The 54265-nt window shown below is 41.3% G+C and overlaps 2 protein-coding genes across 5 annotated transcripts; both read left to right on the top strand.

Annotated features, from left to right (window-relative positions):
- The first annotated feature begins 2270 nt into the window (after positions 1-2270).
- On the top strand, positions 2271-23421 carry LOC130144530 (granulocyte-macrophage colony-stimulating factor receptor subunit alpha-like). 2 transcript variants are annotated; one of them, XM_056328375.1, is made up of 13 exons: positions 2271-2354; positions 3609-6027; positions 6678-6893; positions 7068-7201; positions 12045-12168; positions 13447-13576; positions 13668-13843; positions 15219-15358; positions 18924-18962; positions 19953-20082; positions 20510-20606; positions 21424-21505; positions 22984-23421. In XM_056328375.1, exons 3-13 carry the CDS (start codon positions 6809-6811, stop codon positions 23056-23058), a joined length of 1212 nt encoding a protein of 403 aa, XP_056184350.1. In that variant the 5' UTR covers positions 2271-2354; positions 3609-6027; positions 6678-6808; the 3' UTR covers positions 23059-23421. The 2 variants fall into 2 exon arrangements, with proteins under 2 accessions (XP_056184350.1, XP_056184351.1); XM_056328376.1 differs by lacking the exons at positions 7068-7201; positions 12045-12168.
- An 8322-nt stretch (positions 23422-31743) lies between these two features.
- On the top strand, positions 31744-52590 carry LOC130144359 (granulocyte-macrophage colony-stimulating factor receptor subunit alpha-like). Of its 3 annotated transcripts, XM_056327890.1 has the most exons (12): positions 31744-31951; positions 38548-38665; positions 38837-38973; positions 39714-39834; positions 42399-42528; positions 42620-42795; positions 43962-44101; positions 46919-46957; positions 47899-48028; positions 48679-48772; positions 49364-49445; positions 52246-52590. In XM_056327890.1, exons 2-12 carry the CDS (start codon positions 38578-38580, stop codon positions 52315-52317), a joined length of 1209 nt encoding a protein of 402 aa, XP_056183865.1. In that variant the 5' UTR covers positions 31744-31951; positions 38548-38577; the 3' UTR covers positions 52318-52590. The 3 variants fall into 3 exon arrangements, with proteins under 3 accessions (XP_056183865.1, XP_056183866.1, XP_056183867.1); XM_056327891.1 differs by lacking the exon at positions 31744-31951 and having other exon boundaries at positions 38761-38973; XM_056327892.1 differs by lacking the exon at positions 31744-31951 and having other exon boundaries at positions 38840-38973.
- Positions 52591-54265: the final 1675 nt, after the last annotated feature.

The following is a 54265-nucleotide window of genomic DNA, read 5'->3' on the forward strand; positions in this document are numbered from 1 at the left end:
TTGTCTAAATGCCTTTTAAACACCGACAGACTTGGGGTATTGACCACCTTTCCAGGAAGCCTGTTCCAGTGTTTGACCACCCTCTTGGTAAAGAAATGCTTCCTAATGTCCAGCCTAAATCACCCCTGACAGCTTTGAACCATTCCCACCTATCCTATCACTGGTTCCCGGGGAGAAGGGCTCAGCATCTCCCTCTCCATGTCCCCTCCTCAGGAAGCTGTAGAGAGCAACGAGGTCACCCCTCAGCCTTCTTGTCTCCAAACTAGGCAAGCCCAAAGTTCTTAGCCACTCCTAACAGGACATGCCTCCCAGCCTTTTCATCAGCTTTGTTGTCCTCCTATGGATGCATTCAAGGGCTTTCACACCCTTCTTAAACTGTGGGGCCCAGAACTGCCCACAATATTCAAGGTGAGGCCACACCAATGCTGAATACAGCGGGGTAACTGCTTCTTTCGGCTGGTTATGCTGTGTTTGATGCACCCCAGGGTGTGGTTTGCCCTCTTGGCTGCCAGGGCACTACTGACTCCTATTGATCCTGCTGGCAACAGCACCCCCAGACCCCTTTCTGCAGGGCTGCTCTCCAGCCACTCCTCTCCCAGTTTATACTTGTGTCTGATGTTATTCCATCCTAGGTGCAGAATCTGGCATTTGGACTTGTTAAATTTCATCCCATTAATCATTGCCCAATGTTCCAATCTATCTAGATCCCTTTGCAAACGTCAACAGCACCTCCCAGTTTGGTATCATCAGCAAACTTGCTAATGGTACATTCAACTCCTGCATCCTAATTGTTTATAAATATTTGAACTGAACTGACCCTTGCATTGAGCCCTGAGGAACACCGCTGGTGACTGGTTGCCAACCAGATGTAGCCCCATTCACTATAACCCTTTGAGGTCTGCCCTTCAGCCAGATCTACAAGGTCAGGAGGCAGGAAGCGATGGCAAAGGGCACAGACACCTGGGTCTATGAGGCATGTGAGAACACCTCTGGCATAGTAGATTGCATTTCAAAGCAAAGGTGGAAGACATCATGAGCCATTTAGAGAGGTTACTTGGTACTGCAAGGGATGACCTGTGGTATGCATCATGGTATCCAAGACACAGGAAAGAACAGGAAAGAGGTGCTGGAAGTGAAACCCAAGCTGTTGGTGGGAGTCCAGGACATCCATAGTGGAAGTCTCTGAATTACTGCCGGTGTCCCAGTTAAGAGCTGAGAAATGGTCAGAGCACTAGATCTCAGATCCTATACTGCCCTGAGCAAGCTGAAGTCTGCTCTCATGATATCCAATGTATATAGGATGCTATTTGCCTTCCTTCTTTCTCTTAGGACCTTAAAGTCCACCTCTTCAAGATGCTTGCAGTCAAGACTGTCAATGACTGTCACATCTGTGATCAGTTCTTCTTTGAGGAGTTGCAGATCTGGCTGAGTACCTCCTGCAGTCATCTTGTCCAGCATCTGTATCAAAATATTTTTGCCAGCAATCTCTTGTAATTCTCCTGACTGGCTTGTACCCTGCTATTTTGCCCTTCCAGCAGATCTCAGGATGGTTAAAGTCATCTCAGATGGCTGAAAACCTCTCATGGTAGATAAAGTTCTCTCAGGGTCATAAAATTCCACTAGAACAGATTACCTCCAAGAAGCCAACTTTGAAACCCAATCTTTCTATGATTCTGTGTTTCTAAATAAGTTTTAATCAACAATTTATTTTTAATAGCTTTTTAAAACAAGCAGAGCAAGAACCTTCTGTTTAAGTTATAACTGGCTAAAGATAAGAGCATGTGCATCAGAAGTGGCCAACTAAAGCCAAAGCTAACTTTAATCTAAGGGGAACTAAACAGACAAGGTCTGCTTATGGACCTCTCCATCCCGCTTCATTCACAGTTGATCATGGCCATTCGTGCACTTACACCCCCATTGCTTTCACGATGAAAACTGGTGAAACTGCAAAGCTATTCAGAGAACTTGTTCACTACCAGTACCCTGATGAGAACACCAGAAATCCTATCCATGAAACAGTGGAGGTGGGTTTATCAGGGTGATTAAGGTATTCCTTTCCCATGCCTGGGCAAAGACTCGAGATAACACTCAATGTGCAAGGATGGTCAGGCTATATAACCTTCTAACTGTGTGGCTTGAATGTTCATACAGACAGAAGTCCTTTAGCCTGGTCTCCTTGGCTGTTCCTCTGTTCTGTGGAGAAAGAGATTTGTTAAAAACTAGGAAGTTCTTGCTGCAAGGACCAAAAAGAGGGTTATGTCTCCCATTTATATTTTTGCAGTCTACACAAAAGCTGTAACACACCGGTATAGCAAAATGCCCAAGCAGTGAGCCCTCCTATTATTGTTGGAATGGTAAATTATTCTACAGGCTTTTGTGGCTTTTAAGAAAGGTTGGTTTTAATCCTGTTCCTGCAATGACTTTACTCCCTGTAGAGCCAAAAGTTTGTAAACAGCCCAGTGCCTCTGGCTTTCTGTTCTCTCTCTCTTTCTCCTCATTTCTCTTCCAGTTCCTGGATCATAGCAAGGACACTCAGCACTAGTTTTCTGACCTCTAAAAGAAAACAGCCTTTGGTAACACCATTAATAGCAACAGTTTCACTTTTTATTTATTTATTTGTTTGTTTGTTTGTTTGTTTTGTTTGCAATTTTGAAAGCCTCAAGTGAGGACTTTCCCTAAATATAGATAAGTAAAGAAATCCCCTGGTAGGATGGTTCCTTTGTCTGTGGTGACTCCACTGCCCTTGTGGGCTGTTTAGACTGTTCTCCTGCAGTATATTCCAGTTTAAAAACAAAAACTACCCAAACCCCAAAACCTCAAACCCAAGACTTCCTCTTTGTGTTAGAGGTGTACAATCTGAGAGAGCCCCAGAAAGCACACTTCTCTGCTGCCTGCTCTACAGGCTCAGGAGTTGTTTAGAGTGAGGCATTGCCTGGGTGGTGCACAAGTAGCCACAAAGTTGTGAGACTTCAAGTGGAGAAAGAGAACCCAGCACTGGACAGATGTGTTTGCCCTTGTCCACCCACTGTAAGATGCATGATTGGGATGACTCAAAAGCTGGAAGTTGACATCATTTCCCAGGATCAGATTTAGGCAGAGAAAAAGCCCAATTGGTCAGGTCAGTCAAGATCCTACTGCATCAACACTAAACAGTGTGATGAAAGAGTGTCTCAGATACAGATGCTGCCCAGCAATGCAGCCACAGCTGTCAGGGGGCAAAGCCTTGTGGTCCAATTGCTTGTGCCAAGAAATCTCAATGTAACTGTGGAACTACAGCCCCCTCACAGCAAAGCTGCCCTTAAACACTATCCCTAAAGCAGCGCAAGACCAGTAAATGCAACTTGGGTGCAACTGATCCCAGCCTTCCTTGCCCCAGCCAGATCTCTGGGCTGCATGGCTCACCTCAGCTCCCTCCCTTCTTCACTCCTGCAGCGTGAGGCACCAGTGGGTGAGCAGAGCTCCTAGTTTCTGGCTGCTGCTTTAGTGGGGGGAGACTGCTTAATGCTCTGGGAACTCACCTACTGGAGGATTCAAACCAAGGGAGCTGAGAGGCTGGGGGAAAGGAGAAAGACAGACGCACAAAAACTCTGTCTTCCTTCTTTTTCCAGAACCCTGTTTGATTGTCTGCGACATTTCCTGTGGCTCTGATTTTATTACCCTGAGCACTCCCTCCCCCCATCCCTTCTCCATGAAATGTAGTCCATTACCACCACAAAAATGAGTGCTTTCTTCCGAAGATGAAGACATAATGAAGTGTAGAGGGGTTCATTCTTTGTAGTCTGAAGTCCTTTCTTCCACCTTTACAGCACAGTAAGTGTTCAGAAAATACCTACATGGGTAAGTGTGGAATTTCTTTAATTTGGAAGTACAATGAAACCTGAGAATGGACTACATTTCCTCTAAATGACTACCATGGGCCCAGACCTGAAGTGTAAACTTTCAGTTGCTTTGTCTGTTGACATCTTTAATGTGATAGGAGTAGTCATAGTGATTCTTATCAAATAGTTTTTCTATAACTAGATTTGCTTTTTAGTAGAATATCCACCTTTTATTATTTGCTCCTCATTCCCACTATTTGCTTCATAACTATGCTTCAGAAAAACTTTGTCATATTTTTATTCTCTCCTACCATATGAAGAAAGTGAACTCAAATTAACTGGTCATGATAAAGCTACCATTGCCTTAGACCTTTCCCTCTGAAAGTACAAAAGACCAGACCAGACTGTTGATTCTCTCTTGATTACTGTTTCTAGGAATGGCGAGCTTTTTAAGTTCTGGATGCTCAAGGTGAGTTGTTCATCTCCTCAACCAATACCAAGTTACTAACAGACTTGATAAAATGCATAAACACAACCACAGTGCATCAATACATTGTTTTTCAGTTCATGTCTTGCTCTGTGCTTGTAGTACTGCATGTAAGCAGAAATGAAGCTGGTTCAGTTTTTATTTTTGTAGAAAATACTTTTGCAGGCAGAAAGTTACTAATACAATAAGTAGACTTGCTGTGCTACACCTGTTCTCTTTATATTGTATGAGCTGCGGAGAAGAAAGCAGGTCAGAGATCCACTTTGGAATGTTGCCTGGTCTCAGTAACAACTCAGTTTACATCATTCACGTTTACAATCAACAGAAGAGAATAAATGTGGAAAATTATGGTCCATTTATAGCCCATCAGTCATCAATCTCACACTCTAGCAGGAATCTAGGAAGCAGAAATACTCGTGATCCTAAGCATTTCTGGGTCTCTAGAGAGTGAGTCCTCTTTGTCCCTGAAGACAGTTGGCATGGCATTATCTTTCACTTTCCCTTTTTGAAATAACTATATATCTTTTTTATGTGTGAATAGCTGGTATATGTATTACTCCTGATATGGTTATATCACTCCATATGTCAATAAAGAAGCAGAAGGGTAGGAATGACCTTGGGATTTTGATGAAGGTGAATCAGGGAGCATCCTGGAAGCGCGTTGGGCAGCAGATGACTTTTTCCAAATATAGTAGGCTGGCAGTGGTAGAGAATCACATGGGTAGTTCTCTTTCCTACAAGTTTTTAATTCCAGCAGAACAGATCTGTCTGTTTTCAAGAGGAAAATGTTGACATATCTTGCTGTTTGAAAAATGTCATGTTTTCTAATGATGATTCAATTTCAACATGTGAAGAAATGAAATTACTTCACAAGGATTATAGATCTCCATATTAAGTAAATTACATCGTATTCCATGAAGAAAAGCCTTTCAGGGTATAAGGGAGCTTTTGATGCTTTGTACTATTGAGAAGAACACTTTCCTTCAGAAAATGCACAGCTGTGACCAGAGAAGGTATCAAATGCTCAGCAGCAGGCCCTAGAGTGATATATCTTATTTGAAGACTTCATATCCAAGATTTGAAGTCATCTTTATCCACAGGCTTAAGGAACTTTCACAATTTGCATTGTCATCTTCCTGAGTGCCCCCACAGAGCATCCCTGTCCAGCCCTCCAAGGCTCACCCACCCTGCCCAGGGCCCAGGACCCCATGTCAGCACCCCTGGTGCCCCTGGCTGCTCCTGGCTGGGGGTGGGATGGGCCCTGGCTGCCAGATCCCACCCTGACCCACCATGGGGAGCCCCCCACAGCTCCCAACCCTCAGAGATGGTTTGTATTGAGACATACTTTGTACTGCTCAGTATTATTTAGAGCTAGAGAGAAATACCTGTAAAATAAAAGTTTTTTATGCACTCGCTGGATTCTCAAGCACCAGTGGACTCTCTACAGCAGAAAGGAAAATTTAACCAGCTAACGGCTTGTTCCTGTTCTATGAAATCAAGAGCTGTGCAATTACTCTAATTTGGTAAGAATCAGGAGGGAAGTGATGAACATCATATCTTGCAACACTTCCGATGGCACGACAGTTCCCAAAACACAGTCTGCAAGGGAAACAGCCCTATTTATAGGCATGCTATCACTTAAAATCTGAGTCTTCCTATCTCCTCTGAGCCTGAAGTCTATGATAGAAAGGTAAACCAGATAAAGACATTCTGAAAATGAAGGTAGGTCCATCTTTATCTTTCCAACTATTTTGTTTGCTGAGGTATTCACTGAGACTCTAGAAAGTCCAGAGCTGGAGGGGTGATGTCCCAGGCAAAATCTAAAAAGCTGTCAGAGCAATAAATGGTGCTAAGTTGAAAGAAGTTTTTTGCAGATGAAGTACCTACTGTCTGCTAAGAAAGGTCCTAGTCACAGTTTTGATTTTCTTACTGGGTTTGGTACTGGATTTGTAGAAGTTGGACACCACTCCTAGATCCACAAGTATGTACTCAAAAACTTTCTTGAAAGTACATAAACTAATACCTTCACCAAACTTACTATATTCACCATTGGGTAACTTGGACTGATTGATAACGCTGTGACCCATTTTGATACTTTCTATTTGCAGCTGTTTACCCACCCCCTTGAAGTCTATTCATCCTAACTTTTGTATATAGCAGACAGATAAATAAACTTTAGACCTTAAAGTAGCAGTTGCCAAACGCATGTATGTAAGTTTTATGAAGTGCTCTTGAGATCACGAGCTTTACAAATCATCACACAAATTTTTTTGTTACAGAAAAGGGCAACTTCTTTTACTTTGTTACTGTTTATTTGAACATTTTTGTGACTGCTTGAGAAGCCTGTCTAATCTTGCCTCCCATCAAAACAGAAACATGGTCAGATGGTGTAGAAGCAGACATACGAGCAAGTCAGACTACACAAATTCAGGGTAGAGTGGTTCACACTGGCATCCTTCACCTCGAGCAAGTTTCACTGTTCTCTCTCTCCAAGAAGGAAGAGATGGTGGCTCCTCGTGCACTCATCTCCATGACCCAGTGGATGCTGCTGATCACCCAGTTGTGTGCTGGCTGGCACTGCACAGACTGTGAGTAGAACACTTCCATAGGGCAATCCTCTGAAGTGAAGTGTAATGTGTTTCTCATTAGGGGTTGCTGTGCTTAATTTTCCTTGTCTTAGATGTGCTAGGTAGTAACCTCTGCACCCAAAAATCTGGGAATCAGTCCTGCACCTTACTGATCCTGTTATGTGACACTTGCAGTGGAAATGCCAGACTCACCTATCAGAAATTTGATGCTGGATCAGTGGAAAATGGAACTGAATTGGATGAGCAGCATGAATTTCACTGAGGACTGGTGTTCAGTGACTGCAGGAGATTTTTCCATGACTGTAATGGTAAATTTGCTATGTAAAGTTTTAAAAGACACATCATTACACTTTCTTCTTTTTCTTTCATATCCTCCAGTAACTGAAAAAAGTATCCATGTTAAGAACAAGATTGTGTTTTAGCAGTGTTTTCTAGATTTGTTGAGACCTGTCATGGTACTGAGGCATACCCAACCTCTCTGGCTGTTCTTGTGAAACTCACCTTCAGAGGTCTTTGTGGAATCAGTGCCTTGATGAGACTGAAGTGTAAAATTGCCTCTTTTCCTGGTTTCAGAGGAACTTTTGTGAGAGGCATGTATAGATGTTCAGAAAAGAATTTTTTAAGTACAAAGGACAGATTTAATTAGATACACGGCTCCTTACTGACTTACCTAAAAACAAGACATAAGCATTCAGGGGCATTGGAGATGCAATGATATGCTTGTTCAGGGCTGACTGCTAGGACACAGAAGCCTGTAAAGACAAAATATTTCTGGAGTGGTTTTTGAGGGGCAGGCAGGTTCATGCAGTCATAAAATGGTTTGGGTGGTAAAAAAAATGAAAGATCTAGTTCAACCCCCTTGCCATGAACAGGGACATCTTTCAGTAGAGCAGGTTGCTCAAAGACACATCCAACCTGACCTTGAACACTTCTAATGATGGGGCACACACAACTTCTCTGGCCAACCTGTGCCAGTGCCCCACCACCTTCGTCATAAAAAATGTCTTCCTTATGTCCAATCTAAATCGACTCTCTTTCAGTTTAAAACCAGTGCCCTTTGCCCTGTCACTACAGACCCTGGTAAGAAGTGTCTCTCGGTCTTCCTTAGAAGCTCCCTTTATGCATTGAAAGGCCACAAGAGTGTCTCCTCAGAGCCTGCTCGTCTCCAGGCTGAACCACCCTCTCTCAGCCTCCCTTCAGAGGAGAGAGGTTCCAGCCTTCTGACCACTCTTGTGGCCCTCCTCTGGAACCCCTCAAACAGGTCTTGGTCTGTCTTGTACTGCGAACCCCAGAGCTGGACGCAGTACCTCACGTGGGGTCTCATGAGAGTAGGGTAGAGGGGGAGAATCACCTTCCTTGACCTGCTGGCCACACTTCTGCTTATGCAGCCCAGGAGGTGACTGGATTTCTGGGCTGTGAGTGCACGTTGCCGGCTCATGTCCAATTTTTTGCCTGCCAGTATCCTTAAGTTCCTCTCTGCAGGGCTGCTCTCAACCCGTTCATCCCCCAGCCTGTATTGGTACAGGGGACTGCCCCAACCCAGGTGCAGGACGTTGCACTTGGCCTTGTTGAATTTCATGAGGTTTGCATGGGCCTGTTCCTCCAGCCTGTCAGTGTCCCTCTGGATGGTGTCCCTTCCCTCCAGCAAATCAGCTGCCCCACTCAGCTTGGTGCCATCTACAAACGTGCTGAGGGCGCGCTCTATCCCACTGTCTATGCCATTGATGAAGATGTCAAATAGTACTGCTCCCAGTACAGACCCCCGAGGGACACCACTTGTTACCGGTTTCCAGGTGGACAGCAAGCCATGGACAACTGTAAATCTTTGGATGTGCATATCCAGCCAGTTCCTTATCATCTAGCAGTCCATCTGTCCAATGCTCTCTCTCTCTTTCAGTATCTGTTCAGTCAAGAGGCAAGAATATTGTGGGGGATGATATCAAGGGCCTTACAAAAGGGTTTTATATAGGAATGATTTGAAACTCTATTTGGAATGTGTGGGCAGAAATGCCCAGCATAGTTAAACCTGTATCTTTGAGTTTAATGCATTGAGTGGCCCAATGCTGCTACTTAGAGAAAAAAGTACACCTTTTTTTTCTGAAATTATGATATGTTTTGTCAGTATTTGGAGGGAGAAGTATTAAAGAAGAACAAAACAAGCACAAATGAAAAGGCATAACATCTGTGTAAGGGATGACTGAGTGCAATCAAGCGAAATTAAGCCCTCTGAAAGCTAATGTGGCCTTCATTTTGTACACAGGTAGTACCTTGCTGCTTTCTGGGCCGATTCATCGGTCTTTGTTTCTGTTATTTGGGGAGATTCTCGAAGTGGCCACATGATGGTAGCCTAGGATCACAGACAAGCAAGCTTAATCAGGAAAGTAAAGGAAACGGGGTGAAAAATTACTTCTTGGAAGCTGAAATCAAAGCAAACTTCAGGACCAATGAGATGTTCCAGCCACACAGTGAATGGCTGAGCTATATTTCAGCTTCCAGGCAGTGTAATATCCACGACAGAGCTGTCTAGTGTACCTACTAGATAGCCCTATATATCGAGATAATAATAGATGTTTGGAGCTCTGCCGTGTTATGGGCAAATCTATACCTTGCAAACTTCTGCTTATACTTTCCTTACCACGTGAGGTCACCATATCATCAGGTGCAGTTGCCTGCCATTTCCCCTTTTATTCTAAAGGCCACAATAGGAGTAAAAGTCTTAAACAAATCCCCTTGCTACAATCTCAAAGTGTCTTATTAATTAGGAAAACAAATAGCTTTTACTGTATGCCACAATCAAAGGAAACGCAGGGCTTTGGACAAAATCAGCTGATTCTATAGTCTGAGGACACCAAGTGGTACTTGCAGATTTGAACCAAATTCAGCCAATGGACTTTTAGCCCTGTTTCTCCAGCAAATCAGCTGCCCCACTCAGCTTGGTGCCATCTACAAACGTGCTGAGGGCGCACTCTATCCCACTGTCTATGCCACTGATGAAGATGTCAAATAGTACTGCTCCCAGTACAGACCCCTGAGGGACACCACTTGTTACTGGTTTCCACATGGACAGCAAGCCATTGACTACTGTAAATCTTTGGATGTGCATATCCAGCCAGTTCCTTATCATCTAGCAGCCCAATTGTCAAACCCACACCTGTCCATTTCAGAGGCAAGGATGCTGTGTGGGACCATGCCAAAGATCTTACTGAAATCCAGGTAGATGATATATGTTGCTCTTACCCTAATGCAGTCCTCCATTGAAGAGGAGAATTAGCTTACTCAGGCAGAACTTGACCTTAGCGATGCCATGTTGGCTGTCTCTGATCACCTCCCTGTTCTCTGTATGCTTCAACATAACCTCATGGAGGATCTGTTGCATGACTACCAGGCATGGAGGTGAAGCTGACTGGTCAGTAGTTCCCAGGATCTTCCATATGACCATTTGTAAAAATGGGTGTGATATTCACTTTTCTCCAGCCACCGGTACTTCATCTGACTGCCATGACTTTTTAAATATGATGGAGTGACTTGACAACTACATCAGCTAATTCTCTCAGGACTGTAGGAAGCATCTTGTTGGATCCCATGGACTTCTGTATGTTCAGGTTCTTCAGGTGGTCTCAAACATGATCTTTCTTATGATGGAAAGAACTTCATTCCCCCAGTCCCTGCCTTGAGATTCGGGGACTTGAGACATGTGGGAAGAGTGGTTGCCAGTGAACACTAAGGCAAAAACTTATGGAGTTCCTCAGCCTTCTCCATGTCAGTTGTCACTAGTCCTCCTTGTCTTATTTATGAGGGACAGTACACTTTCTTTAATCTTTCTTTTCTGACCAATGCACCAGTAGAAGCTCTTATTACTATTTTTCACATTCCTTGACAAATTCCAGACCCAAACTTCAGCACCAATTCAGATCCAAACTTTTGATTACAGACAGGAGATCTAGAACTCAGATCTTGTGTAAATGGATTACTTGAGAAATGTCATAACTTTATGAAAAGACAAATTCTGCTTCTGATTTAGTCTGTTTTCCATACCTATGAAGAGAAGACAGCAAGCTAAGCATTTCCTGTTTTGCAGCTACTATGTTTTTTAACCAAAATAGTTTTCTTTTTCACTGGCCTTTACAAACTGCACAGATAGTTTGAAGCAAGTCATGAAGCTGTCCTCTTGGGATTATCCCTGTACATGTATCACTTCTGCCTTAGCTAAATTTTCTTCCTGTAGAGTTCAAAGTTGTCTCCACCCATTTGGCAAATATTTCTTGTGCATCTGACTGGGTAGGTTCTGTCCAAAATGAAGTTGTTTCAGGAGCAGGAACTGTAAAAGGAAGGTATTGGTTTTGACACTCTATTTCGCATAAATAGAGAGCGAGCGAGCATTTTACACTACACTACTGTGTCAAGCAAGATGTATACTACATCTATGGTAAACATTAATGTTTCTGTAGGCAGTATCTAGAAAATTCTGACATGTGGGGACTCCTGTGATAACTTCATGCATTTATACCGCCTGTTCAAGTAATCACAGAATTGAGTAGATTCACATCATCCTCATTTCAACTATCTAAGCATGGAAGTTATAGTCCTCTAAGCTCTGAAGGCAGTGTATCCCATGCATCTTATATTCCACTGTTGGTGTCTTCATTCATCACTGCATAGACAAGGCACCTACATGACTTAGATGCTAGTTTTTAGAAAACTAATGTACATGGAGATGAATCTCAAGCCAGCTCCTTGCCTAGGCATTCATTTGTGAGGTATCTCACTTTGTCTTTCAAAGGAGTACAAAGCATTTTACAGCCATCTGTTGACCCTTATGAAACCACATACGCTCTATTTTGAGGCAGTTCAACTGATTTGGTGGACTATGGGTAGAAGGAGGGGAGGAACTGCTATTCCTAACATTTCCATGAGATTTTCTGGAGGGAAGCACTGAACTCTTCACCTTACAGTGGTGGAAGTTCATCACCCAAAGCTTCTGGGAAAAGAGTTCTCAAACCTGGGAAGACATCAGTACCTACATTACTCACTTCACAGTGGTCCCACTGTTACAAATCAAGCACAAGCTAAAGCAGTTTCTACAGGGAGCAGCACTGTGTAAACCAATAGATGAAAAACTAAAAAGTAAACCTTCTGCATGACATTTTTCAGGCAGAGGACATGAAGTGCACATTTGGAAATATAGCACCTCCTCTGCACAATGGAGCAAGCTTTTCTGTCACAGCTGTGAACATGAATGGCACATACTCAACCGTATGCAGATATATTCCTCAAGGTAATATGCTAGACTTTGGGAAAGGATTTGCCTACTTCCAATGGCCTGGGGGTAAAAGAAAAACTGAAACCATTCATCCCTTAATTTATTTGTTTCCTCTAGGATGAACAGTTTCTTGTTCACAGCCTTATGATAAGAAAAGGAGTTTCCTACAACTAGCTCAGCAATTTTTCAGTCTGCAGTTGCCACCTTACTTGGTGCCATCTTTTTAATTACTAATTCTCTTTTAACTGTTCATGCTAATATTTTATTGACTGCATTTGAATGTCTTTAAAAATTCAAGTGAAACACAGTTGTGGCTGTAGTTTTGAAATTCTTCACTGAGAAATCTGTGACATCTTGAATTTTGTCACCGCATATCTCATGATGTAATGCCCAAACCTTTGCAGTGTCCCATCCACAACAATGGAAGGTCTGAGAACCTTTACTCCTCTTTGTATGAGGGGGTAATATATATAAGACTGTTAAGAGAAAGAAGTACAAGATCTGCTCATTTAAGCAACATGGAGTTGGCATGTACTAAACAGCACTGCTTCCTGCCTCATCAAGCTCAAAATACTTGATAACTCTTTATAAAAGGATGGATAAATCATCCTTCCTTTTAAAGTGTATGTTTAGTTTCCTTATTGGGTTTTCTTGAGGCTGGGGGTTAAGAAGTAAATTGAAATGTTTGTGATCAGAAGATTCCTCATGTCAATCCCAGGTGGAAGAAGGTATCACTGCAGAGTCCAAACACCTCACAAGTTTACATTTACACCTCCCTGAGGTCTTGAAAAAGTTCACAACTCTGCACTTCCCTTTCTGTCCTTCTCTGGAGTCCACAGGGATCCTCCTCATGCTATCCACTCATTTGACAGGGCACTGAAGAACATCCTTCAAATAGAAATGCTATGGCAGGGTATAGAAGGATGATAGGTGACTGTTTTGCTTTGTGGCATCGTGGCACCAGTCTCCTTTTGAACAGGAACAATTGAAAGCACAGGGGTAGGCACTTCAGCTGTCAGCCTGTACTAGAGCAGTGTAGGCTCCCCTGAGACTTACTTTATCAGATGCAGCTATCATATCTCTGGAGGATTTATCCATGACAAATTACTCATTGAATCTGTCAGTGAAAATATCTTCCATTGTTACTGCCTAAAATGAAGCAAGTAATTCCTAACCCAAGCAATAACCAGCTGCAGTCGCAGCTGTCTAACATATCTAAGCATGTACCAAGATCCTCCAGCCTGGATCGAGCCACATGATTTTTCCTCATCACGGACATTCCTGTGTTTGCAGGCATAAATGGGTCAGCCATTGAAAACTTCTCCTGTGTGATTTATAACATTTCCCTCATGAACTGCACGTGGCAGGCAGGCAGGGATGCTCCAGAAGACACTCAGTACTTCCTCTACTGGCAGAACTCGAGGTAAGTAGATCTGCTTGAGCTAGGGAAGTCTGAGTTCTCATTCAACACGTCACGCTGCCCATGTCTAACTAAAATACCTTGCTGTCTACAGGTATGATGATGCAATGGAATGTGAGCTTTACATTAGAGATGAAAATGGCAGAAACTGGGGATGTAGATTCCAAAATGTGAGGATAGATGTAAATAAAGCTTATTTCCTGGTGAACGGGTCTAGCAAGGACTCCCTGATCCAATTCTATGATGAGTACATTCAATTGTATGAAATTGGTAAGTAAAATTTTTTTTCTGCTTTATTTTCATTATTTTATGAGGGTAGTAGAGCATTTATCCTTGAGAAGGAACTAAGTGCCCTGTCTCAGTAGTCAAAATAAGACTGTGGCCTCTTCAAGAAAACCTATTCCCCAAGCAAAAGGGCAATGAGGGAAATTAAAAAAGAAAGCTCACAGCTACAGCTTTCCTTATATTCTTTAGCAAACTACCCTTATTGGGTTTAGGTTTTCCTCCAGAAAGGTCCCCAGGACTTAAGAAATTGTACTTCCCCCTGCTAACCTTCCAATAAGGGCCAAAGACCTTTCAACAGAGGAGACTTTTCAAAAGTTCATCTGAGCATGATTGCTTCTCATTGCCAGTGGGGACAGCATATGCCAACACCATACCCTTCATTAAAGAAATCGATATACGTACAAAATGCCCCATTTTTTCCTATGCTCTTTCACATGCGGCGCTCTGCTTGGAAGCATCCTGTGCAATTACTTCTACTGTAGCAAAGCCTTTTTGGCAAAGTTCCACTGATTTTGGTATTGTCTCCAAAAAGATGGTCAAACAAGGCTTCATTCTTTCTATAAGGAGGAATTGAGCTTCCTTCTTGAGCATCAACTCTACCGAGCGTCAACTCAAGGTGAAACAAGACTGTTCTTTGACTAAATAGCCCATCAGAAATAAGCCATGCCTGTCTCTAAAGATTGATGTAAAATAGTATAGATGAAACTAAGCTTTCCCGTCAATCTTTTATTACCCTTTCTGTCATAAGTAACTATCCTCTGCTGTTACAATAATCAAGTCCTTGGCAATGATGAAAATGTAAAGGTCCTCATCTTTTTGCTCACATCTATGAAATGAGGGAAGATACGTGAAGGAGTTGGCTAGATTCTTAAAGCTGAAGCATCTTTCTCATAAGTGTATGGATAATTTTGTGGAAAGAGGGAATAAAGTGCATAGTTCACAACACCAAGCAAGTAACACTTTCATGTCACAAAAGCATCATGTGAGGAGGCCTGAAGAAATAAATGATCTTTGGATTTCTTACATTAGGGTGAGCATCAGCTTGTTCTTCTGCAGTAGAAGCAGCCTTATAAAAGAAGACAGGACTCTACCTTCTTAGTCTAGTAAATGGATGGAACTTGTATCTTTGTATGCTCCTAAGTCACGTTCCCTGGCTTAGTCCCTGTATTTTTCTGATCCCGAGGAAAAGATTTAAAGAACTTTGGTCTTTTGATTATTTCTAACAGAGTTGCTAAGAAAAATAGATACAAAATAATATCTTTCTTCATAGAGATGTTACTTGCAATTGCACTCTCTTTTATCAAAGCAAAAAGAGATCAAGTGATTTAAATTATTTGAATTCTTGGTTATATAATTTCAGAAAATCTCATGCCTCCATCAAATATCACTGTCAATTGTGATGAAATTAAAAATGATTGCATAATCCAGTGGCAACGACCCCAAATAAATCACTCTAACCAAGACAAGTGTTTTAAATATGAAATCAACATAAAGTATAAGGTAAGAGGTATTTCTTCACCTACATTTAACATTAGTACATGTGTTTGCATTTACCAATATGCATGATTAAAGATAAAAGTCAGGCCCTCTTGTATGGTTACCCTTCTTCATAGATAGCACCATACTCCTTTGTGGCTGTGCCTTTCAAGCACCCTGTTATGCCATATTGCACCATTTTTTTTTATTCTTGTTCCCCGGGTGAGGTATTGCTGGAGATACACTGGATGACGGTGACTGTGACTGTGTGGAACTAAGGGGAGAAGTGTGGTTAATCAGGATTTCAACATATCACAGCTTTGGCTGTGGCAAAACTCAGAAAAGGCCCTTCTTTCACTAAGACCTGTTAGATCTGTCCAGGATTAAGAGACCTTCCAGCGACTGCTGCTCTGTGAAAGGGCAGAGCTGGGCTGTAAATACCCAATGGAGAAATGTGCATCCACTTAACAAGTATGAGTTGATCAACGTGAATGAAATTTTGCTATATATGAAATGTAAGTAGCTCATCCAGACATCTTATATAAGCAACACACCTGTTGGTCCAAAAATTGAAGCTGTATAATGTTCAATAAAAGGTAAATAAATGTGAGAGAAAGCAGAAAGGCAGAGTAATCACAGATTGCTGAAAGAATTATTTAAACGACTGAAAGTCCAATTCGGACCTTGGCTTTACAAGTCTTTTTGCAGCCATAGGAAAGAAGTGAGATTGCTGTGCTCCGCTCGACCTCTGGCAGAATTGCGTCCAATGACCACAAGGTGGCAGACAGTGACAACAAAGGAAAAAGCTGCCTGTTTTACAACCAGACTTGGCCGCCTAGTGGCTGACTGAGGGCATTCCCTAGACTGCTGCTGTCGGGAGCGTAGTCTAGGTCGGGCTTGCTATTTCATGGATAAGTTTTCTTGCAAGCCCACCTAACTGATACAAAACTGGATTACTTCTCTGAATCCCTTGGCCGTTGCAGCAAAGAAAGCTTCTAGAAAGCTCTGTGTGACATTGGAATCAAAGTGCATCGCAGTAAAGTAATACATACTTCTTAATGTCTTCTAATACGACTAATATTCAGTTTACAAAGAATATTCAATTCACATACAGCCTGAATTGCCTAGGATTTTTGTAATAATTATTAGCAATTTTCACGTCAAGATCCAGCAACTACAGTGTTGTAAAATTTATTGCATTACTACTGCCAGGTATAAACTTGTATTGTTTTACTAATACACTATGACCAACATATATTGCATTAGTCAGCCTTTAAACTTTATTTTCACAATTGGAAATTACTTGGATTGGAAGCAAACAAAAACAAAAAGGTAATACCATGAGTAACATAATTTCAATCACATTTTTTCACGTCTGACACCAATAAATTAAATTTGTTGAGGCTCTTGGTTTCTTCTCCAGTGATGTTTTAAGTTAAGGCTTTATAGATCAGGATGTCTGGGAAACCCGAGGACAAACCTTAACAGTGAAAACTGAGCTAAATAGGAACCAAATACCTCAGCCTTTCCAATGTCCCAACAGGCCTGCATTCTCCTTAACCTCCCTTTTGCTGCCAGTGCACTCATAAAAACCTTTCTTGTGTTCACCTCCCTCACCAGCCTTACCTCCAGCTGAGCTTTGTCTTTCCTGACTCCATTCCTACATGTGCAGATGATGTCTTTGCATACTTCCTAAATCCCTCCTTCTACCTTCAGCATACTTCCTTTTTGTTTCTGAGCTCAGACTCAACTTTCATGTCTTGCCATGCTCACCTGGCACACTTGATCGATTTTTTGCACACCAGAATGGACTATTCTTGTGCTCTGAGGAGGCTATCCTTGTAGATCAAGTGGCAGCTTTGCCCTCTGGGGCAGTTTCCCTTGAGTACCAAGGCCTGTGGCTGTGAGGCTTTCTCAAGCTGTCTGAAGAGGGTCTCATCAGCTTCCTTCTCTTGATAGAGAGATATGGAACAAACACCTACTACATTGTCACCTGTGTTGGTCGGTCCTCTGATGACTACCTCACAAGCTCCCTTACTGATTCATGATTTCTCCGAAGACAGAGCTCTATGTATTCAAGGCACTCCTTTACACAGAGCACAAGATTAGCAAGCCTATTTGCAAGGACACTCTCACCCCGCTTGGTGAGATGCATCCCACTCCTGCTCAGTAGTCCCTGTTTCTCAAAAAGGGTCCCAAGGTCATAGAAGCCAAAGCCCTGGCTATGACACCAGCCTCTCAGACAGAAGTTGACCTGCTGGATGACTGCAGTTCTGCTCAAGCCTTTCCCTCTCACTGAAAGGCCTGAGGAGACACCATCTGGGCTTCCTGCCCTTCACCGTCCTCCCAGCTCTCTGCAACCACCCTCGAGACCATCCTGGTTACCCCAGCCATATCATTGGTGCCCACACAGGAGAGCAGGAAGGGTCAATAGCTCAATGGCCAGACAAGTCTGGCAGTCCTGCAGCATCCGGGGTCCTGGCCCCAGGCAAGCAGCAGACCTCCTCCTTCAGGTCAGGTGAGAAGATTGGTGCCACCATCCCCTGCAGCAGGGAGTCTCTTTTTAATTATCACACACACTGTCTCCTTCATTCTTTTTTGAAACGCAGTGCCTTTTCACACATGTGTTCCTCCAGAATTTGCAAAAGACCACCTGTCCTTCTGGACTCCACTTTCTGAAATCATTCATGACTCATTGTTTTGATTTCTCATGTATTATTTCAGCATAAACACAAAAAAAGGGAGACTATATTGTTGCACTTCCTCCTAGATGGATTCCTGTGCTTAACCTAGCTTGTTTACAGATTCTAGAAGCTGTCCTGTACAACAACATGCTTTGCAAATTCAGGTTCAGGTGCCACATGAGCATGCATGCAGTTGTTTCATAAAACAAGTTTGGATAAAGTTCTTTTTGGTTTAAAATTGAGTAATACAAAATTCAAAATAATTAAAAAATTGCATAACTCTGGCAGGCTAATGGAGTTGATACAGTCCACAGTCATTAGTTGTGTGTGGTCACTGCATTACATTGCAGTCATTAAGGCTATTCAGAAGACATGAGTGAACTTTACTGTATCTAGCTGGAGGGCAGCTTAAAATATCTGTGAATCCATGTCAGTCCTGAATATTTTCATCTGAGGAAAAAGGAAACAATATTAACACAGAATTTGCAATTAAATATAGAGACATCTATTGTAAAATATAAACAGTAGATGTAAACTAAAAAAGTTTATTTCACAGTTTAGTTTTTTCTCAGTGTGTGTAAGAATAAAGTTACAGTTTTCATTCAGGTCTGGTTTCCTTGTACTTCAGTTTAGTCACCAATCTGGAATAAAATTTATTTCTCAGCTCTGGTGGTAAGGAAAACAAATACTTTTCCTTAGAAGAATTAGTTACTATGTAAACTTGGCCTTTGAGATTAATTACATATTAGATACTAAACGGTAGATAAACTACTAGTTCTTCTGAACAAACTGTTAAGTAGATAAGAAAGAGTAATGCAGAAAAGGGGACAGTAAATAAAAATGACTTACTATGTAAACACAAAACAAGCAACCAAAAGAATCATGTTTATTTTCTCAATTTACAGGATAATCCTGAGGGAAAACCCATATACGCTTCTATACAAGTAAGTCTGCTTGTCCTATTAATCAGCAATACATGTTATTTTCATAGTCATTTGTGGAAAGTAAATAGTATGCCAATGCCTTTAAATCAGTATGTGTTCAATGCCCTATGCTTTATGAGATCCTTATTTAGAAATTCCATTAATGGGTCAAATTCCTAAATCATCATGACATGTTATTTATTATACATTCAAGGGCAGAACTCTATTACTATTTTGCAAGTATTTTGAAAAACCTTCCGTTTTTTTATTATATTGTCCACTCTCCCCCTCAACTATTTGGAACAGAATTTGAAGTTACACATCGCTGACAGCAGAGAAAAGAGACAAAGAGGAATCATCTTCTAGGAATATAATTTTGTTTATGAAAAACAAAGACTACAAAATCACTTTGGGATGGAGGCTACCCTCCAGGTATGCTGCACCTCCTTCTAACCTGTGCAGCTTGCACATCCCACCTCTAGCCTGAAAGTCTCCAAGAGCAAATACATTTCAGCAAATTCTAGTAACGCTAAGTATTGCAGTCCTCTACTTATTTTTCAGATTTGGCTGGATAGTTACGCTATTCCTGAAAAGTCGTAACGCAAACACTGAGGAAGGTGAGGTGCATACAGTTTACTCCTCAAATCACTCAATCCTAGCAGTAATGAAATGAGACAATTCAAGATATTTTTCTGTGTCTGTCAGTGTGCTGAGGGAAATTGTCAGTAAATCAAACTATATCATAAGAAGTTACAGGATATGAGGTAAAAGACTAAAAACTTCTAAATTTAAAAAGTTTACTGACAGGGGGTTTTTTTAGATACACAGATGCATACGTTTTTATACATAAAGAACGTGAATATGTTTATTTTTTGCTCTGGAACAGCAGTCTACTTTTACAAGCAATGCTCCCATAGCCTCGTAGAAGTTTCACTGGTAAACGACACTTGAATATTATCAACACCTAGACATATAACAAAGAAAAACAACTCAGTTTTGCTTTGTTTTTAGGAAGGGGGAAGTAGTCACATATTGCATAGATCCAATGCAAGAAAGAAGTACCTCTTGAAAATGAGAGCAGCTGGCAGTACCTGCCTCGTGAGCCCAACCTGGGGGGAGTGGAGTGCACCCGTTGAGTTTGGTAAGAACAAATCCATGCCTCGGGCTACTCTCCCCACAGCGATGTCCAGTCTGCCTCACACAATGCTGCATACTGATGGACACACAGATATATAAAGGATTGGCTAACATTTTGTTTCACTCCACACTACAAAGAAGAGGAAGAAGAGACTTAATAAATGTCTTTACACTCCAACATTGGAAATAAATACAAAAAGTTACATTTGCAGATGAAGTGACACCTGCTTACTGCAGGAGATGGACAAACAGGCTCAGTGCTAGTCCATTCCAGTAGACATTGCAGCTAAGGTGCTAAAGAGTTGATTTTTATACCAAGCGAAACCTTTCAGACTGACATTCATCAGTCAGTCACCAGCGCAGACGTTTGACACAGCTGTGCATCTATTCATCTTCATTAACAATAATACTTTATGACTTTTCTCTTTCAGTAAATGAAGAAATTATTTCTTCTTCAGTATGGATTTTACTTGTGGTAGCAGCTGTGACACTCTTAATGGCAATCATCACAATTTTGCTCTGCAAAAGGTAAACTTAATTTATGCATTTATTTTATTTTTTGTGGTTGTGTGAAATATAGCTGCAGTTCTTAAATAAAGTAGAGGTGTCTCTGTATAAAATGTTTTCACTCACACTGTAGTAGAAATCAATCCAAATGAGTGATCCTGAGGCAAGTACTATAATCTTCATGCCCAAAGTGCCTCCCTAGCTGATCCACACAACTTTTTCAAGGGTCCCTTCTGTCAACATGGCAAGGAAAGCAATTACATGCTATTACTTATATTAACAGTACAGCTGCTCAGAATATTTGCCATCTAGACTGTCTATGCAACACTCAGGTTGACTGTACTTACCTATAAAGATTTTGCAACGTTTACTAGAATAGTTCTAGCAAAATGAAAGTATCTGAAAGCACATAAGCTAAGCAGCTTGCTTCTTGAAATAAAACATGTAAGCAAAAGAGAAAGAAAATGGATATTCTGCCATTACACGCACTTTGTATAGAAATAGACAGTAATTCAGAGAAGATACTGTTCCTCCAACTTGTTAAAATTTTTACACCCACTTGTCACTGGTTGTAGTGACTTAAAGAGCAGGACAAATTCCTTTTCCTTTCAAAGAAGAAAATAACAACTAGTGAATCCTTAACCAAAAATGAAACTATTACCATCCAAATTCTTATTTTTTTCTTGATATGTGTTCATTCTGTGTTGAGATCATGCATATTTTTCATTTCTTTTCTATGCTGGCAGTGGAAGACAAGAGCTGGTTCAAGGGTGCAATTGTTTTGACACATGACGCTTACTTAATTCTTCTTTTCTACTTCATCCCTCTTGATCTCCAGGACTAGCTGTTGGGAAGCAGCATTTCCACAAATCCCAGGGCCAAAAAATGCATTTAATGGACTGCCTGATACAAATCCAGAGGTATGTTCTCTTTCTATTTTACATTAGTTATGTGAAAAGTATATAAGACTCTACTGCAGGTATTTCTTAAATTATAAGGAACTTAACACAGAGGATAACTGCCATATTTTGAGGAATAACAAGAGAAAAATCAGCAGGCAAGTTTTTTAAGGGAAGTAAATGTAGTGCTCTTCCAGAACCAGGGAGTTTCTCCCATCCCAGTCTCACAGGTGCAGGGACTGATGCTCCCATTGGTAGGTCCAGACAGCAGCAAAGGCTGTGCATTTTCCCAACATGAGGCACACACATGTACAACACACACAGAGGACACTAATGCAACCAGCTACAAATGCCACCACAGGTGCCTTTACCAATGCCACTTCAACACCAGCAGCAGTCACATAAATAGGGTCACAGACATGCCAGTCCTCCTGCTCCCCTCCAGCTGAGCAGGGCTGAAATTTGCCAGTGAGACGTGTGTACACACTCATTCACTTAATTCACAACAACCATAAATTTGCAAGTTCCTCACAACTGATCTCTACGTTCACATGCTGGTTCTCCCCACTAGGTTACCATCTCTTACCTTGGGTGTCTCCAGGTGCAGGTCTCTCCTACTCATCCACTAGTCCAGCTTCAAGGAAGTTTGCTAACAAGACACACACACAGGATAGAAAACAGGGTGACACAGAAAACAGTTCAAAATAGGGTTTTATAAGGTAACAGGACATACTGCAGTGGTCACACAGAGCATTTGACCAGACCAGCATAAGGACCAGCAGCTCACTTGCACCCTTTTCCTGTCCAGCAGCTGATCATGTTACGTCCAGTAATTTCTCATGGTCTGTTCAATTACCTAAACTTCAGGCCAATGTGTATTCATCTACTTTCATACCTTAGTGAAGTTAATCCTTTTGTATGAATTCATAGAATTATAGAATTGCTTAGGTTGGAAAAGACCTTTAACCCAGCACTGCCAAGTCCGCCACTAATCCATGTCCCTAAGTGCCACATCTAAACACCTTTTTAAATACCTCCAAGGATGGTGACTCTACCACTTCCCTGGGCAGCCTGTTCCAATGCTTGACAACCCTTTCAGTGAAGAAATTTTTCCTAATATTCAATCTAAACCTCCCCTGGTGCAACTTGAGGCCATTTCCTCTTGTCATATCACTTGTTACCTGGGAGAAGAGACCCACACACACCTCGCTACAACCTCCTGCCAGGTAGTTGTAGAGAGTGAATTCATTTGCGATGATCTGGGGTAACCTGTGTGGTGCACTGGAGAAAAACACGTCCTCCCTGTCCATGACAGCATTACAAAGTTGCTGAAATTTCACTGTTATGTCCAGCTAAGGAAAGGTTATCAGCTAAGAAAAAAAGCAGCAAAATATCTCTATAAAATATGTAACAAAAGTTGAAAAACTCTCAGTATTACGCATAAGTATATGCTAACCTAACATGTATAAAACTAATGGAAGTTTTTATTCTCCCTTCAGCTGATGGAGAGCAAAATTCAGACAATAACATCTGAAAATGAAGAGATAATATTAGTTTCTGATGTAGTGAAATAACAAAGAAACTGAGGAATTTTAAAGTGCATTTTGTAGCTCAGGCAACTTTATATTCCTGTGGAAAGCCTGGAATCACTTTCCTCCTCCTTTTGGCAAAAACAGAAATGCAGCCAAGAAAGAATGATACCTCACATGTAATTTTTTAAAATGCCATTATATTTTCTTTTAATTTTGGCTAACTTTAACTGTTTGGGTAACTTTTCCTGATCGGATTTCTTCCATTTGGTGAATATGATTGAAATATTTCCATTGAGAAGTTTTAGGTACATTTTAATTTGTTTAAGGAAAAACAATGGGTTTGTCTTACATTAAAAAGAATAAGAATGAATGTATTGAGATGAATAAATTTTTTTTAAAAAAATCGATGGTGTATGAACGCTATTGTTATACTGTCAAGAATGGGTCTATTCACACCTGAAGTTTCCTCAGATCTCTTAAAGTACACACGGGCAACTAAAAAATTGAGAATGGGATTGAAAACAGGCTGACACATCGAGTGATGGCCTGTAATCAACAGGAATCTCAAAGGACAGGAGTATGTCTAAAACCCTAACTAATCCTAAAGCCTAAGTGCATTACTTGTAAGTTAAGAGATCAGCCACCATAAACTTGATATCAGCCCAGAATTTACTTCTGTTAGTACCTAGCTCTTTATGTTCTTGCTGCTTACTTGCCTTTCTACCACTTCAGTATTCTAAAATATTGAGTGCATGACTCAGTTAATCCCTGTATTCTTTCATTCAAGTAGAGGTCTTTACTATCGAGCTGAGCACTAAGTTTTCAGAGCCACAGGGTTAGGACAAGGTACTAGAAAAACAGGCCAGGCTGTTGAATGCAGTGACTGGTCATGAGCGACACTCCTCAGGGATCAATGCTGAGACTCAGAGTGTTTAGTGATAACAGTAACGGTCAGTGGGATGAAAGGCAGCCTTAGCAGGACTGTGGGTGACAGCAAACCGAGGGCACTGCCTAACGTTACAGGAAGGGAGCCCTGCTATTCAGAGGGCTTTTGACAGGCTGAAGAAATGGGTTGATAGGAACCTCCTGAAGCAAATGCAAAGCCAATTACATGGGAAAAACTATGTATCCTAGGGAATGACTGACTGATAGGTCTGTAGAAAAGGCTCTGAGGTCCTGGTGGGAAACAAACTAACACAAATCAGACATGCTTCCTTATAGAAACTATCCACATACTAGGCTATACTGGAAGGAGTGGACCAGCAGGTCAAGGGCAGTGATTATTCCCTCTCCTCAGCACTCATGAGTCTGCACGTGCAGTCCCATGTCCAGATTTCTGCCTCCTAGTCCAAGAAAGACATTGACAAACTGGGTAAGTTCAGAAGCAGGGCAGCAAGATGATTATGGGGGTCTGAAGGAACTGGAATTTTTCAGCCTGGAGAATGAAAGCTAAGGGGATCTATTGCTGTCTTCCAATGTATGTAGAGAAGACAGAACAAACTCATCTGGAAGTTTAACAGTGTGAGGATGAGAAAGAACAGTCACAAGTTGCAGCAAGAGAAATGCCAATTTGATATAAGGAAAAAGAATGATTTACAGGTAAGAGTGGTTGAATGGGTGTCCAGAGAGGCTGTATCCATCCTTGATATATTCAAATCCTTGAATCCTTGAATATATCCATCCTTGGATATATTCAAAACACAGTTGGACAAGCAACTGGATCTGACACAGAAGCTAGCTCTGCTTTAAGTGGGAGGTTGGACTCAATGACCTTAAGAGAGGTAAAAAAGATCAGAAAGCATCATAAATTATGATTCTTGTACAAAGGAAAAAGAACTGAGGTGCAGTAGCAAAAGAGGGTGCTTAGGTATTCTTATTGTAGAGGAATATAACCCATTTTGATAATATGCTCATTTTATATAGATATAGGAACATGTTTCTCACCTTCTGAACCAACGATACTGTAGACCAAGAATTATGCAGATCATTATCAGAAGGCAAAGGGACTGGTCTGGTGAGAACTTTTGTCCTTTTTAGGTTCCGGATATTTCCAATAGCTTTTACAGTTCCCAGTACGAGACATCTGGAGAAAGCAGTCTGAGGAGGCCTAGATTCTTCTGAACTGAGGGTTCTCAGACTTACAAATAAATATCATATCTGCACAAACAATTACATGGGTTCTCTGGAAAGTGCTACCTTAATGCTGAGACTTTGAGACAAACACAGACTTACATTTCTGTTTGAGAAAGATCAGGCCCGTGAGCACATAGCAATGGTTCATCTTGGAGGACGGGTACATTAGATTTGGACCAACTTTTTCCTCCTGTTTCATTTTCTATGGGAAGTATATACCCAAACTCTGTTCTTACAGGTTCTCTCCTAGAAAACTTATAAAGCTCCATCCAAAGTTTTCATTAAAATATTTCTATTTCAGTTTGTCATGGGTGTCTGACATGGCCTTACTTTGCCATAAACTCATTTGTATGGATGGAGCACTTTTGAAAGGACTAGCAACAGCCTTTTCAGATAAGTGATGAACATAAGGGAACAATTTCTAAAGAGATGTGAATAGGCCTGTCTTCTGAGATACTGTTCTTGATGGAGGCTCTGTTAGGCCATTTCCTAGAAGTACGGGAGACCGAAGGTTTACTGTGACATATTTCAAATTTGAGATTGTGTTCTGCAGGAGAGGCCTGGCTTTAGCGTTGTTGGGGAGGGTACTGTAAAAGCCCTATTGCCTGTTTTCTCTGCTTAGAGCGGTAGTATCTAAATGGGTCAGGCTTGGGAGGTTTTGCTGCTGAATGTTAGATTTAGCTGACGATTGCAGCCAATCTCTCTAAGTAAACCTTAGAAAACTGTTGTCATTTCAGCCCTGAATATTCTCCTCTCTTCATAATAGCACTGGCCCAGTTCTTCTAATAACTCAAAAGTGGTTACTCTTTCCAATGCTAGATTGCTGGGTTTCTTTACATTCTTGCTTTGCTGGTTCCCTACACTGAACTGTTGATGTGATTTATCAGCATAAATGGTTTCAGAAGAGATTCTGTCCTGCTGGTGGCGTCTTCTTTGTTCCAGAGGACAGGTGGAGTTCTGTCATGCTCAGAAGATGGAACCTCCCAAGTCAAGCATTTTTAGATCAGACAGAAAAATATTCAGAAATGTATTGTATACCAACAGCAATATACAGTGGCATAAAGGTCATACCATATCAGAATAAGATGTCCAGCCACACAATCCAGGACTTCAGCATGTTAAGATTTTTCTTCATGTGTGCAAATTTACATTTTTGTACATTGTACATGAAATTGATATTTCATCTGCCAATTTGTCATTCAGTCATTTTCTTTTACCAGGTTATTGAACTTCTTCATAGTCATCTTTCGTTTCTGTTATCTCAAACTGCTTGTAACTATATATCCATGGGAGGATCCTCCTCTTATCTCAGGGCAACTTAGACTTTTCTCCTGGTCTAACAATGCAATGCAGATTTTTTTCTTTAACCTCTTTGACTGGCACTTCATTTTGAGTGTGATCTTCCCTCGTACTCCTCTTGAAGTAAAGTCCCAGTATGACAACATTCTTGAGGTCACCTGTAGTACCAAATGCTTACTGATACTTTCTGTTGTCCCCTTACATCCTTTACAAATCTTTTACTGTACCTCAATCACCTATTTTCTCAGTGGTTTCTTAAAACCTCCCTTTTTTGGGAAATGATGTATTATTAGATTTTGGTTATTCCTTTTGCAGGTTGTTCCACAAAAAACTTTTTTAACTTACTTACTGTGCTTTTGTATTTATCCTGTCAGAATTCACATGCTTTTCTGTTTTCCTTCTTTGGATAGGGCTCCAACAACATCTTGAGAAATGCCTTCTTATTTTGTACAGCCTCCCTCACGTTTTTACTTTGCTAAGCCAGAATCAGGGAGATTTTTCTTTCTACAGAGGCTAAAACCCCTACTATTTGTTCTGTTTGTATTATGAATGAGGCCCAAAGAATACATTTCAACATTTGATTTAACTGTGTGGGGAGATACTGGAGCAGGCATAGTCCTGCCCTGATCATATACTGCGATAGTGGCTCCAGATGCAATGCTTGGGGTTCATATCACTGCATTTGCAGAAGCAAGGAATATTGGGTAATATTTTTGCAGAAAGATCTATACAGAAGAAAATTAGGTAATATTTATCAGCACTTAGCAAGAAATGAATTTCTGCATCCCCTATGAAGTGTAGCAATGGGCAGGCAACACCAACGCTTGTAAGAGCTCAGTAGTCAGTAGAGACTATGAGGTCAGCACAGAAGACTAAAGGCAAATACCCTCACCTCCTGGGGTGGCTCCAGGTACCCTTGACCAGCACAGCAATAAACTCTATTTTACTGGTATAATTTGATTTCTGGGCTCCTCTCTTTGGGAAAGAGGCGTATTCCAGTAAGGAGGTCAGAATTTGAGCAGGTAATAGCAGAGCACAGACAAAACTTCTGTCTTTGGTTGAAGTCTAATTCCATATAAGGCTCAGCCTTGACCTGGAGTGATACCAAAAGAGTCTTATCAACTGACTCCCCAGTTTGGATGATTGGCTGGTTTGGCATCTATTTGTTCTTTCCTGATAATGTAGTGCTGGATGCTTACCATGACTTCTTAAAACTCAAAGAGAAAAAGCTCAGCAATTTCCTCCGTTAACAGAATTAGCCTTTGAGCACTTTTAATTCCCAAGAGAAAGAATTTTATCCTCTGAGCAGACCCATTGATTTTAATAAGTCATATACCTTGCTGCCTGTTTTAGTCTCTGAGATTCAGATTTTGGGGGGTCTGACATTGTTTTTCATAATTGGGTGAGGAATCACTCTCATATCAGGTTTATGCATTGATGTAAAAAGGCTTTTTGCTTGAGAACTCAAAAGGCTCAGACATTTGAACATAGCTATTTGATTGTTAGACTAGTTTTATAATGGTATTAGACATCTGATTATTAGACTAAATACTCCCAGAACTATTTTCTTGCACTGAAGCAAATTGCCATGTAAGAGTCCAGATACACTTTATGAAACCTCTAAACAAGGTGGACACATGCAAACTGACTTTAGAAATTAGCCCTGAGTTGGACTAACCCCTGGACTATATCCAGGAGTTGTTCAGGACGTTGCTTGCAAATCCTGGCCAAACCAATGCTGGGAATAGTCGTTCCTGGACATGTTCCAGCACTGGGAGGTCTTCCAGTGACCAGTGCAGCCAGGAGCCATCCCTCACACTGTCCAGCTTCTACTGTAGCTGGATGCAAGCTGCTTTTGGCATACCTACTGCCTTTGGAAAGTTAATGATTGTCTTTTGGTCAAAGACTTACCTGAGAAGGTTTTTACAGCAGATCAGAACAACAAGGCCAACTTCTTAATGAGGCTGAGTTCATGCTGGACACACATGTAAACTGTCTTTGTATTTCTCTCAGTATGAAGAAGTGGCCAGAGTTGAAATGCTCACAATCCGATGGAGTTATACGAGATTACACTAGTTTATACAACCTTTCACAATATCTTTCCTCTTGGGCAAAATTGCCAGAGCAAAGCAGTTTGGCTTTAATCCACCAAAACCTTGCCATGAGCTATGAACCAACCATTGGATCTCTGTAAGGAAGGAAATAGGAAAGTGTATCAAAGATATTATCGAGACACTCCAGAGACGGCATTATGGTCTTGTTAAATAGAAGCTAAACAAACTCATTTGTTTCCTGTTTTCTCCTGGAAAGGGATCATGTACTCAACTTTTTCAGGAAAAGTGTTACACTCATGAAAAACACGCCAGAAGTTCCACCCAGAGAACTGCAGGACTATCAACGTGCAAAACTCATGGCATGAGTCCTCTTGGACCACATTTCTGGGCACATTAAGGAGAAGAAGGTCACTGGGAACAGTTGGTATAACTTTACCAAGGGTAAATGCCTGTGAAAAGTGGGCTACCACTGGGACCTATCAGGTTTAACTTCTTTATCGATGACCTGGAGGAAGTGATAAGAGTGCATTGTCATCATGTTCGCAGGCAACACCAAATTGGGGTGAAGAGATGACATCCAGAGGGACCCAGACAGGCTGAAGGAATAGTCTGAAAGGAACCCTGAAATCCTCCACTATTCACTTGAATTTGCATTTCCCAGAAGAGGAAAAGGTAAAAATTATAACATTTTTAAAATAGCTTTTTCAAAAACAGTGTTTTGAAAAATAGTATTACGCATTTCTCAGAACTCTTGAGCATTACAGCAGCCCTTGTTAGTCTGTTACAAAACAGCTTCATTCAACATTTGACAGCTTCTTGAAGGATGTGAACACAATTGTTCCAATCTACTGCTTTTTATGAAAGGTTGGTAACATTTCTGAAGCTTTTGTCAGCCCGGTGTTTTTTCTACGACCTCCTCCTAATGCTGCAAATGTTTATGCTAAACTGAGACAGATTTTTCAGACCACGTAGAGTGAATTTTCTGTCCTTCATTTATGACAAACTATTCATGAATTGCCTAATGATATTGACATCAATGGTGTGGAACACCACCTGCAACAGATCCCAGCAGACCACGCAACACCTGAGGACCAAGAGGTCTGGTGCTGGAAGGGGCTGTTTTGGACAACTGGAGAGGTCTCTGCCCACTCCTGACTGCTCCAGGGGGAGTCTCAGCCACTCATATTGCCACTACTGAACTGGAATAAACCACAGAACGGCATATTAAACAAAACCGAAATCATTGCTGACTTATCATAAACACCAGGCTGTAGACTGTGGCAGTTCACAAGCTGTTGAGATGCCTGCTCCCAGAAGAGGGTGGGGCTTTTTGAAGGGAAACACAAAAGTTTTCGTATGTCCTGAAGGAAGCTGGTCCCCAGGACCTGAGGGCAGCCGTGGGGCCAGCAGGACCAACCTGCCCAGCCAGCACCATCCACATCACCCAGCAAGGGAACACAGGCAGCCAGACCCTGAGAAAAGGGGAAGAGTGGCTGCATCAGCTGGTGCACACAGAGCCTTGATGAATTAATCCAGACTAGAGTTTAAAATGGATCAGTTAAAACTACTTCAGCCACTGTTTGGGTAGCTTGAAGGTACTGGTCAGATGACACTGTAAGATCACCATCAGGTCATCCAGAACCTTACCAAACATGCCATCACAACAAGGTGCAAATCCCTTCATCAAAATTAATCAGGCATGCTGACACACATTTTGTATCATAAGTATGTGTGGCACAGGAGGATGGAGCCGTGGAGAAGTTACGCAAGCTGGTAGCAAGCAGTCACTGTGGTGGCTGGAGGTACACAAGCAGAGCATATTTGATGAATAGGCCATTTAAAACCACACTGACATATGTAATCACTGTGCTCTTTTTAGGCTACATAAAGTAAGCAAATCAAATCCTTTAGTGAGTGGAAGATTTGAGACATGCCAGTCCTGTTCCCAAGGTACCAAAAAAGCTGGCAAGAACTGAGTCAGTGCTAGGTAGGTCGTTCCAGACACCAAATTCTGCAGCTGAGCTGCTGCCTCACGTATGCTTTGTCTTCAGTATGACTCACCTATCTAGATTTTTTATCCATAACCTCAAGGTTTTTAAATGGAAAATATATTATTAACATGCTCTTCTGGCAGAAATCACCAAGTAAGGGTGGGCAAGACTGAGCAGCGTGGACTGAAAATCAAAGGCATCTACAATTTGCAATGTCTGTGAAGTGATTTGCTGTTGGTGAATCTGAGTACATACACTAGCAAAACAAAAAACCAACAAACCAAACCCAAAAAAAACCCCACCCAATTTTGGTTCAGAGAAAGCAGACTTAAAAATAGTTCTTCCGCTAACAGACTAACTGCTAAGGATCCTGCCTCACAGGTAAGAAGCCTAAGGGATTCAGGGATTCCTCACCATCCTGCTATCGTGCGTGTGTTGGGAGTAGAAAGTAGGGGGTAATTCAAATCACCCTTGCTACAAGCGTTTGAAAACAAGAAATAAAAAGAATCTCTTACATGAAGATTACATATCTGCATGACAGATATCATGTAAAACAAACTGGGAAGTGGCTAATGCTCAGCATGACCCAGAGCCACATCTAAAGCTGCTGGAAGTTAAAGCAAACTTTGTGGCTTAGACTCTCATATTTATATGACTGCAAAGTCTTTTGCAAACTTGACATTAGTGAATTTAGTAAATGCTTTGGATATGTCCTTTAATTTTAATTTTCTGACATTTCTGCACCTAATCCATGATATTGTCGCCTAAGATGAACCAAACAAAATCAACCCATAACTGGGCAGTGAGAAAGTTCAGAAATTTGGATCTGACATTTTCCTTGTCATGTCTTTGCTTACAAATACGCCAGACAGTTTGCAAATACATGCTAAGGACTGGTCTTCCTCAAAAGAGAACCCGGGCTGCTGCAGGGGTCATAAACGATGTATAAAGCCAGTCAGGTCCTGACAGAAATAAGTGGCCATGTTGTAAGCACTTCAGACATGGACTAGCCACACAATACTGCTGTTGTTTCCAGAACATACTGTTTATGAAAATGTGTTTATTTGTAGAGAGGTATTTCTGTGAGTGTATTCATGCAGTGTGACTACTGACTATTTTTGTCTTTTTGTATAATGAGTGTGCATATTGTGGCTATTAATGCTCAGTTCTAATATAACAGGAAGGAAGAGCTAGTTGCGTGATCAGTTCATGTGAAATCATCAGCATCTGCAAATTAGGAAATTTAAGGAACTTTGAAAGCAGTAAGGGAAATGTTAAACTGAGTGGCTTTCTGACTGCAGCATTTGCTATTTAATACCAGCATGCAGTAAAAAATGTTGCCTGGCAGAGCAAAAGACTTATTGATGCCTGCATAACCACAACTACAAAGTTAAAGTGCCCTTGCTGCTGTGATCCAAAATCAAACAAGATAGAAGAGGAGATTTTTTTCACAAGGAGGTATGTCCCTCTATGTTGTCTATTGATTTTCTTGTGCCACAGAAAATCTTGTGCAGAATACAAATGCTTGCCAAGGATTAAGCTAGGTACAGTTATACGAGCATACATACAATATCTGGATTAGCCTCCTGCTTAAGAAGGTCTAGATAAAATGTTGATGACGCTTTAGCCTATTTGATTAAAAATCCATATCTGTGTATATAGAAAACTTTTAAAGAGTTTTCCAAGATTCAAGGAAGATTCTGAAATAGCTATGATATCTGTTGTGCTATTTGACTTTTGTTATCTGACAGCTCTTTTGCAGTAACTGAAAGAAATGCTATTTTCTGCACCCTTTCTATAAATGAATCTAACCAGAAACATGTGGATTTCTATTGAAAAAATCCCAACATCTTGGAATGGTTGAGGCTGGAAGGCACTTCTGGAGATTTAGAGCAGCATCAGCTACAGCAGGTTGCTCAGGGCTTTGTGCAGTCTATAACTCCAATGCTGGAGACTTCACAACATCCCTGGAAAACCTGTTCCAGCAGATGACCATCCTTACAGTAAAAAGTGTTTTCTTGTGTTTAAGTTGAATTGCCATTAATTCAGGATTTGCCCATTGTTTCTTGTGCAGTCGCTGGGCATGTCTGAGCAGAGTGGCTCCATCTTCCTTACTCCCCACGGCAGGGTATTTATACACATGGATAAGACGTCCCCAGGCCTTCATCTCTCCAGGCTGAAAAGTCCCAGCTTTCTCAGCCTCATATGTCAGAGCCCTTAATCATCTTTGTGGTTCTTTACTAGACTCTCTTCAGTAGCTCTGTCTTTCTTGTACTGAGGATCCCAGAGCTGGAACCAGCACTCCAGGATCACCTCCCTTGACCTGCTGGAACCCTCTGCCTAATGCAGCCCAGCGTGCCTTTGGTGTTCTTTTCTGCAAGGGCACATTGCTGGCTCATGGTCAGTTTGTTGTCCACCACGATCCTCAGGGCCTTCTCTGCAAAGCTGCTTTCCAGCAGGGCTTCCTCAGCCCGTGCTGGTGTCGGGCATAGATCCTCCCCAGGTGCAGCAGTCAGCACTTCCCTTTGCTGAATTTCATGACATTCTTGTCAGCTCATTTCTCCAGCCTGTCCAGGACCCTCTAAAGTGAAATACTGGTATATCAACCACTTCTCCCAGTTTTGTATCATCTGCAGAAATCAAAATACTGATCCAAAGACTGAACTAGTTCTAGGAAAGTTGCATTTAGGCAGAAATTTGAAAGTAATATTTCATTGCCTGGTATGCATTGTAAGGCTTTTATTCCTTTTTTCTATGCCTCCTTGATAGGCTTAGGAAGTGTATGGCACTCTCCACACATCCACAATGTATAAGCATCAGGTTGTCTGCAATGTATAGGCATCAGTTTATCCCTACATCACCCTAGGAGTAAAATTCAAATTTTCATTTCTGGAAGTGTGTCGTGCAGCAGTAACTCTCCCAGACTCCCCAAGAGAAAAAAGTCACTAGCAAAGATGGGGATTAGAACCAAGGAGCCTTAACCTCAGATGACATTTTCTACCAGCATCTCCTGTGCTCACAGCCTGAGTGAAGACAATAGACTGTACAGGCAAAAGGGTAAGAACTGGAAGTGCTTAAATCAGTAATAGATGCTTTCTGTGAAAACTATTACAGACATATCACAGCTTTTAAATGTGACTGTATTTTCCTTCTGACACATCGATACTGAAATCATTCTAGAGCAGATCGAGTTTAACCATGCCTTGCTACAAAAGACCAAAAGGACTCATGTTTGCTAACCTCCAACTTACCAGGCATAGGATCACTATTGCTAAGCAAGACACATTATACATCTGGTAACATTAGGTAATAAGTTTAGCAATGTTTTCCTTCATAAGATTTTGCTAGTGAAAAAATTAAACGTATAGGCTATGCACATACCTCTAAATAAAAGAAAGCTGCAAGGCCAAGTACCACTGGCAGGCTCGTACTCACATAGCTTAGGTGGGTAGATTAGGTTTATAGCGAACCTGTGGAGAGAGCTAGGGAGTGAGCTAAGAACTGAGAAGTGGGGAAACCACTTGTTTCTTGAGTCCTCTCTGGGCCTTTCCCCTACATAGTTGGGTAGACACACACACTGAGAGGTCAAGACACTTATGAGGGTGGCCAAGGGAGAAAAAGGAAAGAAGCAAAGCAGAAACAAGCCTAGAGTTAAGGATGGGGGTTTTCATCCTAACAGATTCTGTATTACCTCCCATAGTAATGAAATATGAGGAAACACCACTTACAGAAGAATAAATATGTTACTTCTGGTCTGATCCTCCTAATAACACTCCCAACTGGTTTGACATAAGTATGTGTTCCTTCTGACACCTTCAATACTTAAGTCTATTCTGAGCAGAGGGATTTTTACCACACCTGCCTGCAAAAGACCAGTCTGGGAGAGGGTGAAGGTCCTGGATGCAAAAAGCTCCTACAGATGTGGCACTGGTGCCATTTGCTTGGCCACCAGGCAGAAGGTATGAATCAGTCAGGTAAATGGCTTAAGGCTCACCACAGCTCCTATATCTTTTACATTGCCTGCAGGCCAGAGAAAAGCCAGGGGACCTGGCTATGTGTTGGTACATTCAGCTGGGGGGATGCAGAGAACATAAGCACAAAACAACACTAATCCTTTCTCGTGTAATTTGTGTTAAAAGTCAGTCAACTGTGAAACAAATCCTTTGGGAAGCAAGCCCCCTTAGTGCTGTGGCCGATGGAAAGGGTCATTTCTTTTGAGGAAAGTGAATGCTTACAAGCCTTGCCTTAAGCTATGCCACTGCAAGCCCAATGACATATCCAGAGCCTGGGGGCGATGGTGGTGAAGCACTCCTCTGGGCAGGCAGGGCTGCAGATGGCTCCTTCAGTGGTGCCCTAGACAAGCATTTCCATGAGAAAACGTGGAGAGTCCTTGCAATATGGGGCTGCTGTCCTGTGTAGAAAACCTGAGGGAGACTTTGAAAGCAGTCATGAGAGCAGACAGTCAGAGATGACAAGAAGAATAAAGCAAAGACTATAAAGGAAAGGTGAGCAGACAGTTGCCAGAGGATAGGAAAACAGATGCCTAAAAAGGGAATATAGGATGAGGAAAGGAAGGAGAAAAGGTTAAGAGTGACTGAACAGATGGCACTAAATGGAGAAAATATGCTTGTATGAAAAAGGGCAGGCTAGAAGGACAAGTCTCAAAGTTCCTATGTGCATTACTGGGGAGATTTCTGAGATCATGGGAAGTGGAAATAACTGCTGAGACCAGTATCTCACATAACATTTCACAGCCTGTTCTCCATACTGTTTGTACTTAAGATTCTTCAGTATCACTTCCCAGCAGCTGTGGCCACATCCTTACTGTAGCATGACGATTTACAAAGAAAAGATTGATGTTACAAAAGATAAGCAGAGAAGAATCAGACTACAGTGAAGAGTCTGCCTCCGTTGCAGTCCCAACGTGGTGTCCCATCCTGGCTTGATTCCTGGAGACCATGACAGATGGGTCACATCAAGCCAATTTCCATGAGATGTGAGGTGCCCCCTGGAAATATTCAAGACTGCAGCTTGCTTAGAGAGTCTGACTTGGTTTTTGCTTTCACAAGTGGAGTCAGTCTGAAATCAGCACTGTTAATGACCATAAAAATTAGTATAGAAGGACAGAAAAGTAACAAAATATTACCATGTTTCTCTTTTTCCTGAGTTTTTAGTAAGTTAGTAAGATTTTATCTCACAGTCTCAGAATTAACCTTAGTGATACCTGCAATCAAGAAAATTGCTACTAGGAAGTTACACTACTAGGTAATACCAAAAGAAAAAAACACCCCATTTAACTAGTTTTGGGCTTCCCTATCTTCTAATTCCTGACTGTTGGCCCACTATCCCAGCATCGGAGGAGCCAAGCAGCAATTCGCTCCACTGGCTGGCAACTGTAATCTTTCTGCATGTCTCAAAGTTCTCTCGAGGTCCTAGCTTTTATTGCATTCAGCTTGCATTGCTGAGCATGACCTCATATGGTCTGGAGCATCCCTTTGGTCAGTTTGGGTCACGCAACATCCCTTTGGTCAGTTTGTGTCAGCTGCCCCAGCTGTGCCCACCTTCATCCTACTGGTCTTTGCATGGGGGATTGGAAAGACAGCCTTTGATGCTGTGCGAGCACTGCTCAGCAATAGCTAAAATGCTGGTGTGTTATCAACACTATTCTAACTATAAATACAAAGCACAGCACTATATGGGCTGCTCTGGGGAAAGTTAACCCCCGCCCAGCCAGAATGCAGTGTTTCTTAAGCTACAGCACAGCCATGAGTTGCCTTGTTGAACCAGGCAGCAATGCCACCCCTTTCCTACACTCACACAGCCTGGGGAGGGAGGCATAGCCTCCTTCACATGGTCTAGACACCGCTTCAACAGATGAGATTGCTACACACTCTGTGAGACAAGAAAAGAAAAAAGTAGACAAAAGAAACCTGACCAGGTGTAAGATTTAGTTGCTGCTTTAAAAAAGTGCCTTTAGGACAAAGACTTCCAAATCAAAGAAACTCAACAAAGGGAACCAAAAATCAAATATATAAACATTAGGAAGATACTAAGAAGATTGATAAGATTTCTATATAGGAATAGTCAAAGACTTTAACACAAGTAGTGAGAAATTATTTATGTACCAGAAGCAGCGAATGGAATTCAGCCAGCTTTCCATTGACCATAACAGGAGCTTAAACAACTTGTGCTTATGTAAATATAGATAATTTCAGATGTCTTAATGCCAAAACTCATCCCACACAGGCTGTCCACAGGTCTGTTTCATTATCAAGACAAAACAGAGGCCAGTCAACAAGTGAATATAACATTGAAAGATACCTTGTCTTTTGTAGCATTCCTCATTCCTCAATGAAAAGGACCATTAGCATATACCATCTCATTTCAGGAAACTGGACTGAAAAACACACAAAACCAGAAGTAGGTTCTAGAAAATGCTGACAACTTAGAGAAGAAAAAAAAAAGTTGTTGGTGCAGAGGACCAGAAATACCAAGAATGGAGGTGTAGACTGTAGTTATGTGAATCTTTGTTCAAATGAACTGGGCATGAAGATTCGAGAATCACCTTCTCTAAAATAGCTCTAAGCAGGTTCAGCATTTTTTCCTAGCCTCTCAAGTATACTTTATAGCCCATGTTCAATTGTGTATCACTGTAGTTATATTAGTTTAAAATTATGATGGACATAGTTCTATGAGCTAGCATCATATTTTGATTACAAATCAGACATCCTCAAAGTTTAATAATTTCCACAGCAAGATTCAACTATTTCTGGACTCAAAACAAATAATAACTAAGAAAGTGTAGAAAAAAGTGTCTTACTTAATAGTGGGATACAGTAAACTACACCTAACATCTGGAATTCTTTAGCATATTCAGTTTTCCATGAAAAGAGGTGAAAAGTGATGGATCACATATAAAAATTATTCAGGTTTATCAGGAACTGACAGAAGTGTCAGCAAGTTTATGGTAAGTGCTGCTATTTGGGATATGCAGGATAATGGAAAAGCAGCTGAATCCAGGGCTATTCAGTGCCAAATGGCCTTTGGAAAGGCCTATCAAAATTCCAACTCCTAAGGTACTTTTCTGAATGGAAAGTTGTTCTTAGTTCACCTGAGGTCAGAAAAGAAAAGAAGAAAAGACGATAGAAAATGCCACTCAAATTGATAATGTATACAAAACCAACAGTCACACAGTCAGCTTTGACCCTTTGCATCCAGGAAAAGAATGAGAAGCGATTCAGAGCATCGCTCTGAACAGTATTTTAAGGGTCATTAAAGACTTATTACATGAAAACTTGAAATCAGCCCCAAAAGACTTTGATCCAAGACTATAGATTGGCTAGAGTCAAAAAAAGGTAAGCAAATCAACATATAATTCCTGCTAAGACCTGATGGAGATTGAGACCTTTCTCTTCCAGCTTTGTTTGGACAGTTCAGATTTCGTGGGTGTTTTCCATGCACTCCTAAGACATACTGGCAGGAGCAGGTACAGGCTCTGAACAGGCCTGGTGGTGATGCTGGCTTTGCGAGAGCACTCATGGAGAAATGAGTCATCCACACCCTGACACAACCAAAAGCCAAACCATCCACTTCCCAGAAGGTGCCTTCAGCAAATGGTTGAAAGTCAGTCTAAATGCTCACTTTGCAGCAGAAACTGGAGCACTGCATAGGAAAATCTGCCATGATGTTCACAGGATCAGGAAACAAGAAAGTCTGACTTTCTGATGATATGGTTAGGATAGGATATGTGGAAAACCAGTAAGCCTAAGTCATGGTCTCTGCACCAAATACAGTGAATGGATCACAATGAGGGTCTGTGGCCTCTCTCTCTCAAACCGCTGTGTTGTAACAGACAACAGTGAGCCTTTTCAGTTCTTTCACAGAGGAGGTGCCTGCCAGACATGCTGAAGCACACCTCTGCTTGTGTTTTCTAAAGAATATTTTCTAGGGGTGAATTAGACATCATATTTGACTCTTCCCATGAAAAAAAAATGAAGCTTTGCAGAAATAAAAGTACACTGGCATAATTTTTTTTTTCTTCTTTTTCCCTGAAGGTTTCATAGCCTCTTTCCAGAGAAGAAAAGATGTTTGATACTCTTGAACTCATCTGCATGATTTGGTGGTATATGATGCTATTTCATTCCTTGCATGCTGACATCCACTGTATGGGGTGTAAGTATGTTTTTACAGATATAATCTGAGAAACAGGGTTTAATTCTTCATTTATCAGAGATATTTGCAAGTAATTTGACGATTGTCATCTTAAGCCTGACAGATACTATCCTCTGCATTCAACAAAAACTATGGCATATCCTTACTGAACTTACTCTGTAATACTTTCAGCAGAGGCACAAGAATCACCTATCACAAACGTGAAAATGGACTGGAGTAAAATGGAACTGTCCTGGGAAAGCAGCAAGAATTTCTCTAAGTACAAATGTACCATCAGGAACAGGGATATGGAAGGTACACCACCAGAGGTAAATTGGCGATTTGTTGAGATAAATAATTGCACCTTTTTCTTTACCTTTTATCAACTTCTCTTAGTTTGAAAAAATGAATCGGTTGCAGGTAAAATCTGATCAGTGATTGTTTGCAGTCTGCAGCTTGATCTGGCAGGGGCTATAGGAAGCCATCACCAACGCCAGGGTGCATTTTCTGCAGGAAGAGAACCCCATCCGTACCACAGAACTGAAGCCCTGGCACCAAATTGGAAAGGAAGCAATAGCCTGAACTGCACCTATGCTGAATCACAAATAGGGATGTAGCTGCTGAAAAAAAAGGGGCTGTGAGACTAAGTGAGACTCCTAGAGAATTTTAGAGACAGAGCAAGAGACTCTTCAAATAAAAAAATAATTCCCCAAACACTGTCATGGATTTTCATTATCTCGAGTTCTTCACTTGTTTCCCAGTAAATTGGGTCATGCCTGTAGCACAGGTTATGTTATAAACCCACATTATTCAAAAGGAAAAGTAGGAAGCTTGATAGAAAGACAAAGACGGCTTATTTAGCCTAGCAAAGCAGATGCCTTAATGAGAAATACATTACAAAACCACATCACATCTTTACGGAATGTTATCAATATAATGCCATAGACATCTTTCTGACCCCTGGGGAGGTCAGACAAGGACTTCTATTTTGCTTAATCCTTTGATTAAATTCTACAGTTGGCATCGTCTATCACCAAAAGAATTGAAACACCAACATGTTCTCTTTCAGGTGAACAGTACAAAATGCAGGTTTCCAGTGGAACTATACATGCCTCTGCATGAAGGAGTATTTTTAATCATTGAAGTACCAAACACAAATATCTCAAAACACTGCACCTTTAGCCCTGGAGGTAATGTCTAAGGTCTGGGTAAGGTTTTCTCCATTTGCAGTCTTTTAAAGGTAAATATTGCCTTAGAAAACAATTCCTTACACAGCATGTAACTGCTTTATTTTCTATTAAAATGATTTTTTGTAGGTCTGCTAAAATTATTTGCTTGGTAATGAACGTATCTACAATTCTGCAAGAGATGCATTACTACAAATGCATCAGTAATTGTGTTATTTGCTTTCATATTAGGGCTCCTAAATGGCACTAAATTACAATGGTTTAAGTGTGGATTCAAATAACTGTTCAGGCTGTTACAAATAAAGATGTTAGCACCCATTTCCTGATTAAATGTTTTCCTGCTGTGCTGTTGGTGGGTTTGTCAGGAGCCAGACCACAGAGTTAGCTAAAGGCAGAGTCTGGAGATCAGTGAAACCCATAACACGGGAGGAGGAGAGGAAAGGAAATGCTGGTGATAAGCAGCTGGGGCAGTGTGAATGTAGCAGTCTCCTGATCTGGTCCTGGCATGCACATGCACAGACACACGCACGCGTGGGTTCCCTCAGCTGCTGTGCACCCATTGAGCCGAGGCAACTGTTTAGAAAGATATTCTGAGCCTGCCCCCTGTAAGAGTTAAACAAAGTGGAATTTAGGTAGATCCTAGGTTTGTAATTCCAAACCTGAAGACTTTACAGCCTGTTTTCCCCTTCCTTCTGAATTCAGAGTTCTCCGCTAAAATTGCCCAGTCACCAGTGCTCCTGCAGCTGTGTCTAACTGGAGTACTTCAGGCTCGACAGAGGTGATGAGATTAGCAGCTTGCTCATATCTGAGCAGAGAAAATACTTCCTACTCATGTCTTCCTGGGAACCTGACAGAAGAAACACTCTTAGGGTGACCCTCAAAAATGTAAGCCAGGACACACTGCCTCTTAAAACCTCTAACTTTTGGTGTTCCTCTCAACTGGCCCTAGCTTCTAAGCATGCAGGTTCCCCTCGAGATTCCCCCTGCTTCCACAAGTGTGCCCTCTATACCAGGTGCTGGAGGGGGCTGGAAGAAGTTTGCACCCCTTCACTGAGGTTGGGGCACACCACAGAAAAAAAGCAGAAAATTGGCTGAAGGAGAAAGAAGAAGGCTGAGCATGCCTGCACAGCCCAGCCATGAGGGAGCTTCCAAAGAAACAAGATTCCCGTTTCAATGTGGTCCAGAAAAGGAAGAGATCAAATTGCTGTTGCCCACATCAGGGTGGAAAGATCTAGCTACGAGGCTATTTGACTGGAGGAAGAAAAAAGCCCAACCTTAGTTTAGAAGTCCCCGCTTTTAAAATAATTTTTGTAAACACTTCAGGAGTGGATTTCTGGGCATTAACTGCAAAATGAGAAAAACTTTTCTCTGTAGCACCAAGGATGGTGTTAAAAGGCAGTGTGCCTCCCTTTACCTGTGCGAATGCTCTGCTCCCAGGTTTCACAGTTCAGAGGCAGTCAAAAAAGGGTGAGAGTCCAGCATTCCCTCAGCTGTCATGCCTAACTGTAGTGGGTTTGCATGGCAAGGTTTTGATAGTGGTGGGGCTACAGGGGTGGCTTCTGTAAGAAGATGCCAGAAGCTTCCCTCATGTCCAACTGAGCCAATGCTAGCCGGCTCTAAGAGAGACCTGCCGCTGGCCAAAGCTGAGCCATCAATGACAGTGGTAGCACCTCTGGGATAGCATATTAGAAAGGGAGGGGGGAAAAATCTGCACCAGCAGAAGAGATGAGTGAGACTGTGTGAGAGCAACAACCCTGCAGACACCGAGGCCAGTGAAGGAGGGGGGAGGTACTCCAGGCACTGGAGCAGAGATTCCCCTGCAGCCCATGGAGGTTAATGGTGGAGCAAATACCCACCTGTAGCCCATGGAGAACCCCATGCTGGAGCAAGGGGATGCGGGGATGCCCCCAAAGGAGGCTGTGACCCCGTGGGAAGCCTGTGTTGCAGCAGGTTTGCTGGCAGCACGTGCGACCCCTGTGGAAGGGACCCACGCTGGAGCAGTTTGTGAAGAACCGCAGCCAATAGGAAGGACTTACATTGGAGAAGTTCATGGAAACCTGTCTCTTGTGGGAGGGACCCCAGGCTGGAGCAGGAGAAAAGTGTGAGGAGGGAGAAGCGGCAGAAAGAGCATGTGATGAACTGACCGCCACCCCTGTCCCCCTGCAATGCCAAGGGGGAGAAGGTAAAGAAATCAGGAATTAAGCCTTGGAAGAAGGGATGGGTGGGGAGATGGTGATTTTCTGATTTGAATGGTAATAATGTAAACCAATTTTTCCCAAGCTGAGTCTGTTTTTCCTGTGATGGTAACTGCTGAGTGATCTTCCTGTCCTTATCTTGACCCACGAGCCTTTCATCATATATTCTCTCCCCTGTCTGGTTGAGGAGGGGAGTGATAGAGTGGCTTTGGTGGGCACTTGGCATCCAGCCAGGGTCAAACCACCACACTAACCCAAGCAATAACCAGCTGCAGTCGCAGGTGTCCAACATATCTAAGCATGTACCAAGATCCTCCAGCCTGGATCGAGCCACATGATTTTTCCTCATCACGGACATTCCTGTGTTTGCAGGCATAAATGGGTCAGCCATTGAAAACTTCTCCTGTGTGATTTATAACATTTCCCTCATGAACTGCACGTGGCAGGCAGGCAGGGATGCTCCAGAAGACACTCAGTACTTCCTCTACTGGCAGAACTCGAGGTAAGTAGATCTGCTTGAGCTAGGGAAGTCTGAGTTCTCATTCAACACGTCACGCTGCCCATGTCTAACTAAAATACCTTGCTGTCTACAGGTATGATGATGCAATGGAATGTGAGCTTTACATTAGAGATGAAAATGGCAGAAACACGGGATGTAGATTCCAAAATGTGAGGACAGATGTTAATAAAGCTTATTTCCTGGTGAACGGGTCTAGCAAGGACTCCCTGATCCAGTTCTATGATGAGTACATCCGACTATATAAAATCGGTAAGTGAACACTTCCTTATTTTATTACGGTTTTATAAAATAAGGAAGTGTGGAATTATTCTCTGAAGAGACAAGAAGAATAAAACAAAGCCTGTAGCCACTGCAGGATCCTGCACTGCAGGACAGACTTTGCTCCTGAGAGCTGACACACTATAGTTCCAAAAATTAACTAAAGCAAGCAAAGGCAGAGGCAGCCTGCAGTAATTGCTGAGAAGTGGTGTGAATATTTCCATGGAATCCAAGTGATGAAATGCAATGGTTAGACTTCCAAGGCCACCTTTCTGATGGGCTTATTTTGCCATCCCTTAATTCCTTGTCTCTCTGAGAGCCACAATAGCTACGTCTCCTAAAACCAGAGGGAGGGTTCAACTTGCAAATTAAGACTGTGTTAATTAAATATGTGGATCTCTATGTGTGAGCTAGGTGTTTAAGCTCCAGTAGAGATCTGAAACAAGATTCAGTTGCCTAAAAAGATGCCTCTAGTGCCATTTGAGACACCCTCAGACACTTGAGGTGTCCACAAGGCTTGCAGATGTGGCCCAGGACCTGTGAGAGGCCAGGGTCCTCCTGGGTGTCCTGTGTGGTCTGAAATGTACAACATGAGACTGACTTCTGCCTGCACCTGATGCAGGCTGTAAAGCCCAGAGCTATTCAGACAAGCACCCCTGCTCCATGGTGCACCAAACAGCTTTGCAGACATCATGGGCACCACTGATGAGGTCTCCACTGACCACAATTGTTAGACACTTAGGTCACACCTCGTCAACTATACTGTATGCACTCAAATTCAGATGACTCCATTTTCTACATGAATAACACCACACGCACAAAACTTCCATCTGTTTTCCTACGGAGGCTTGCACTGTCAATGTGAAATTTAGTCATAGAAGAAAATGGCACTGTGCTGATGGTCCTACTGAGTTACACCAAATCCTTCATGCTTTTTTTACATGAACTTCAGTTACTTCAGATGTCTAACAACTGAAGTGATATGTTCCCAAGTTTTGCTACTGTATTTTATTCCTATTTACCAGATAACATTTGTTAACATCAGTAGGACACAGCTGTATGTCTGTTGCCTCAACTGCATATGTATTTTGCTATGAACGCATGAATTGTAGCTGATTAATGACCATGTCTACATTATTTATTTCATTTCTTTTCAGAAATACTCACTCCTCCATTAAACGTCACTGCCAATTGTACTACAGATTCAGTGGGCTGCATAATTACATGGCAACCACCCCTTACAAGTCATGTGGAAAATGTAAAGTGTTTTCAGTATGAAATTCACATACAAACTAAGGTAAAAAAAATTACTGGTTTGTATTTGGCACCATATCTACGTACATGCATATCCATAATGTGCAAACTTCTGTTTCCTTTATTTAATAACTTCTCCCTCACAATCTGTGGTGTTTTCCTGTGCCAGCTCTGCTGATCTCACATCCCACCGCTTGTGACCTTATTTCAAAGTCATCAGAGATGCAAAGCAGAAAAGCATAGGAGAGCAGGGGAATGTTATGAGAGGTCTCTGTCCAAAGGCTGGGAGAGCACCTGAGATGCTTTCCTGCATGACCAAATCTCACAGGAGATGATCGTGCCATGGCAGCCCGAGATCTGCAATGAGGGCGCTGCCTTGGTAGCAGCCTCCAGCCCGGGCCAGGCCCCTCATGCTTGCCCTGCTTCCCAGGGCTTCAGCCACCCTGATTGCATTTTGCAGATGCTGGAAAGCTCACAGCTGCCCCTCAATTTCAACACGTGGGACTGTTTTGCTCCACTCAGCCTCCATCTCTCTTCTCCACCACCTCTCCCAATGTCTGTCATCTTTTGGCAGCCTTCCCTCAGACACCATCCTTGCCCTGGAGCCTGGCTGAGCCAGCATGGCCCCTGCCTGTCTGTCTACAGAGTGTCCACCAAAACCTCCATTTGGAAACATTTTTCAGAAGCCACTCTTCTGAAAAATGAGATACCAGCAACACAGGGGAAAGTTCACACAGGCCCAGGGTAGACGTCCACAATGGATGAGTTTGCTTTTCAGTGTCTTACCCTCCACTCTCTCTGTAGTCAGGTGTGGTGTTACCGTTCTCCTTCCAAGGCAGATGACAGAAAAACTGTGCCCCTAAAGCGCTTCTTTCTTTCCATTGGCTATAAGAGAGGAACCTAAAATGGCTATCTTAGAGTAAACATGTATGCACCAAAAGTGAGCTGGGATTTCTCCTACGCTATAGGTAGAGCACTGCCAACTGCAACATAGTGACCATGGGAAAAGCGCAGGACAGCACAGAGTGTACTGCACCATAGCTAAGGTATGTCTGGTTTCCACCACATACGACGGAGCAGAGAAGCTGGGGTGTCAAATCCTCCTTCAGAAATCTCAGTGCCTAAAGGACCTGATTTCAACACCCATGAGGACAAAGCACAGAAAAATTCTTTGAGCCCAGGAGTTTGACAAGGAGGCAAGAAATCGCGCTTTTCCTCCCCGTCCCTGGGATACCTCTTTTACCATTAGATGATTTCCACATGTGGATGATGTCTGTGCTTGACAAATTAGTACTCTCTACCTACCCCATTTCCCAGCCACAGCTCAGAAGCTTACCGTAGTGGCAATTTCTCAAGCATTTATAACTCAAAACCATTACAGGAAAGATCAGCTAAGAGTTAAACATAAATATGCAACTGCAATAAATCCTTAAAACTCAGTAGTTCATTCAAAACAAGGCCTGCAGCTTGCAAACTGTTTGGATTGTCTGGATTTTGTATCTTGCGTGCATTAATAGTATCTGCCTTGGTAGCTATTTCAAGGAGCAATTGCAGCACATGCAGCTTTCCAGCTGGCTGGTATAATTTGACGGCAAGGTCTTCTGTGAAATACTTAGAATGTTTTACATAAAGATATAGGTTGTAACATATGACTAAAGCAATATTATCAAAACGTTTCTTTCAAACAAATACATGTTACCTCTTCTTTCTCATGCTGCAGTCAGAATGGGTGGTGTTCAGGAGATTCCTACATTTGAGTGTGAAATTCACCTCACAGACACCTTAATGCAGGTGTCTGCAAAGGAGCACAGATATCCCATAACAGTCAATGTGTGTCTAAGGCCCCATGCAGCTGAGCAGTAGGTGCCTCATTCCTCTTAAAGTGCTATAGGTACTGAAGGTACCAGAGGTACCTACATGGAGATGGCAGATATCACTCACACCATTCAGGAGGGGCCATCAGATGTGAGGCAGCTAAAATGGCACCGAACACCTAAAGTTTAAGTAACTTACTTGCACCCTCCCCAGCACAGGCTGATGACTTCCGTCATGTCCTAAGCTGAAAGAGCTCAGCTGACAGTGAGTAACGGGGAAATACTAGTCAACTTTATAACACAACGTACACGGTGGGTGTGTTTTCTGAAATAAGGCATTCCTTCCAGTGACGTCTTTCTGACTTTTCCATAATGCCAGCTATCCTTCTGACATTACATGTAATAGATGTTTCAAGGACCTCAGCTTTTTTAAACCACTGCTGTTGATTTCATTCACTCATTTTTGAGCCTAGCCTTTCTTCAAAATAGACAGATTCTTTGACCCAGGTCAATGTTTGATTCTACTTAATTAAACATTGATTGTATGGGAATGTGTAGGTAGATTGTTGCAGTATTCTGGGAAAAGCCCCCATGTATGGATCACTCAGATGTCTAACAGAGACTTTGACTGGAAGCAGGTAAATTTGCTCTTCACGTTAATTTGCTGCCCCATGTTATCAAACTATTGTGAATTCACAGCTTCCAGATCTGCTGCGTTTGGAGGATTATTTGACTGCTTGCATAATCTGGATATGCATTTGCTGGATGAGAACGCACAATGTAAATAGGATCTTAAGAAGCAAATACAGCTTCTCAAACCACGAATAAATAAAATATATGGCTTTTCTTCTCTAAAATGAAATGGAAGAAGCCAAAATTCCGAGTGCTACATACTGGGGTATTACTGGAGCAGAATATCCAATTTATTTTTCAGTTTAAAACTACTTATGATCTTTAGAAGCAAGAAAATAAGAACAAAAGAGGGAGAAATATTTGACTATTTGACAAGAAAATAATAAAAATGAAGATTTGTCTTTGGTTTGCAGGATGAGCCCAAAGAAGAGGAAAAGGATCCTCCTGTAAGAGTAAGCATTCTCATATAAAAATTTGTGCCCACTTAAACATATAAGTACCATTATATAAAAGGTACTTACTTCTAGAACTATAGGTTTTGTATCAATATGGCAATGAAAATTCAGGAAAATACGTTCCTGTGGTATCTTCATATGTAAACTTAATACACCCCTTTTGGATAGGGTAGCTTACACTAGATAGAATTTTCCATGCATTTCGCAAAACTTTGTACTTTCCATTTATTGCACAAATAGATTTTGCTTAAGACGGGTGACATTTTGCTTAATAAAAATCGGAAATATTCTTTTTCTCATATCTGTTGGTGCAAAAATACCACCATAGTTCAGGACAGCGAGGCAGAGGGAATGCAGAAATCTTCAAAACCGGTGGAAGGTAACACACAGTCAGTCTTCGCTGACAAATGAGTGGTCCTCTCAGCTGTGGAAGCATCTTAAGCTTGGCAGATTCCAGACCTTGTATAAAGTATCACGAGGCTAGATGGTAGCATATCTGTTACTGGATTGTCTCAGAAATACTGTCTGTTTAGCAAAGACAGGCACCATCCAGGGAATATTTGCATGATTAATTCCTGTAAAGGTTGCAAGGTGAATTTACAGAGTACTTCTCCAGTTTCAGCTTTCTGTCTTGGTATTGTTAGGATTCATAAACAAGGACAAGAGAAAAAAATGTCCTTAAAGCACAATAAAATAGATTAAAGATCCAATAAACTTCAAAGTTCAACTTTAAAGCTCAAAAACCATAAAGATTCAGTAGCAGGATGAATTCATTCATCACAATTTTAAAGGTGGGGAGAAGAACATTTATACTAGTACATCTCTAAAAAATCATACAAATTGTTTTTTTATAGAAACTGCAAAAGGAAATTAAACCACAAATTTTATTAACATTTGCCTATCAGGTGAAATGCACAGTCTGATTGCTTTGATTTTAGGTAAGGAGCAACAGATACGAATTTCAAAATTACAATGAGAAAAAAAAATACATTCTGAAAATGAGAGCACGTGGAAAAAGTTGTCTCATAAGCTCAAACTGGGGGGAATGGACTGAACCCATCGAGTTTGGTAAGACTGTGAAATACTATTTTAATATAATTTTTTTCACTATTACCATGTTTGCCTTCCCTTTTCCCTCACAATCACAGATACGAATAAAATCTTAATTTTCACCCAAGGACATGGAAGGAACCAAGTGGAAATTATTAATGTGGAGGAGAAGCTCCAGCACTATGGCAATGGAGGCTGACACCAGCCTTTGATTAGTTGGGATTGTGAGGGCAGCAGTTACTTAGATGCCAGGGCTCCAGGAAGAGGCTGAGAGAGATCCAGTCTTGTCTTAGGTCTGAAGAGCTGAGGCTACCTTTTAGTTCTCTAAATTTTTGCCATGAATATCACTCCCTTCCTTCCACATCTTCCTTCTCACCCTTTTTCAATTCTTTTTTTACAGTTTGACAACTTTTGTTCTGTTATTCGTTCTGTGACTGTTTCTTCTTTGGATTTTTTCCCCCCTGCAATTATTTCTCTACAGTTTAAATGTTTGAAATGGTTTCAAATGCATCAAGTGTACCTGAACTTTTTGACAAGGTTCTGTAAGAAGTCAAATTGAAGTCCTTCAGATTATTAAAAAAAAATAGGTGAAATTTGCATTCATCACTGACAGTCACGAAGGTATCTTTTTGGCATGCTAAGGTATTTCTCTCTCTTGGATGTTTCAGGTCAAGGGAAAGATTACTTTGTTTTTGTGGTTTTATTTCTGATAGCACTTGGAACAATCTCAGTGACACTGCTCCAGTATTGTCTTTTCAAAAGGTAAATCAACCTTACCTGTCTCTCCTACCTTCCTACCTACAATCTTAAATAATCTATTTATCAATGTCACAAAGTGTAATTACCAGTATTGTTACAGATGGCACTTTGTCATGCAAAATCACTACAAGTGAAAAAGGGGGAAAGGATGTTAAAGTTAGCAAGCAACTGACTCCACCAGACCCTGCAAAAACATTTCTGTTCTTTTAAGCATTTAATATCCACATCACTTTGAAGCCATTGGCTTCATACACTACCAGACAAGAGGGAATCAGAACCAATGAACATGTCATGATTTTGATAAAACTTCTCACTTAGGGGTGGAAGAAAGTTATGTCATGTGAGTTATTGAAAGTCATTGTTTGATAAAGTACTTACTGGGACTCTCATCACAAAATGGAATTTAGTTACCCAAGTGATAAGCGTAATAATAGTTACCCACTATTTTGCATGCAAAATATTTTACTTCTAATTTAGTGATTTGTAGAGCAGTATCTATCCAATCTTGAAAGAAAAAATATTCTTATGATACAACAATAAATGTTCACTCTCATACAACCCCAGAATCTTTACAATCTCATTTTCTACCCATAGGTACTGCAGTTTCAAGAGCATATTTCCTCCCATACCACAACCAAGAGACAAATTTAACATATCAACTGATGAAAATAGCCAGGTATGCCTGCTTTTCAATTGAATCAAATTTGCTAACTATAAACCACAACAGGCCAAGGACTAGAATTGGCATATAAAGATAAGCATTAAATTTGGTCCATTAAAAACTAATTTCCTCTCATGCAAAGTATGCTGTTTTGAAACTAGAAATGCTCTATGCCAGTGCTGAGACTAGAGATAACCCTGTATGCACTTCTAGCTGTATTTTAAGACCAGAAGTTACCACTTTTACTGAGACTGATAATTTCTGCACACACCAGTTTTGCTAGGTTGCTGTTCATACTTTGAAAATAACCTAAAGTGAGAAAGCATTTTCCATTATAATTTTCAAATATCAATGATCATAATACAGTGTGAATACATATTTTATAAGTCTGGCCTACACCTATGTAAAAATCCAATTACACCGAATCATGAAGATCAGCAGGGCTGGAAAGTCTCAACAGCTTACTAGCCCTCCTCTCTGCTTCAGCACAGGATTAGCTATGACAGTTCCAATGTTCTGTGCAAAATATATTCAACCGATATTCTGTAGTATCCTTATACAGTCTATTATAATGTTTAATTATCCTTAATTTTAAAGAGCTTTTTTAATAGCCTGTTCATACTGCACTTAAAATCCATTATTTATCCTTACTCCTTTTCTGTTTACAGTATCTTACACACTTGCACGCTATCAAAAGCAACTGGTTCTTCCAGTCTTTCTTCATTCATCATGACAACCAGGCTTCAAAACTTTCATTATTTTCTTCTAATTTGTCCATTTGAACAGTGGTTTGTATGGTGTCTGAATAGTGAGGGTAATGCTATTTACCAGCTGGCTAAAGTGAAGATGTACTTTAAATCAACAAATAAGGCTAGGTCTTTATTGCCTACAGCATTCCAGTGGGCACCACCCCCCTTTCCAATGAGGCTTTCAGAAGTGACACAGAAATTTTCCTTCAGTCCTTTACAAAGAATCCTCAAAGCTATTACTACTAAAACTCCCTAGCTTTGCTAACTACATTCCAGCACATTGTCCTAACTTACTTGACTTTGGCCCTACCATCTTTGGCTTTAATAGAAGGCAGGCAGCGATGTAACTTGGATGAGTTTCCTCACACACCTGAAGTCATAAACACCTGATATCTCACTTCCTATCAGGCTGCCAGCACTAAGGCTACAGAGCTGCAGCAATCCATAGTCCATCATATTATTAAATAGTAATTGCTAGTAAACTAGCAAGCTGTCCTTCAAAAATTGCCAACTCCCTGGATCGCTTGTTTTTATTAAACTTGAGGGGCTTCCAAATTCCTGTGCAGGTACTATCAGAATGATTCAGAACACCCCACTACAATGCAGTAGCCTTTGTGGATGTGGTTTCGTAAATGGTGGTGCAGGCACTTCCATGCAGGCAGCAACTTATCAGTAGTAATTGTTGAGCGCAAGTGAAGCCCTCAGCTCAGGTTGCCTCATACCTGCCAACAGGCACCGTGAAGATAATTCATTAAGTCTCTGACATGTCTGAACAGTTTCTAGATTCTTCTTTGCTTATTTTAATCTAGTCTTGAACTCTACTTATATTTTACCTCTTCTCTCTACACTCTGGTATCTTTAACACTGATTGAATGCTGTAATTCTTCAAAGCAGATCATAAAGCACAAATAGGTTATCTCCAAGAGCTCTCCTTTTCACCAAATACAAGGACTCTCTCCTCCTGGCATTTAGTGCTAATACATTTATGAGTTATTTTGAAACCTGTAACATCCTTTGCTAAACACACCTTTGTAAAGCTTGCATTTCCTCATTTTGTCCCTTCTTACTCAACGACCTTTCACATTTGCTCATTGTCTTGTTTCACTATACAACTTTTCCTCAGACCACTGAAAAGCCTCATGATTTACAACCCTAACCTTTCTGCACCAAGCTTGCACCTGTATCCTTAACACTCACGTAGAACTTTTACCTGTTTACTGTGGTTAAGACCCAACCAATTCACTCAGTGCATCAGACACCTTGCATTCCTCTAATCCATTTTATTTTACTCATCTTCCTTCGCTTTTTGGTCATTCTTCCCCCAAATACTTTCCTCGCCCTCACTCAGAACTATATGTTAATACTTTTGTTTTCATCTTTTCAAAAACTAAGTAGTCCAAGAATTTGCGAGAGAGACACTGTGTGCTGATGCATTGTTTTCCTCAAAGAATGGCCAAGTAGTACAAAATGCAATGACCATGAAGCCCAGCAGTGCTTATCAACCCCAGATTTCCCACAAAAATTCCCCCAGGACAACCTGGTTTGATATTCTGTAATATATCCTCAGCATTCCAGCAAGCTTCCCTTATTTTTTTTTATTCCAGTACTATCCCTTCTACTTTTTTAAAAATCAAATTTATCACCCCTCAATATTTTAAGCTCTGTATCAGTATTATGACCTCACTTAGCAACTTCTCCTCTTGCAGAACTCCAGGTTAACCAATGTTAAACTGTATGATGGCAACCATAGAATTTTCTCTGTCTAGTTCATGCCCACATGTAGAAGAATTAGGCAATACTCACTGAAATAAATGTCTTCTGTTGTCTCAGTTAAGGCTGTCCAGCATTTCAATCAACTTTTCTTCTTCTTCCTACCACTGACAAATAGCTAGTGCCAAACATACATGTTGAAAGTCAAACAATACCCAACTGTCTCCTCCTGCTTTGCAAGCATCTCTTAAGTATTAAAATAGCAAAAGAAGGTGCCTTCGGTATTGATGTACCCAACACTCAGAAACATTCTCTGATCACCAACATTGACTGTAACTTATTTTCTTTCTCTTTAGACAGAGTATGCAAGTCCACAAAACAAACAGTTGTACCGAGGGGTAGTAACTGTGGTTGAAGAGTTGATCTAACTTTCCAAAAAGAAAACGCACTTGGATTTCCACATTGAATGAAAATAATGGATCCTTCTGACAAGAGGACTTTGAACGAGAATAGAAATGAATATAATTACCTCTAAAACGATTTGTCCCATAATAATCCACCTCGAATAGAGCAGGGGAAAAAAGTGGAGAAAAATCATTAAAATTTGTTCTTTTCCCTTTGTTTAAAAACAAAATGCCTAGGAGGTAAGCTTTTCTGTGAATGCCTGCTACGAAGACCTGCTTAAACCTTACTGACGCTTCCTTCATGGTGCAGACACAAGGCCTCTCATCCACGTTGTCATCCACCACCTGTCACTGTCTTCATTGCTGCAATGCTTCTTTCCTCTGGATACAAACTGCTATAGGATGACAGGACTGCTTAAGAACGCCACAGTAGTTAGTTTTACCAGCTTGTCAGTTTTATACACACAGAGTATTTTCTGAGGCAGAAACTAGCTGTTCAAAATGTGTTTAGAATTGCCCTTCAGCCTTCCAAGTGGCAACACCAAACTATCACGGTATATTAAAACTTCATGCAAGACAAGGTAAGTGGTGAAATAAAATTAGCCTCATCAAAAGTTAGCTGTTAATACTGGGCTGCCAGTCAGCCATTTCATGAGCTCAGTACTTACAGTGCAAATATGAACCTCTGCAATATCAATATGGACTTAACTCACAGATAGTATTTAATTCTTAAAAAAACCCCAGTGTAACAGTTGTGAAAACTGAGTAAAATCTGCAGTAATAGCTGCATTTTAAATGTAATTATTTCCTAACACCAACCAATGCATTTGTTTATTCCCTTCAAAGCATGCAAGCCCTATTCCCAATGCCTTTTAAAAATAAAGACTTTGAATGCCAGTATTTTCTTTTACAAATTCCAGGTATTTTCCCGTTAAAAATAGTTTTCAAAATAAAACACAATTTCACAAGGTGTTTCAATAAGGCAGAAAACAAAATGCTTTTTTTAAAAGTCTCATTTATTGTTTGCCTCTTATGTTCCCACACGGCATAATCACACACTGAAAACTGCTGCTGCATGACTAAGAGAAGCGATAATCTAAAAAAAAAACAAAACAAAAAACAAGCAAAAAAAAACAACCCAAAAGACCACCAAGTGGTACATGCTGAATGCACAGCATAGGCAAATTGCAGTTCCACTTAAACCACCTACACTTGCATCGATTTATTTTCCCATTTCTTCTGGTTAAAACCTAGTTCTGGAGGGGAGGGAGGTTTAAAAATATCCTCACCCTTTCAGCAGCTGCTCAAATAATTGTCATGTTTAATTTTTCCTCACAAAGCATGGACTACCATACACTCACAGTGAGGTTACTCATCCCATCATCACCACTAGCTTTCAAATCACCAATACAGAAAATAAATCTAAACAATGTATTTATATAGACAAAACCCCTTCCCCTGTGTGCACTAACACCCCCCCCCGCCTCAGTCAATAAAATTACAACTGAAACAGCAATTTGATTGGCAAGATCAACATCAAATGACCTGGTAAATGACCTGCCTGCACCAGAAGGGAGCTACCATTACCAAACAGGATAAAAACTTAACCACTTCCACTTGCAGTAGCTACATTAAGTTTGCAATTAGCCTGTGTACAAAGTAGCTGTGTAACATACATTCACAAGCAGATGTTGAGTGTAATGCTAGTCCAACAGTGAAAGGAAAAAGGTAATTATGTTTGAAAGGCAGGTAATAATCAGCCAAAGCCAAGTAGTTAATTTAAATACTTCTTGAATAGCAACCTCAGAAGGCACACGAAAAGAACTCAAGACAGCTCAGCCTTCAATGACTCACACAATGACATACCTTTTCTTTCTCAAGATACAAGGAAAGTTAAAAACATGACTGGAAGATTAACACCTTGTTTTCCTTTACTTCTCTCTTGACCAAGTCTTTGCAGATTAAGAAGTAC

This window comes from Falco biarmicus, chromosome 2, assembly GCF_023638135.1.
Source record: "Falco biarmicus isolate bFalBia1 chromosome 2, bFalBia1.pri, whole genome shotgun sequence".
NCBI classification, from domain to species: Eukaryota; Metazoa; Chordata; class Aves; order Falconiformes; family Falconidae; genus Falco; species Falco biarmicus.

Coding starts and splice junctions, on each gene's coding strand:
- LOC130144530 (XM_056328375.1), top strand. CDS start 6,809: ATGGTGGCTCCTCGTGCACTCATCTCCATGACCCAGTGGATGCTGCTG. Junction 13,577..13,667: donor CTCTACTGGCAGAACTCGAG/GTAAGTAGATCT, acceptor TGCTGTCTACAG/GTATGATGATGCAATGGAAT. Junction 20,083..20,509: donor GAGTGCACCCGTTGAGTTTG/GTAAGAACAAAT, acceptor TTTCTCTTTCAG/TAAATGAAGAAATTATTTCT.
- LOC130144359 (XM_056327890.1), top strand. CDS start 38,578: ATGTTTGATACTCTTGAACTCATCTGCATGATTTGGTGGTATATGATG. Junction 38,666..38,836: donor TGACATCCACTGTATGGGGT/GTAAGTATGTTT, acceptor TAATACTTTCAG/CAGAGGCACAAGAATCACCT. Junction 48,773..49,363: donor CAGTATTGTCTTTTCAAAAG/GTAAATCAACCT, acceptor TTCTACCCATAG/GTACTGCAGTTTCAAGAGCA.